The sequence below is a fragment of the Siphateles boraxobius genome, unplaced genomic scaffold (genome assembly GCF_051911475.1).
Source record: "Siphateles boraxobius isolate OS27281-9 unplaced genomic scaffold, OSU_SipBor_1 6, whole genome shotgun sequence".
Taxonomy (NCBI): Eukaryota; Metazoa; Chordata; class Actinopteri; order Cypriniformes; family Leuciscidae; genus Siphateles; species Siphateles boraxobius.
In genome coordinates, this window is record NW_027509186.1 from 9949700 (window position 1) to 10021788 (window position 72089).

At 39.9% G+C, this 72089-nt stretch overlaps 4 protein-coding genes and 1 long non-coding RNA gene across 5 annotated transcripts; 2 read left to right on the forward strand and 3 right to left on the reverse strand.

Annotated features, from left to right (window-relative positions):
- Positions 1-8674: 8674 nt before the first annotated feature.
- LOC143715549 (olfactory receptor 51I2-like) lies at positions 8675-9671 on the forward strand. Its single transcript, XM_077207349.1, has one exon. The coding sequence runs from the start codon at positions 8675-8677 to the stop codon at positions 9590-9592; it is 918 nt and encodes a 305-aa protein (XP_077063464.1). The 3' UTR covers positions 9593-9671.
- Positions 9672-22188: 12517 nt separating this feature from the next.
- On the reverse strand, positions 22189-23133 carry or55c1 (odorant receptor family 55, subfamily C, member 1). Its single transcript, XM_077207350.1, has one exon. It carries the CDS (start codon positions 23131-23133, stop codon positions 22189-22191), a length of 945 nt encoding a protein of 314 aa, XP_077063465.1.
- A 12747-nt stretch (positions 23134-35880) lies between these two features.
- Positions 35881-36864, reverse strand: or55e1 (odorant receptor, family 55, subfamily E, member 1). Its single transcript, XM_077209037.1, has one exon. The coding sequence runs from the start codon at positions 36862-36864 to the stop codon at positions 35881-35883; it is 984 nt and encodes a 327-aa protein (XP_077065152.1).
- Positions 36865-53745: 16881 nt separating this feature from the next.
- On the reverse strand, positions 53746-54687 carry or55d1 (odorant receptor, family 55, subfamily D, member 1). The gene has a single exon (XM_077207351.1). The coding sequence runs from the start codon at positions 54685-54687 to the stop codon at positions 53746-53748; it is 942 nt and encodes a 313-aa protein (XP_077063466.1).
- Positions 54688-61804: 7117 nt separating this feature from the next.
- On the forward strand, positions 61805-64313 carry LOC143715846 (uncharacterized). The gene is made up of 4 exons (XR_013195903.1): positions 61805-61983; positions 62664-62743; positions 62983-63868; positions 64101-64313. It is a non-coding gene; the product is annotated as an uncharacterized LOC143715846 (long non-coding RNA).
- Positions 64314-72089: the final 7776 nt, after the last annotated feature.

Consider the following 72089-nt stretch of genomic DNA (forward strand, 5'->3'; position numbering starts at 1 on the left):
TTTTGATCCGTGACTAGAGCGATCCCTCACTGTCACCCATTTGCACTGCTGCACAGGCAATAATTCAGCCGGAACCGAATCATGTAAAGAATTCACTATGTTCACCAAAATAGTATCTAAAGCTCTAGCACACTTACTATCCTCAATTAAAGTTTAGATGCGTGTCTCTTGTTCTGAAATCTTCTCCGTCAGCCCGACTGTCTCCTTGCATTTATCACATTGCCGGCGGGGAAGGCTATGCTAAACATGTGGCATGAAGTGCAGGTGACAATAACAGGACAAGACATAACTCACCGTGTTTGTTGACTGATTCTTACTCACCTGGGCTTTTTTTGAACTCAGAGGCGCGGGCGCGTGAGAGAAAAATAAATAACAGCGCACGGGCGGCGCATTAACAGGCTAGCGAGTTCCTAGCGTGTTGTGCTAACAATAACGGAAGCTAGCTGTAGCGAATTAGCTCTATGAAATATTAATAATCAATCATAACTTGTCATAATTGATTATGCATATTTAGACCAGTTAATCGGGTTAGCTTGATGTAGCTACATTTACATTACAACCAATTACTTGGTTCATCCCGTGATCACTCAATATTGGTTATTAATTAATTAATAGAAATGTACATTTCCAGGGCATGGGAAATGTCTTTCTTACTAAGTACTACTAAAAGCAAGTAGTCAAGATCTATGATTAGTGACTCCAGGTATGAGCTTGAGACACAGATAATTTTACGTGTGACATGAACAAGACTTTATTAACTAGACTAAACATTTAAACTACTCTAACATACACATACAGTTTACCAAGGGAAAGAGAGCTGAAGCAGAATACAGAAAAGCAAGAAGTTAGTATAGCATTGTTTGAAGTTCAACAGCCTGCGCAAACCATCAGTTTAGTTCTAACACACGCTTCTTGAAAGGGGTAAGGATACTTAATGTATAACATAATGAAACTAAGTTTGATACTTGCATGTCTTGCCCATTTGAATTAAACTGTCCTGATGAAATCTGTTGAGGCTCCAGTTGATCTTTGCTGATGTGGTCTTGATGAGAGAGAACCAGTGGGAGTCAGAGGATCTTTGGTGAATGGAAAGACAAGGCCGCAGCCTGGCACAAGCTTGGGAGTCCTTGAGGGACTTCTAGTTCAGCATCATCTTCACATTAGGACTTCTCAGGCAGAACCAAGAGAGTAAGAGAGCAAGAGGCTCAGAGAGCTAAGAGGACAAGAGGACATCTTGTGATCAGTGATTTTTAAAGCGTGAAGATGTCACACCCTCTGGAGGTGATTGAGCCAATAGGAAGTGGTCGCTTTGGAGGGAGTTTTTACGACCCATTGTTCTAGCGAGGCAATTAAATATGTAATTTTCAATTTTCAATTTTCAATATTAGAGCTGATGCGCTTTCACGTGTCCATGCCCCAGAAATTCCTATGGAAGAACCTGAAACCATCCTACCTGAGAGGTTATTCGTCAATCCCATTCAGTGGGAAATCAACGAACAACTGCTGGAATTATCACGACAACAACCCAGAGCCCCAGGATTTCCCCCTGGAAAGATTTACGTGCCTGAAGATTTCCGCAATTCCCTGATTTCATCTGCTCACTCCTCTGTAGGCACAGGTCGCCCCGGAGTAGAAAAGACTTCCTCGACTCTCCAACTCAGGTATTGGTGGCCCAACATGCAACATGACATCAAGGCGTTTGTTCAAGGATGTGTTCCCTGTGCCATGTCAAAATTTCCCAGAAATCTACCAGCAGGTAAACTAGTACCACTTCCTGTTTCACATAGACCCTGGTCCCACATCGGGGGTCGATTTTGTCACTGATCTTCCCATCTCTGAAGGCAACACCTGTATCCTTATAGCCATCGATCGATTCTCCAAGGCTTGTAAGTTAGTTCCCTTGAAGGGTCTTCCTACGGCTTTTGTCACCGCTGAATTGTTGATGGAACACGTCTTCAGCAACGTTGGTATTCCAGAGGACATTGTGTCCGACAGAGGACCCCAATTTATCTCCCGAGTTCAGCGAGCATTCTTCACCCTTCTGAACGTGACTGTAAGCCTATCATCAGGGTATCATCCGCAGACAAATGGACAAACTGAACGAAAGAGCCAAGATGTTGGTCGTTTCTTGCGTACGTTCAGCCACTCCAATCAAAACATCTGGAGTCGTTATTTGATTTGGGCAGAGTATGCACAAAACTCCCTCAGGCAGTGATCCACCCAATTGACTCCTTTCCAGTGTGTTCTGGGCTATCAGCCTCCATTGTTATATTGGTCCGGTGAACCATCGGAAGCACCAGCGGTCAATAAATGGTTTAGAGATAGCGAAAGAGTCTGGAATCAAACCCATCATCATCTTCAGCAAGCAGTAAATCGCCAGCAACATTTCGCATATGCTCATCGCCGTCAAACCCCTGACTACCAACCCGGACAATTGGTCTGGCTTTCTATGAAAGACATCCGCCTACGTCAACCTTGCCGCAAACTCAACCCTAAGTACATCGGACCATTCCCCATCGACAGACAAATCAACCCAGTCACCTTTAAACTTTGTCTCCCTGCTCAGCATCGGATCCATCCCACGTTTCATGTCTCCCTCCTGAAACCTCACCACCCACCTGTACCCGTCTCTTCAACAGAACCGGTTCCTGAGGATAACCCCCCGATACCACCTATTGAATCGGAATCCATTTATTCTGTGATGGAGATATTGGACTCACGACGTCAAGGTGGTCAACTTGAGTACCTGATAGATTGGGAGGGGTATGGACCAGAGGAGAGGTGTTGGATACCTCGGAACGATATCCTTGATCCCAATCTACTCCTTGAATTCCACGCTCAACATCCTGACAAACCTGCACCACGGCCCAGAGGTATACCTCCACGACGTCGGGGTCCAAGGTCCGCTGGCGCGGACTCTGGAGGGGGGGGGGGGGGGGGCTGGGTAATGTCAGGAACCAATCAGAGTCAACATCCCTCACCACACAACAATCACTCTCCCCAGAATTCTAATCACCTGCACCTGTTCACAATCAGCAAGCCTCATCAGCCAGCTCATAAAAACATTCACTGTGAGATCAGTCATTGTCAAGCCTCCAACAGGAACAGACCATTATCCATTGTCTCCTGAAGTCTCTGATGCATCAATATCCTGCCAAGTAACGTATACTCACCTGTAAAACATTAACCTCTGTATCCTTGTTCCGCTGTCTCCAGAGATCCTGCTTGAGTCCATGTTTCCCGAGATCCTGAATTCACCTGAGCTTCCTGTATTCACGCCGAGTTTGCTTGCTCGTGAATGCATCTGAAAGAGAAAGGACATGTATTAACTTGATAACAAGCACCGGCACGCTGGCGGGCCGGATGTGCGTGTCTATAAAATTATTAACTTTGTTTAATAACAAATATTCAATCAACTATCATAAACTATGCATCATTTGAAAGCTAAAACACTCAAGAATCACGTTCTGAACTCGTTTTTGCAATCAATACACCAGAGAGGAAAGGGTTAAATTAAATGCCTGCTGACAGACCCTGTAAATATGAACAAAATGAACGGCAATGCTTATCTTTCATCTCCAATGGTTCAGATCAGTTCGGACGAATCCAAGAAACACCAGCATACATTTCAATGTAAGGGTTTACTCTTCAAAATGCATCCCACTTTTTAATCCAAAACAACGAAAAAACAGGGAAAAATACGAAATATCCTCCTTTGTTTACATAAGCGGTTCCATTTAGAGCAATGCTTCATGTTCACTTTCAATGAAATAACAATTCTAATCTGTATTCCAATCTTCAAAAACGATCTCTCCCCCGTAGTTTAGACTGTCAATCAAATGAGTCCTTCCATTTTTCTCTCCTTCAAATCAGAGCCTTTGAAATTACCAAAATATCAAGGGAGCGTCGTTACAGGCTGCCGGACCTGTCACTCTCGCACCCCGGTTTTTGAGTGGATAAAGGCCAACCAATGTCTGGTCAGCAAAGTTTTGATTGATGGGAGTATTAACAAACTAAAACACGATAACAGTTTGCTTAGTTTACGTATGCAGAGTTGTCTAAAAATAGTTCCTCCTCTCGTGCGCTCTTGACTTTTTATGTTTATGAAGTATTGGCATTTTTCCTGTTCATGTCATGTTTTTGATTATAAAAAGACAATGGAGATGACTAGCAAAGACACAAAGCTATACGATTAGCTAGGTGATACAGGGCTGTCCCATCAGGCACAGTACGTCAATGTGACGTCAGGAAGACGTTGGACTCCAACTAATCCAACGTCAGTCAGACCTCATATTTTAGTTGAAAATGACAGTCAAGTTGACATCTAAACCCAACGTTTGTTTGGCGTCAAGATCCAACGTCAGACAGATGTTGAATTCCGTCTGGAATAGGCACCGCAAAAAAATGTGACATGCATTGCAGCACATTAAATCAGTGAAGATCTCAGCAGAGGAGGAGTAAACAACTCAGACAGCATTACCAGCTTCACTTATTATTAACCAGATTTACTTTATTTCATTTCCGGTTTAATGAAATCAATAGTGGTATTTTAAAGTCAACATGATGGTGGTTAGCGTTTGCTTTAGTTGGACTCTTGACCCTTGACTCTTTAGTATAAAATTGTTTCTGGCTGCTATAATTGTGTCTTTATAAAAGCACATTTTTTGTGGCAAAAAAGCCTACAGAAAATGAGATCAGATGATGATGGCAGTTTATTGATGATGATGATGAATTCATCATCGTGTAAGTGCTTGAGTCACTGATCTTAATCAGAGTCTAATGTTTTGATTATATTGGACTTGTGTTTCTAATATTGTTTTATAACAGAAGCCATTTTATTTTACAGCAAGAGAGCAATGTTGTTTATCAAATAATATAAAGGATTTATAAAACATTTAGTGCATTAAAACTTTATCCTCCACATTATTATTTAGACATCAAGAATCAGCGTATGACTCTCAACAATGGTGACAATCAATGAAATGCTTTATGCTGCAGTGCATACTGGGTACCACCAATCAAAACTCACCCATATCTCCCAGCATGCATTGTGGCATTAATAAATTATGCAGCTGGATTTTTTGTAGCTCGTGAGTTGATCTGAATATCAGGATATTTTGTTTGATTGTCCCCATTGTTGAGATTCATATACTGTTTCTTGATGTCTGTGTGTGTCTAAGTAATGCCATAGATGAAAGGTTTTTGTGCACTAAATTGTATTTTAAAAAATAAGTATATCATGTGATAACACTACTAGATATGCTGTAGAATCAAATGACTTCTATATGAATAAAATAACATTAACACCAGAAGTATTAGTCAAATAATAAAAGCATTAAACACTGAATAAGATCAAGGATTCAGGCAATTACATGATGATATCATCAATAAATAGCCAACATCACCTGATCTCAAGGCTTTTTTAGCTACAATTGTGCTTTATAAACACACAATTATAGCAGCCAGAGAAAATGTTATATTTCAGAGTCAAGGATAAAGAGCACAACTAAAGCAAACGCTAACCACCATCATGGTGACCTTAAAATACAAAATATGATTTCATTAAAATGGAAATTAAATAAAGTAAATCTGGTTAGTTTTAAGTAGGGCTGTCGCGATAACCGCAATATTGCAGTACCGCGCTACTGACAGGCCAACCGCAGAGGAATGCAAGTAACCGCAGCAACCGCGAACCGCGTTTTCTTTTTTCATAAGGCCACCCTTCGTGGTTCGTACCATGTGTATTGAATGTTAAATAAGTTAATAATGATAACAAGACTGTTTATCATGGTGATTTGTACAGAGGATTCGTGGATTTGGACTTAAGCCTAAACAGACAGTGAATGTGATCGACTGAGCGCGTGCGATTACCTGCGTCTGTCTTTGAAGTCAAGTCATGTATATTCGTGAATAGGTTGCCGTTTCCAAGGAACGCGAAATATTTGTCGTAGGCTATTATCCTTTTAACGTGTAAGGGTATTTACCATGAATGGCGTCAGCGCTGGTCAGCATTACACAGCGCGAGGAAGCCGTGGGGGGAAAGCAGCGAGTCACGCATTGAATCAATGCCATTGGTCTCTATTAAGTGAAGCATTGCTTCAGCTTTGCCCAAAAGTGAAGCATTGCTGGCCAGCTGAGCCTTGAAAAGTGGAGCTCAAAGTTAAACAAACATAATTTAAGGAATCAGCTTTTTTGAACGTTTTCGCTGAATGAACGGTTTAATGACTCACTCAGAGACAGTCCGTTGGCGTAACAACTGCGCGCTGAGTGACAGTCTTTCAATGCTCAGAGAAGCTGTTTAGTTTCGGTTACATTGTTTTTATGTATACTGACCACATCATAACACGTATTTATGTAGCAACAATAAATATAAATAAATAAATGGCGGTAAAACCGCATATCGCGCTATTGAGCAACTCAAAATTACAGCAAGGGAAATTCCTTCACCGCGACAGCCCTAGTTTTAAGTGAAGCTGGTAATAAGTGTACGGCCATGCATTTCACCTTTTTGTTTGGTTTATTCCAACCAAAATTCATTGAATGGCCAACGTTGGAGCTTGACATCAAAAAAACATTGGATTTAGACGTCAACCCGACTTTCATTTTTAACCAAAATCCAACGTCTGACCAACGTTGTAGTCTATATCCTGTGCCTGCTGTGTACAATGTAAGATCTGTTATGTTTTCCCCAATATCTGTTTGTCTTATGTTTGATGTTAAACGTCACTGTAAGCTTTTATGAAAGTTGAATAAAATTTATGTCACACGCACATATGATGCATTGATATAACAACAATGGAAGGAAAGGATTATAAGTCAGGTGAAGATGTTTTGATTATAAAATTACAGTGGAGATGACTAGCAAGATATGTGACAACAGTGATAGGTTTATATGAATGAATGGTGCATTGAATATAACAACAATGGAAGGAAATGATTACAATATGTCAGGTAAAGATATGTGGATACTTGGGGGAGCCAGTCAGTACCTGCTGTGTCTCTTAGCACCTCACAGTGCTAAGACAGTGAAAGATGGCACAATGTTGATGAGGAAGTTTTTGCTATTAGAATTGTTCAAAATGAAGAGTATTTTGTTCAAATGTTGTGCTGAAATCGTTTTTCTTGTGTGGTTTGATGGGCAGAACAGTTCTGAATTGATATACATGTATGTTGTATGTAGTGTTTACTCCTTATGTCATTTGGTTACCAGGTGTCCATTTGGAGTCTCCAAATGACCTTTTGCAAAGGACGCCTAGACTTTTCTTGAATAAAAGCTTACAGAAACTACATTTTTGGGAGTATCATCTTCAAATTTGAATCAAAACATGTTCAGACATTCAGTTTTATCTTTCTGGTGTTTTCAGGCCATTAACCTAAAAGTCTGATCAAATTTTCCCTAAAGGATGTTCATTCAAAGAAATCGTTAGTCAATTTACTGTAAATTCTACCTTGTTTTACTCTGTTCCTATGCAACTAGTTTAAAGTTTAAACTAGTCTTGTTTAAAAAAATATCAGAGTTATGAATGTGGACCATATGGTATAGGAGCTATAGACATTTGTATGTGGGTATGTTATTTTCAGAAAATTCTCAAAAATAGGGGCACTAGTTAAGAGGGGCAAGTATTAATGAACTTTAACTGCTTGACATTAACTAACCTGAAGAGGACATGCTCAACTGTTGTCTGCCCTGCACGGAGTGATCTTCACCGAATCTGCACCTGAACACTGAATACTCACCTTGCACTTGTGTCACATTGAATAAAGCTGTGTTTGGATTCACTTACCTCTGTCTCCGTGCCTGTATCCTGACACAGAGGAGGATTAAACAACTCCACAAACAGCATTACCAGCTTCACTTATTACTAACCAGATTTACTTTATTTCTGTCATACAGCTACAGTTCTGTTTGTGAATTAACAGAGGTTTAGATGTTGATGATTTATTGTTTCATTTGAAGTTGATGGTGATCAGTGACTGCTTTAGTTGTGCTCTTGACCCTTGACTAGTACCATTAGTTTATCTCTGGCTGCTGAAACTCTGTATTTATACAGAAATAACATGTTGGTTATGGCAAGAAAGTCAGAAAGAAAAATGAATCTGGTGATGTTGGTTGTATCTTGATGATGGCATAATCATCATGTAGTGACCTGACTTTTTGCCACTTAGTTGGCATAACCACAGTCACTTCTGCCAGCTGTGACATCACACACATACCCTCTATTTACAAAAAATCAAAAAACAAAGAATCCTCCTAAGACATGTTAGATGCTATAAGAACATTAGCGTAATGGTGACCCACATTTCTTGCAACAATGGTTATTTCAAGGTGTATCACAGAAGGTATTTCAATTATGTAATGTGTGTTTCAAGGTATAGAAAAATGTGCCTGATGTTCAAAATAAATTTCAAAGTTTTTTATTGATATGTCACATATCTACTTTTAAAACAAATTAACCTGAAGATTATATGTTTACACAATTCTTTAAAGTAAATATTAATCTAAAGTTAGTGTATAAATATATTATTGTTCATTGATAATTCATGTGTTCATAAAACAAATTTAACTTTATTGTAAGCTAATAATGCAGACTGCTGTTTTTTTAATATTTAAAAATCATAGAAACATTGTGTACTTTCTTCTTCAGGTCAATGAAGTAACTCTGCCTGATGCAAAATGGAAAATGGGACATATTTTTACTTGATGTTGTTTGAAAATCTCGGGTACATAAGATATGCTTTCTTCGGTTTAGGATTTACTCTGTACTGTGCTATCATGTTATTTAATGTCCTTATTATGCTTGCTATATTTCTTGAAAGGACTTTACACCAGCCCATGTACATTCTGATTTCATGTTTGTCTTTCAACTCTGTGTTTGGAACAGCTGGCTTTTTCCCAAGAGCACTGACAGACTTGCTATCTGATACACACTCAATCTCCCTTGAAGCATGTGTCTTACAGTCTGTTGTCATTTTCACGTATGCCGCAAATGAATATACAATATTAATGTTAATGGCATTTGACAGATTTGCTGCAATCAGTAAACCTTTACAATATCACAACATAATTACACCAAGGTTTTTGATTGTTTCAGTAGGTATAAACGTGGCTTATCCAATGATTTTACTTAGTATTGTTGGTCTTTTAAGTACACAACTGAAAATGTGTGGTAACAAATTGTTTAAGGTGTACTGCCACAACTATGAAGTAGTCAAGCTTTCTTGCGAAAGCACAATAATTAATAATGTTTTTGGCTTACTTATATTAATCACAACTGTTGTCATCCCTTTAAGTTTAATATTATATTCTTATGTAAAAATTATTATTGTTTGTCAAAGAAGCTCATCACAGTTCAAGGGCAAAGCTTATCAAACTTGTATTCCACACATAGTGGTCCTTTTGAATTTCTCAATTGCTCTTATTTCTGAGGTCACTTTGAGTCGAGTTGTTACCTTAGAACTTCCTTTATGGCTGTCGGTTTTTTTTTCACTGGGGTTCCTTATTATACCACCCATCCTGAACCCCCTTGTTTATGCTTTAAACCTGCCTGATATTCGCAAAAAAATTATTTGTCTTATAAACCCCTCCAGGTAGATTTTTTTCTTTCTTTTTTTCTGGTGTAATAAATGTCACACAGAATAATATACAGACTATTATTCATATTATTATTATTATTATTATTATTATTATTGTAAAGAATTGTAACCAAATTAAAAGTTTCAAACTCTAAAGTTATGCATTCCATGCTACATATTAATGATTGTTGGACCAAATGGGTGTAATGGTATGATTTGTCCACAAGCCTCATTTTGCCCGCTTTTTGTCTCATCACACACAAAACCCCTTTGCGATAGCATCAGAGAAGAAAACTTTCAGAGAAATGTGTGTGTGTGTGTGTGTGTGTGTGTGTGTGTGTATACATGTGTGTGTGTGTGTGTGTGTGTGTGTGTGTGTGTATACATGTGTGTGTGTGTGTGTGTGTGTGTGTGTACTTTAACCATGTAGCTCTTTGTTATAATCACTTTACATCCAATATTGTGAAAGTGACTGTCCCTGTATGTGCGAAGGTTACTGTGTTTACCTGTTCTCTGGAAGGAAACAAGAAATGAACATATAAAAGATATATTATACAGTTTGTACAGTATAGACATCATTATATCTATCATAATGGCTATGGAATGTCCCCATAAAACATGAAAACCAAACGTGTGTGTGTGTGTTAACCATTTAGCTCTTTGTTATATTCACTTTACAATATTGCAATATTATAACCAATATTGTGAAACTCACTGTCTCTTTATATGTGCTGAGGTTAGTGTGTCTCCCTGCACTCTGGAGGGAAACAAAAAATGAGCACAAAGCTCAATCCAGCTACTTATTCATCTGTTACTAATTGATGTGTGAATGTCATCGCTCTGCTACAGAATTTCAACGGCATTAACATTGATTCCATGCGATAATATTAGATCTAGAGTATGATTACTACAATGAGTAGGTCCTGACACGTGTTGTCTAACTACAATAGAGTTAAGAATGTCTTTAAATGCCAATCCCAATGCATAGTTTTCGTTATCTACATGTATATTAAAATCACCAACAACAGGGCTTAATCTGCAGCCAGTACTAACTCTGATAGAAAGTCAGCAAATTATTTGATAAAGTCTATATGGTGCCCTGGTGGCCTGTATACAGCAGCCAGCACAAACCTCAAACGTCATTTATCATTTACACTCAATATTGTTACATTAAGCACCAACACTTCAAAAGAATTATATTTGAACTAGACTTAGCAATTCTGAAAATATTACTATAACTTACAGCAACACCTCCCCCTTTGCCTTTCAGACAAGGCTTATGTTTACAACAGTAAGCTTGGGGGGTGGACTCATTTAGTGTAATGTAATCATCTGGTTTTAGCCAGGTTTCTGCACAGCACATCTAGGTTATAATCTTTAATCATATCATTAACAATAAGTGCTTTTGAAATAAGGGATTTAATATCCAATTTATCATTTGTATTATATCTGTTTTTTATTTGTTGAACATCAATAAAAATTTTACCCTTAGATGGGTTTGGAATTTTTTTTATTTCCTAATTCGGGGAACAGACACAGTCACTATATCATGATATCTAGCTGAAAGAGGCTATATGTGATGGGATTTATCTGACCCCAGTGACACGAGACAGCTAGCAGACTGTCAGTTTAGCCAGTCTGTCTGCTTCCTGACCTGAGCCTCAGATTGTCATGTTTGAGTCTAAGACTATGCGCCATATTACTAGAGAGAAGAGCAGCACCATCCCAGGAGGGATGAATACCATTTCTTTTCAACAGGTCAGTTCCGCCCCAAAAACTCCAATTGCCTATGAATTCTATATTATTTTGCGGACACCACTTAGACAACCAGCCATTGAGTGATGACAGTCTGCTAACTATCTCATCACTCCTGAGAACAGGAAGGGGGCCAGAGCAAATTACAGTGCCTGACATCGTACTTGCAAGTTCACACACCTCTTTAATATTAATTTTGGTGATCTCCGACTGGCGTAGTCAAACATCATTAGTGCCGATGTGAATAATAATCTTAGAGAATTTACGATTAGCATTAGCTAGCACTTTTAAATTTGCTTTGATGTCAGGCGTTCTGGCTCCTGGCAAACATGTGACTATGGTGGCTGGTGTCTCTATTTTCACGTTCCGTGTAATAGAATCGCCAAAAACTAGGGCACATTCAACAGGATTCTCAGAGGGTGTTTGACTGATTGGTGAGAATCTATTTTTTATGGTAATTGTAACAGAAGAGCAGTGTTTTGTCCTGCAACTACAGCGTCTCACGGACACTCAACTGCCTTGCTGCACGGGCTCTACAGCCGGAACCGAACAATGTACAGTTTTCACTAAGCTAGTCGCATCCAAAGCAGTATCTAAAGCCCTTGCACTCTTACCATTAACCTCAATTAAAGTTTGGATGTGTGTATCTAGTTCTGAAATCTTCTCCATCAGCCTGACTATCTTTCTGCATTTATCACATGTAAATCCTTTGCTGACAGAGAAGGCTATGCTATACATGTTACATGAAGTGCAAGTGACAATAAGAGGAGAAGATGACATAACTCGTAACAGCTTTGATGGATTTGTAAAAGGCGCAAGCAAAATAAATAAATAAATAAAGAGCGCACAGATGACACGCTAACAGGCTAGCGAATTACTAGCATGTTGTGCTAGCAACAATTTAGATTGAAGCTAACAATGTCAGGTTAATATGTGATGTTGAGTAAGTTATATTTAGCAGTATAAACAACAGGGAATGATAATGAATAATGATTCATAACAGAAAGATATATGAAGCTACAGACGCAAACCAACTTAGCAGAGCAGCAAGGCAGACAGGAGCAATCCTGTTAAGGGACTATGGCCACAATATGAGCTCATCCCATCTCTCGACAACGTGCACTCATCACGCACAGAAGGCAGCGCAATACTGCTAATCTGCGTCCCATTCTCTTATCCACACACACACCTCTCTCTCTTTCTATGGGTCTATGTAATTGTCAGTCAGCAGTCAATAAAGCTGACTTCATTCCAGCCTTTGCATCTCATTCTACTCTTAATATATCGGGCTTGACTGAGACCTGGATCCGTCCAGAAGACTCAGCAACCCCTGCTGCTCTCTCTAACAACTTCTCTTTCTCCCACAACCCTCGCCAGTCTGGGAGGGGTGGGGGTACTGGTCTTCTCATTTCTAACAACTGGATATACTTAACTCTCTCTTCTCTATGCAAACGGCTCATCACCACAGGTACTCACAAGGCAGGCAACCAACTGGACCTGGTTTACACACGCAACTGCATCACAGACAACATTTTGGTGAAACCTCTCCATGTTTCAGATCATTTCCTCATTACTTTCAATCTACAACTCACTACCCATGCTCCACCAACTCCCCTACCAGTTACTTTCAGACGTAACCTGCGCTCACTTTCTCTTTCCCATCTTTCCTCTGCTGTGTCACCTTCACTTCCCTCACCCTCACAATTCTCATCTCTAGATGTGAATACCGCAACAGATACTTAATGCTACACTTTAACTTCTTCTTTAGACAATATCTGCCCTCTCTCCTCCAGGCCAGCACGCGCTACTCCCTCTAACCCCTGGTTATCTGAGGTTCTTTGTGAACACCGGACCAAACTCAGGGCAATGGAGAGGAAATGGCGCAAATCAAAAGACACGTCTGACCTGAGTATGTATCAATCTCTGCTCTCTTCCTTTTCTGCTGATGTTCACGCTGCAAAATCTTCATATTTCCACAGCAAGATCAACAGTGCCTCTAACACACGAACACTTTTCAAGACATTTAACTCTCTCCTCTATCCACCTCCACCATCATCCACCTCCTCTTTAACTGCTGATGACTTTGCTAACTTCTTCACCAACAAAACAACCTCTATCATTAGTTAGTTCTCAACTCCACACACACAGGAACCCAAACCATGCTCTCCCACTACCAGAAACCTTCGCTTTACCTTCTCTCCGCTAACCGAGGAAGAAGTATCTAAACTTCTCCACTCCAGTCATCCTACCACCTGCCCTCTAGACCCCATCCCCTCACACCTTCTACAAGCCATCTCTCCCACACTTCTACCAGTACTCACAAACATCATCAACTCATCCCTCCACACTGGCATTTTCCCTACAGCATTCAAGCAGGCTCGGGTAACTCCACTGCTAAAAAAAAAAAACATTAGACACATCACTTTTAGAGAATTACAGACCTGTCTCTCTCCTACCATTCATTGCGAAAACACTTGAACGAGTTGCTTTCAACCAAGTGTCATCTTTCCTGTCTCTGACCAACCAGCTAGATGTCAACCAATCTGGCTTCAAGAAAGGCCATTCAACCGAGACTGCACTTCTGTCCGTCACAGAAGCCCTGCGGATCGCAAAAGCTGCTTCCAAATCTTCAGTTCTCATTTTGCTGGATCTTTTTGCTGCCTTTGACACTGTGAATCATCAGATCCTTCTGTCCACCCTCTCATCACTGGGCATCAAAGGAACTTCCCTCCACTGGTTTGAGTTCTATCTCACAGGTAGGTCCTTCAGGGTTACATGGAGAGGTATCCAAAGCACATCAACTGAACACAGGGGTTCCTCAGGGTTCAGTTCTTGGACCGCTCCTCTACTCCATCTACACCACATCATTGGGACCCATCATACAGGCACAAGGTTTCTCTTACCATTGCTATGCTGATGACACCCAGCTCTACCTCTCATTTCAACCAGATGATCCCACAGTAGCTGCACGTATCTCAAGCTGTCTGGCGGACATCTCGGCATGGATGAAGGAACATCACCTGCAGCTCAACCTGGCAAAGACTGAGCTTCTCGTCCTCCCTGCCAATCCCTCTCTACAGCACGACTTCACTATCCAGCTAGAGTCATCCTCAATCACCCCATCAAGGTCGGTCAGAAATCTTGGAGTAATATTTGATGACCACCTGACCTTCACAGACCACATTACAAAGACAGCTCGATCATGCAGGTTTGCAATCAGAATCAGAATCAGAATCAATTTTATTGCCAAGTAGTGTTGTGCACATATAAGGAATTTGCTTTGGTAATAAGGTGTTACAGAGGCTGCTATAATCAGCGCCAACTTGAGGAAAAAACAGCATGACATGAGGAGAGGTGAGGAGAAAAAAAGGCGACCCCCAGACTATGCTCCTGTAAGGAGAACAGTCTGGGAACAGGAAAAAACACCTCAGCAACATTAGCACATAAACAGTACACTCTACAAACAAGACATTGCAACACGGTTGGGAGTGGGGGATGGAGTCCAGCCCAGGGGTGTGGGGCAGGTGCATATCTGTGTATGTTTAAGTTCATGTGTGTGTAGGCCTGGAGAGAGTCGCTAAGCCAGCCCCATAATCTAGGAGCCTCAGTCCGGAGGATTGTCATAGCGATAAACAGCAAGTTGCCATGGAGACAACCTTGATCATGTCCCAGGCAGAGTCAACAATCACCAGGTGTCTGAGGAGTCGGGGAAGGAACGCAAGAGCGGCTCACTGCAGCGCTCGTCCGGGAGAGCTGTTGTTACAGCAGCGGCCTTGGCCAAGGACAGTGCTGGTTGGGGGGTGCCGAAACAGATAAGATTGGGATTGTTTGGTCTTGGGGCGAGTAGCCGCATTCAATTTATACAGGCTATTCTCCTGGTCCATTTTGGTCTCTGAAACGATCCATTTGCCTTTGCAAAGCTGTGAGCTTCTCCGTGATGTTATCCATATTGTGGTTCATAGACCCAGTCTGAGTGCTGACAGCTCTGCCCACCGCTCCAATCATCACGGGCAGCCTTGCGGGGCTTTTGACAGCTGTCACCGTCTGCTTAGTTCCTCGATAAACCAGGGCAATGCCTTATCCAATCAGCAGAAGACCTGTTATCATGGTGCCGAATAGGTAGATATCTTCAATGTCCTCCACGGAAAGAGCCGCCAGACACACGACCCGCCACCTCTCCCACGCGTCCATCGTGTAGCCAGCTGAGAACGTCCCGGCAGGGCAGTCAGGTTCCCCCGAACCCAAGCTTCTCGTCGAGAAGATGGTGTCAATTGCGTTGAGAGACCAGTTGATCAAATCCATAATTTCTTGGTTTTGGAGAGCAGTGTAGCGAGAGTCTCTCAAAGTACAAGACATTAGACGTGACGAAAGAAGCAAAACAGGAGAGGTAAGGGGAGGGAGAGGGAGAGAAAATGCGACCGCCTTCGTTGAGAGCCAAGAGGGAAACATCAGGAAGAATGTTCCTAAATGAGCATGCAACACAACTTCTCATCCAAGCCCTGGTTATTTCTAGGCTTGATTACTGCAATGCTCTTCTAGCTGGACTTCCATCATGTGTTACTAAACCTCTACAAATGATCCAGAATGCTGCAGCCCCCCTTGTCTTCAACGAGCCCAAAAGAGCTCACATCACTTCTCTGTTCATCTCACTGCATTGGCTACCACTCGCTGCTCGCATCAAATTCAAAGCTTTGACGCTTGCTTACAGATCTACCACAGATTCAGCTCCGTCCTACTTTCACTCCCTACTACAAGTCTACATCCCTACCAGAAGCCTATGATCGGCCAAGGAGCGACGGCTCGTGGTGCCATCACAGCGAGGCACTAAATCACTCTCCAGAACATTCTCATTCACGGTTCCATGCTGGTGGAATGATCTCCCCACCCTCGTCCGTAATGCAGAATCCCTGACAGCTTTCAAAAGACAACTGAAAACTCATCTCTTCCGTGAGTACTTAACATAAAAAAAATAAAAAATAAAATAAAATAAAATCTTCTCTTTTAAATCTTTCCTTCCCTTTTAAATCTTCCCTTGTCTGGCCTTTGCTACTCTGAGCAATGCCTGAACTTTGTATTTTGAGCACTTCTTGCGTCGTTCTTCCCTCTTCACGATGACTCGCTTGCTTTAGTCCTCAGATGTAAGTCGCTTTGGATAAAAGCGTCTGCTAAATGACTAAATGTAAATGTAAATGTATTACCTTGACAAACTATACATTATTAAAAATATATAAGACTCAAGGTTCAGTATTTGACCACTATTGTATTCTGAGAAACTTATAGTGACAGTTATGTCTTAATTTGTGTCTGGAGTTATGTAATGAAAAAATGAGTAGATACCTTTACTGTAATATGAATTATGAGCGTCAGCCGCTCTCATTCACAATACATATCGTTTCAAAGGACATTTACAGAAAATGCTGCATTACAATTTAGTATGATTTTTCATCAGAGCTGACTGTGTCCAAGTAATGTATTTAGAATTTAAGGCAGAAACAATGAGCTCACTGAAGTAATTATTACGAGTTGTGGACATAATTATTATAGTATATGGAAAATTGGTGCATGTTGATTCAGAGTTTGCGTCTTCTGAACTCCTCGCAGGAGTTAGAGTCATCTCTTCAAAAGTTTGGGGCATCTGAAGTCTTCGTATGAGGCTGGATACAAACTGGAGCTGACGTACTCTCTACTGGATGGGGATCCCAAGATGAAACAGAAAACCAAGTGGAAAATAATTAGTCTAGCTGCTGTACTGTACCAGTTTAAATTTTGAAGTTTAATATTTACACTATATTAAAAAATTATAGTTATAAACTATACCTACTTTAAAACTACACAAATATATTATGATATGCAGTGGTAAAAACATGTCTCTTATGTGGCAGTTTCACAACCATACATCTACCATCAGGCCTGACTAGCATAACTGGGAATCATAAGCATCATTTGGGCAAGATATGGGAGTGAGTCACAAATGGCTTTCTTTTGTAACTCTTGTCTCTTGTCTCTTTCTCTAATTCTTTTAAATAGACTCAGAATTATGTTGGCATTAGTGGAATTGCATTAGCATGGTTCAAATCATACTTATCTGACCGTTATCAATTAGTAAATGAAGAGATGTCTTATCAATCAAAAGTTCAGTATGGCGTACTCCAAGGCTAATTGCTGGAACCTTTGCTGTTCACTCTGTACATATTACCCTTAGGATATATCATTAGGAATCATGTCATTAGTTTTCACTGTTACACTGTAAAAAAAATGTAATTTTAACGGTAAAAAACTCTAAAAAAGCAACGGAAAAGACGTTAATTGCTTAACAGTATGTACCCAATTTATATACAGTGAAAAACTGTAATAGCTCTCATGGGACATTTCCTTTAATAAAATACTGTTAAATGTACGGATTTTGGAAGCAACACTGTAAAAAAACCTTACCGTTGCATTTACCGTACTTTACCGTAAAACTTACGGTAGCAATTTATAAAAAATTTACAAAGTTTTACATCATTGAACTAAGATTTACGGTAAGAAACCTACTCGGTTACATACGTAACCTCGATTCTCTTTAGAAGAGGGAACGAGTATTGCGTAAGCTAGCTTACGCTACGGGTAAAGTCATCTTTTCTCGAGATATTGAAGCCAAAAATGATCCTTAATTTTGCATTTATTGTCAATGCAGTACAGCAGCCAGCAGACCTAGAGCAGGCAGTCTTGCGTGCTCATTGGCTGCCGTACGGCAACTGCTGCAGCCTACCACTGAGCCTCGCGTGTGACGTCATGCCCAATGGCTTAGCGTATAAAAACCAGGCTCAAAGGCTGCGTCACTGGTTTCATCAGCTGAAGCGAAAATCGCTCGTGGCACCTGCACGGTCAGGTTACGCAATACTCGTTCCCTCTTCTAGAGAGAACCGAGGTTACGTATGTAACCGAGTACGTTCTCTTACGAGAGGTTCTCTCGTATTGCGTAAGCTACCTTACGCTATGGGAACCCATTGTCAACGCCGTGCGCGCCCAGCCTCCACTTCATGAGTCCCAGGGATTCCCGGGGAACATAGATAAGTGGGAAACAGGTGGCCAGCAATGCGGGCCATGTTATAAGCTCATGTTATAAGCACATACAGGGTATACAGAGCGGCGTCGCCGGTCCATATAACTATTCACCATATAGTGCAGCTCAACCAGGAGAACTAACGTCGCGTGAGAGTAGTCTGCGGATGATAATTTGGGCAGGACAAACACACCGCTCACACTGACAGAAGTCTAGCCTAGTCTAGTCCAGCGCATAATGTAAGCCCTCAGTGCGCTGACGGGGCAGAGGAGATTAACATCACCCTCACTATTGGATGCTGGCAGAGCCGAAAGAGAAATGACCTGCGCTCTGAAGGGGGTGCCCAACACTTTAGGGCTATAACCATGTCTTGGCTTAAGGATGACCTTAGAGTCATTTTGCCCGAACTCAAGACACGCAGCACTATCAGAAAAACGGTTTTGAGCGAGAGGTACTTTAGATCCATGGAGTCTAACGGTTCAAAGGGGAAAGCTTTCAGGGCCACTAGGACCAATGAAAGATCCCTAATGGGAACAGACGGGGCTTGCGGGGGATTCATCCATCTAGCTCCTCTAAGGAAGCGGATGACGAGCTTGTTTCTTCCTACTGACTGGCTGTGCGTCTACTCAGCGAACGCTGCAACGCTCAAAGTATGTTGCAGCCATAGCAGCGTTCTCAGAACCTCTGCATGGCCAGTCACTGGGAAGGAACAATCTTGTCATCCGCTTCCTTAGAGGAGCGAGAAGACTAAACCCTCCTCGGCCCCCTATGGTTCTGGCCTGGGACCTTTCCACGGTCCTAGAGGCTATGAAGAGTGACCCTTTCGAACCACTTCACTCGGTGGACTTACGGTGTCTCTCATTCAAAACTATTTTTCTCTTGGCTCTCGCTTCGGTGAAGCAAGTGGGTGACTTACACTTGCTCTCCGTGAGCGCGTCGTGCATGGAATTTGGGCCTAATGACTCTAAAGTTATGCTCAAATTGAGACACGGCTATGTCCCCAAAGTGCTCTCCACTCCATTCAGAGCGCAAGTCATTTCCTTGTCAGCCCTTCCGGGAACTGACAGTGAGAATGATGTAAATCTCCTTTGTCCGGTCAGGGCGTTAAGGATTTACGTTCAGCAAACTGCTGCCTTACGGCAGTCGGATCAGCTTTTTGTTTCGTTCGCTGGCTGCACTAAAGGGCTAGCTACCTCGAAACAGAGCATTTCCAGATGGATAGTTGATGCTATCGATTTGGCTTATAAGTCTAAAGGCCTTCAATGCCCTTTAGGTGTTCGAGCCCATTCCACTAGAAGCATGGCCTCGTCTTGGGCTTGGACTTGTGGTGTTTCACTCCAGGACATTTGTAGAGCGGCAGGCTGGGCCTCTCCATCTACATTTATAAGGTTTTACAACCTTGAGGTTCCTGCTTTGTAGGCCAAATTGTTCTCTATCTGAGACTATTTTTATCTAGCGAACTGGTTAAGTTCTGCTCTTGTACAGCTCAGTCTGACTTTCTCCACGCTGACTGTTATACTGTGTTAAGCACTCAATAATACATATGATGTGACACACTCCCTATATGGTCATTATGTATTCTCGGGCCCACTCTGTGTTGGCCTGGATACTTTCACTATAATGTGTTCCCAGGGTACCTGCCCTTGGGGCTATGTGTGAATGACCTCAGCACACACAGCGCTTTAAATTGGGTTCCTGTAGTGTAAGCTAGCTAACGTAACCTCGGTTCTCTCTAGAAGAGGGAACGAGTGTTGCGTAACCTGGCCGTGTTAGTGCTGCTTTCTGGTTTTGCTTCAGTATGAAAAACCAAAGAACACCCTATCTGGACTTGGTTTAAATAGAGGTAAGCCAAGCCTATTCTGGCGGGATGTGACGCGCAAGGGCGTCCGCGCCCTCATTGGTGCTGACGTCACTATCAATCCACCGATAGGTTGCAACATGTGCCGCAGAGCAGCCAATAGGCGCGTGAGCTGCCTAGTCTATGTCTGCTCTTTGCAGCAATGCATTTTAAATATGTGAAAATGAATGATTAATTTTTTGGCTCCAGTATTCTCGAGAAAAGGGATTTTCCCCGTTTCGTAAGCTAGCTTACGCAACACTCGTTCCCTCTTCTAGAGAGGGAACCGAGTGTCGTTTTACAATGTGAATACCATACTTCCAAGGGAGCCTGTCTACCACAAAGTGACTTCAAATTTTTGTCTTTGTCTTTCTTATACTTTGTAGAAGATGGAGGGAACCCATTCCAAGGCATACTGCAAGGGAAGGAGCGAGACACATCCGCAACCTTGTCTCCCCCCCCCCCCCCCCTTTTGTCTTAACTTCCCTCCCCCCTTTCTCTCTCCTTCTTTCTCTTTCTACCTCCTTCGCTGTGAGCATCAATTCAACACAGAAATCTCATACACACACAGTCATGTACACTCTCTCTCATTCACACACATGCACACACATATGGACACTCATTCCTGTTAATGTACATTCCTGTTACCATGTGTTCATTCCTGTTACGAAATTATGTTATGAAGTTTTTATGAGTTTTGTTTGGTCCATCAATTATACAATTGTTTAATAAATTAAATTATAAAACAATTTTTAACACTTGAGGCTTCGGTCTTTAAAATTAAAAAATGGCTAAATGTTTTTTTATTAAAATGCACCTTGCCTTAATATGCACTGATTTTTTTGTCACAAATACATGGAAGTAAAATAATGGCAAATGTTTTTGAAACAATAAAGCTTGTTGAATTGCACTACTTGAACAAAATATGCATTGCATTAACCATGCTTGCATTTTAATACATTGTATTTTTAGGGCTTGCATTTTTATGGGCTGAAATTCAGCATGAAAAGATAACAATAAAGTTTAATTTTGAAGAGCTACAACAAGCAAATGTCACCCATTAGGTGGAATGGCCCAGTTATCAGTAAACTGTTTCTCTAAATATGGTTTGCATTAGTGTAAATGTTAATCACAATGGTCACTCTAATTATAATTACACACTATATCTTCACAGTGAAGTTTTTCTTTCTTTAAACACTCAACCACAAGCAAAAGTTTAAAAGTCTATAGACATGCATGGCAATAATCCATTGTTTTTCAAAATAATTTGACAATTTAATGAATGCATTCATGTTTATTCAATGTAGTTTTAAATTAACTACAGTATACAATGCATGAGCACAATAAAGCAGTTAATTGGAAAATGTAATTTTTTGAAACATTAAGTTATCAAATTAGTGCATTGGAACTAGCAGCAGTCTTAATACCGATAGACAGCAAGTTGTAAATAGAATGAACTCATAATGTTGAGACATATGACATATGTTTCACAAAATGTTGGTTGCAGTACAAAGGAAGTTGCCAGGATCCAGATGCAGCAGCATCTCTTTATTAAACTTATTCAACAAACTCAAACTTTTCAAAATAGAGACTTAACAACCGACACAATTTAAATATAGAACTGATCCTGAACAGAAAGACACAGAGGGTTTAAGTACACTGCAAACAGAGGAACTAACAAGACTAATTAACTAGACACACCTGAACTCAAACTCTAATCAATATGTAACTATGGTGACAAACAGGCAGGGGAAACTGAAGATGACAGACAGCAAAACACAAGAGTGGAAATACAGACATGAATGAAAACACAAATGAAACGTTACAAATATGGTGAAAAACAAACTAGAAAAACATAATTTAGTTCAGACTTGGATTTGACATCCTGGATGGAGAAAAAAAAAGCTAATAGACAATTTTGCATAAGATAATGACAAAACTCTTATTACAAATGTCTTACATGGACTGCATTTGACAATCAATGTGTAGTAACTTTATTCAATTTAAAAAAATTCACAATTTGAGTTCTAATTTCTGTGGTTCTGAGACCATAAATAATAGGGTTACATATTGCAGGAACAAGGTGATACAATGAGCTTGTTAAGATACGGATATCTCGAGGTATTGTAGCTACTCTATACCCAACAAATGCAGCAGTAACACTGATATAGGCTATTACTATGGTCATTATGTGTGTGGTGCATGTATGAATGGCTTTGTGGCGGGATTCACCAGAAGGAGAGCGAAATATGATGACAAAAATGATGACATAAGAGCAGAATATCACAAAACAATCAGCGGATGTTACACCAAAAGCTACTGTAAGAGCTAAATAGTTTTTAGAAATATCATTACATGCTAGATTGACAACAGATGTATGTTCACAGAAAATGTGGTAAATCATATTTGTTCTACAAAAAGTAAGTGGCACAACTAGACCAACCATGGTAATAATGGTAACTGCGTTCCGAATGCAAAGAACTGCAGAGAAAATAAGTGAGTTTGTCATATTTACAAAATCATTGTAACGTAAAGGATAAATAATAGCAAAATATCGGTCCACAGCCATCCCAAGCAATATGGTGGACTGAAAAATACCAGAAAAATGCATACAAAGCATTTGTATTAGGCATTCATGTCGTGTAATTGTATTCCAGTCCAACAATAAACCGACCAACATCCTTGGAATAAAGTAAATTGGCACACAAAAACCCAAAGCTGCAATGAGTCCAATTAAAATATACATGGGAGCATGCAATTTTCTATGCTTTGCAATGACAATAATTAAAATGGCATTAGCAAATAATGTATAGATTAAGATGATGCAAAAAGGAATGAACAGTAGAGGCCGATACTCTTTAAGGTCTGTGAATCCAATTAACTGGAATTTAGTAAAAGAGACGTTGTTTGATTGGTCACCCATTCTGCTTTTTTAAACTGTGTAGTACAGACCTTTAGAAATAAAACAGCAAAAATAAACAGAAGTTATTCCTCATAATTTGTAAACTGTTTAACCTCAATCTCAAAATACATTAAGATATAAACATTTTAAATGTATACAAAACAAGGACAATACATTACCTATCCGAACATATTAAGCATAACAAATCAAGAAGAAATTAGCAAATGGATTGTTTTTCATATTTAATTCAATAGCTCTCCTGTACTGCCATGAAACAGTCTGTCTTATCTATCTGTCCTCTGTTCTGTCTCTCCCTACCACTGAGCAAACTCTTCCCTGCTATTAAATACTCTATCTTTCCCTCCCTCACCATTGCATGGGGATTTGATGCATGTTAAATTGGAACACAATTAGTCACAGCATTCTTTTCAGACTATGTTTTTTTTTCTTTTTTTTCTGTATTATCTTGCTTTAAACATTTAGTGATAAAACTCTTAATTAATGTAGATGAACTATAGAACTTATTTTACATTTAAATGAGATGAACACCCCTCAATAGAATAATATACATTAGTCTGCCACTATTTCTGTTTTAAAAAAGGATGCTCTTCATGGGTGAATTAATTTAACACCATAATTTAACCAGATACATCATCCAACATTCAACAAAACTGCTGCATTAAATTCATAAAGTATGTATCCTAGGTGTCATTTATTAAGCAAGGTTATTCAACATTTTTACTTTTTTGCCATCATTAATTCATTTTTCACATTATATGGGGTAAGCTGTTACAGTGGGCACCCAATAGTTATTTACACTGATTTGAAAGTAATATAAATGTCCTAAAATAAAAAAAGCAAGGGGGAAAAAACTCAGGAAAGTGTGCTGTATTACGGCAGCATTTGACACGATTGAACATTCATTTCTTTTAGAGCGTTTGTGTCAGTGGGTATCAAGGGAACTGCCCTTAAATGGTTTTCTTCTTACTTAAAGTACAAAAGCTGGGGAAAAAATTGGGAAATTATTTCCCAGATTCTGCAGTGTGTGTTTGTGGGGTTCCTCAGGGGTCAATTCTGGGGCCCATATTGTTTTCTTTGTACATGTTACCACTCAGCCTTATCTGTCAAAAATATAATGTTGCATATCATTGTTATGCAGATGACACTCAACTGTATCGTCTATTGAAGGAAGATGATGGTACTGCATTAAATGCTTTGATTAATTGCTTGAGTGAAATTAAATTATGGATGGTAAATAACTTAATGTTACTTAATGTACAACTTAATGAAGCTAAAACATAACGACTAGTATTTTGCTCCATTAGGTCACCCACTCACATACTTTACTTTTTAGGCCCTTTTGCCTCTAATGTACATAAGCAAGCAGAGAATCTGAGAGTTATCTTTGATTCAGAGCTTAAAATTAATAAGCAAATGCTGTGGTGAAGGCTGGCTTCTTTAATTTAAAACGCAATGCAAACATTAAACCCAGGTTATACAGGCTTGTATATTTTAAAAGTTGGACTATTGTAATTCATTGTATCTGGCTTCTTTGTATAATGTTGAATCGCCTTCAACTCTTACAAAATGTAGCAGCTTTGACTGGGACCAAGAAGCAGGTCAGTGTTTCCCCAGTACATTTACATTTATCTGACGCTTTTATCCAAAGCGACTTACAATTGCTATATTTCAGAGGTTGCACGCCTCTGGAGCAACTAGGGGTTAAGTGTCTTGCTCAGGGACACATTGGTGTCTCACAGTAAATTCGAACCCAGTCCCTCACACTAAAGGCATGCATCTTATCCACTGCGCCATCACCACATTTTGGCTGCAAAATTGTGTTGGCCCACATCTGGCACATGTGGAATGATGATCTGGCCCACATGAGCGGTGGCTCACTCCTATTTGCCAGATCTGGGCCACAAGCAGGCCATAGCAATGCCACATGCAGTGTTGTGCAAGTTACTTCCAAACTGTAATACATTATAGATTACTTGTTACTGTTACTTAAAAGTAATTCATTACCTTACAATATTACTGTCTCAGAATTGTAATGCGTTACATTACTCCTATATTACTTTTGAGTTACTTTCACCAAAATAACTACAGATGTAGTTATAATATAAAAAATAAAAAGACAAAATGTACTACAGAGCATTTTACATCCAGTAGAAGGCAATATAATGTAGCATAATGATTGTGGGCTATCCAGGCTACTAACAATATAGCATATAATTGGCAAAGTGAAGGCTCAAGAGAAGAAAGAGAGGATGACAGACAGAATCACAAACGATCCAAGTCTGTTAAAAGTATGGTAGAGGTAAAGTGATTATCTGGCAATAGCTTTGGTCTATTCATATTAGACACAACAGAACTGTATGTAAACTTTAATGCCATGACAAGAAGTCACAAGATGCACATTTGTTCTTTTATTGTTGCCATTAATTTATTCTCTTCGAATTCAAGAGGTTCACAACACAAAACTGTCATGCACAAAGTGAGCATGATGAACATAGCTTATGCTTTCTCTGGAAGTATAAAGTGCAATTGGAGGACCAACCCTCAGCCTCAGTCATTTTAGTCCATGAAAATGAACATAGGCTAAACATAGCCTAACTGCTGCTTAGAAGAAGAAAAAAAAAGAACAAATAGAGACCCTTAGGCCTATATGCCTCTAAAAAGGCTCAAACAAAACAGGCTTCCAAACAAAGGAAGGTTCAAATAAATCCACTTAGGCTATAACAACAAGACAGATTGCAATTGTTTCTATGAAACTAAAGGACAAGACCATTTTCGAGAATAAAAAAAATGAAATTAAAGTGCTTGGACCTAACAGGAAATATGGCTCAGTCATTTAAGTCAAATTCAAAAAAGTTCAGTAATGAGGGAAGTCATACGAGAAATAAATGGAAATAAAAACTTTTGGAAATACAAAACTGAAATTAAGGTGTTTGGGCCCACAAGGCCTGACAGCAAATATGGTTCAAAATCTTCAAAACTTAAATAATGGTCAGATATTGCCAACAGCAAAATTGGATTTAAAAAGTTCTGTTTCCTGCCAAATATAAAACAGAGGTGGTGTGCAGCTAAACATGGAAAAATTCAAGTAAAGGGAAATTGAAGCTGTGCTTGCTTACGACTATGGTGGGCCTATTCCATTTGACTGAAATATCTGTTGTACCGCATCAGAATAAGGCGCTGAAAGCGTCCATCACCAAGACGGTTGCGTTTTGGGGTGAGTACCAGACTCCCAAGACTGAAAAGTCTTTCGACTGGTGCACTGGATGGTGTTGGTGCATTATAACGTAGTGCAATTTTTTTAATTCTTGGAAACTGATGCAGGCTTTCCATCACTGGATCAGAATTGAAATAAGAGGTTACCTCTGTTTCCACTGACATAGGTGCATCAGCCATGGCATTGGGCTTTTCATCAAATGAAAAGAAGTCATCCTCACAGGAGGTGACTGCAGCAGGTTGAGGAGCATCACTCATTGGGGTGGCAGGCTCTTCTACTGTTAGGGTGCGGCACTCAGTGGTGAGAAGGTACTTGAGGTGATCTCTTCTGGTTTCCTCTTTTACCCAGCGCAGTTTAAATTTGGGTAGTGAGACGGCAGCCAGTAGGGCATCCTTGGAGTCACTTGTTGTGGCAAAGCGAGTTTTAATTGCTCCCACAATTATTTCAGGCAACCCAGTGATCATTTGTGAAAGGCCATTTTGCATTGCTAAAGTTTTGGCCATTAGAACTTCAAGTGTTGGTTGAAGTGTCCCATAAAAACAAGTTTCCTCACCCTGTAGGATGTCCAGTGCAGCGCTGAAAGGCTTCATAATGGAGCAGTATTCCTTCAGAAACTGGTATTCCCTGTCATTCATGCATTTAATCTGAACCTATGTGCATAGATTGTTAATGTCAGTTAGTGGCATTTCTATGATCCGAACATAGTCGTCATAAAATGAGTTCCACCGGGTGACTGAGGGCACAATCAACTTCCTTTTACTGATCTCTTCTAGGCACTCAGATGCAACTGTGGACCGGCTAGCTTTGGTCCATAGTGCTGAACACTTAGCTGTGGAACTGCGGTAAACAGCCCTGGATTCTGGGTTTGATACCAACCATTTATGAATCTCATTGTTGGCAATGAGGTTGAGCGTGTGAGCTGCACATCTGTGATGTGCAGGCAACACACACAGCCCTTGCTGTGCATCCTCATCGTCTCCTTCAGTGAGAACGCTTTGGAGGTCGGTGAAGGTCACTTTCCCATCATCCTCCTCCACCTCCTCTTCTTCGTCCTCCTCCTCAGTTTCGACTTGTTGGTATTCCTTAAAAGCTTTAACAAAGTTGCTGCCATTGTCTGTCACACATGCAGTCACTTTTTCAGTAGTTAATCCATACTGGGAAAAAATATCCTCAAGTTCAGATGCAATTGCGTCATAAGTGTGTCTACCTCTGAACCTACGACAAGCGATCGCAGCCTTCTTCCGTTGCAACGTCTCCGAATCGATCCAATGGACCGTCACCCCCAAAAAACTCCTGTTGTAGGCAGTCCATATGTCTGCAGTTGTTGACACGTACTGCTGCTCATCAATTGTTTTTTTTAGCTCTTTTTCCATAGCAGTATAGGTCCTATCCAGTTCTTTGGTGAACGTTGTTCTGCATGGCAGTACATGCTGAAAAATAAGCAACATAAATAGATATTAAAACTCCAGTTCATGATCATGCTATGCTAAATCACACGATTGCAAATTCATTGTCTGTTCCAAGAACCAATGTTCCATTGTCAGATACATTCACATTATGCTGCTATATACTGTACACTGAAAAATGATTACTTGAATTAACTTTTTTTTTTAGGTAAGTGGTTGCAATCAATTTATTTTAGCTACATTTAAAGTTTAGGTCAGTACATTCAGTTTAGGTCTGTGGATGGCTATAACATTTTGACTACACAGATGAAACTTGAAAAATTAGAATGTAGTGCAAAAGTTATCATTTTCATGATTATGGCTTACAGCTTATGAAATCCCCAAATTCTAAATCTATTTTTTTTTTTTAATATTACATGAAATCAAAAAAAAAAAAAAAAAAAAATTTGAATTACTGAAATACACAAACTTTTGCATGATATTCTACTTTTTCGAGTTTCACCTGTACATTTTTATCCAGTGACCTAGAATCTATATGAACTAGATAAAATTCTAGCTAGTCACTCACAGAAACGTTAGCTTACCGTGTCATTGTTGGTCGTCACAGGGATCTTGCTAACTAGGTTCTTGAACGCAGGAGATTCCACCGTTGACAATGGTAACATGTCCTCGACGAGATACTCTGCCACAAGTCTTCTGACTTCTCGAGGTTCAAGTGGCATGATGGCAGACCGAGAGAAATTTAATTTCTGCTGCTTTGGCTTAATACTCTCGTCCTCTGTATTTTTTCTTTTCTCAGTAAGTGGAGTGGTCGCATGGCACCGTTCGAGATGTTTTTTTAAATTGCTAGTACTATTTCGCGACGTCGATAGTTCTTTCGGTTTTGGACAAAGGTTGCATTTGACTATGACGTTCTTCTTGTCCTTATCTCTGACAAACTCGAAGTAATGGGCATATGTCCATCTCGCGAATGTACAGTCTTCTGCCATCTTTACCCATTAGCCACTCTTCCACTGGCCAGCGCGCGAGCACAGAGGCTGGAATCATGTCTCGCGGCACTCCTGTAAACACGCCCACGCCTTCACTGGACTGGACTATGTCACATTAGAGGGAGATGAAATAAATCGCTATACAAATTTATCAGAAGCTGTAATTTAGTCGTCTTTATTTACAAACTTGGACACCACACGCAGCTATTTGACTGACCACGAACAGGTAATAACTTGCATATTTCATTCGTTCGTCTCGTCTCGCGGTCTTGCTTTTTAAAAAAAATTTTGGGCTAAAAGTGTGTTGTAACGGAAGCGTTACTGAACATGTACCGAGTAAAATATTACTGAAAATTGATTGGTAATGCCTTACACTACTGCGTTACAGCAAAAAGTAATATGTTACTGTAATGCATTACTTTTGTAACGCGTTACTCCCAACACTGGCCACATGTCAGTTAAGAGCAAAGAATTAAACCAGAACTGGACCTTATCTGAGCCACAAAATCTGTGTATATTAAATATGGAGTCATCTAAGCCTTAATAAGCCTGTTAACAATCAGAATCACTGAAGAAAAGAAGAGAACAGAAAAAGAGACGAGCAGAAACACAAGAACTTAAACTGACTTCCAGCCACAGCCTTAGATGAAATCAACTGAAGATAAAAGACAGTAAATCTCTCAAGATCTCAGCAGAGGAGGATTAAACCACTTTACAAACAGCATTACCAGCTTCACTCATAACTAATTGACTTTATTTATGTTAGACATCTACAAAAGTTATTATTAAGAATTAACAGAGGTTTATCTCTGTTTCCTTTGAATTCACCATAACAGTGACTAGTGATTCCAATAGTTGGGATCTAAACTCTTTTTATTTGTCTTTTTTGGCTTCTGTGACAGAGTGTTTGTCAAACACATTTTCAGTAATAAAGGAAGCTAAAACTAACAGAGATCAGGTTATGATGGTTACCTGTTGATGATTTTAAAGTCGTCATGAAATAACCTGATGTCATTTGAATCTAATAAAATCAAACAGTTTTGTTGTGCAATTAATATATACACATTACAAGCTAGTGATGTGATGTGTGAGTGTGAGTATGTGTGTGTCTAGATAGACTATAGATAGACAATGTCCTTCTGCAAGTTACAACCAGATGAGCTAATTTATTCTAAAACATATGACCCCAGCCAAACGGAGTGTTGAAAAGTGTTGATGAGGCCAGTGAATGATAGCCAGTGACTTTCAATCATTTTCCAATGTGGAGGACAAAGGATTTAAAACTTTTGTCCAGGCCTTAAATCCCATGCATATTCTCCCCAGTAGAAAAACCTTGTCCCAAAAAATTATTCCACGACTATATAACACAGAGCGTGCATTGTGGCAAGACAGGGTCAAAAAAGCTTCGGCAGTTTGCCTGACAACTGACTACGGGAACGACATGCTCATACATGTCCGTTACTTGTCACTTTATTGAAAACTTTAAGATGACATCTTGCCTTCTTGACTGTTTTGAGTTTGCAGAGAGACACCCAGCAGACAACCTGGCAGAGGAGCTACTACGAGTGGCAAAAGAGTGGCAAGTAGAAGACAAAGTTGTAAGCTGTGTTACTGATAATACAGCAAACATCTCTGCAAACTCATGGTGGTGATGGCGCAGTGGATAAGACATATGCCTTTGGTGTGAGAGACCTGGGTTTGAATCCACTGTGAGACACCAATGTGTCCCTGAGCAAGACACTTAACCCCTAATTGCTACAGAGGCGTGCAACCTCTGACAAACATAGCAATTGTAAGTCGCTTTGGATAAAAGCGTCAGCTAAATGTAAACATAAAAGTCATAACATTTTGGCAGTGGACCCACCAGCCATGTCTTGCACACACAATAAACCTGATGGTTAAAGATAAACTGAAGGTGTTGAAACAACTGTGGACAAGGTAAAGGCTATTGTAGAGTTTTTCCACAAAAGCACGGTTGCCACAGAGAAGCTGAAATCCACACAACGCCAGATGGGGATGCCAGAGCTAAGGTCCAAACAGGAGTGTGCTAAAAGGTGGAACTCAACATTTTATATGTTGAAATGCATCCTTGAGTCAAAAGATGCCATCATCTCCACCCTGGCTGTCATCAATGCTCCTGTTGATACTCTAACTGTGCGTTCACACCGGACGCGAATAGCGCGTCAAATTCGCATCTACCTTGAGGCTTGACCACTTTGTGTTAATTCGCGTGTCAAGAGTGAAACTGACGCGCGTAAAACCAAAAGTTTGAAGCGAAATTTACGCGCGTCACGCATCACCCTCGCCCTCATCCACCTAATCTGTCATTTATTTTTGTTTTGATGATAAATGGAGCCAGCCTCCAAAATTGATTAATCTGTCTTGTGATTTTTCTCTCTCTCTCACACAACACTGTCCAGACACGAACTTATGCAGTATGTTGGTTGTCTTTACATTATAATAATATTTCATATAATCTAGATATGGAATAAATAGCATTCAATACAAAATGAATATGTCTCATATATTGAAATCTAGTTTTATGTGATAAAATATTTGCTTTGTTGTGCATTAGAACCACAGTCATATTACAAAATAATTTATTGAAGCATCCAGATACTTCACCACGTGACAGCAGCAAGCAGCTAGGCACTGATTGGTTAACGCGGCGCGAAACGACGCAGAAGTTCAGATTTTTCAACTCGGGCGGCAGACGCGAATTCGCGTCAAACGCGTGAATGCACAAATAGCACTAACTAAATCATTCGCGCGTAACGCGCTTAATGCGCTTAACGCGCCATACGCTCAATTCGCGCCATTCGCGCCATTCGCGCGAACTTGACGTGCGAATGAGGCGTATTCGCGTCTACCGCGCCGCGCTCTACGCCTCATTCGCGCCGCAGGAATTTTTTACGCACGTGACGCATCTTTGCATTGACTGACGGTAGAGATCCACTTTTGCGACACGACTGTAGCGTGGTGTCGCGACGCCTCCCCACATTTGTACTTTGATGGGCGTTCTTCAAGTTTACCGCTATGGGTGTGGTTTTGAGCCAGCGGCCAGTCTAGAACAGAGGACCTGCGAGAGACTTCCCCCGTCTACATATGCTCTGCTTCTATTGGATAGTCGCGTCGCGTTCAACGGAATTCATTTGCATAAAGATGGGCATCGGCCAGCTTTTTGACGCGCAGCATTTTTCCAAATGAAGCGCCGCCTTCCCGGGATGCTTTGCGGGCGCGTTTAAGTCGCGTGACGTCACCCATAGGAATAACAGCGGCGCAACAGAAGTGTCGCACGGACAAGTGGATCTGCACCGTTAACATTGAAATCACTCGCGCCTGACGCGCTATTCGGGTCCGGTGTGAACGCACCATTAGTCAAGAGGAATCTGACTAAGTTTCCTAAGAATTCTGACTAAGAATTCTGGAGCCCTTTGAGGAGGTGACTGGAGATAAGTGCAGAAAGGTACCTTCGAACAATTTTGTTTTTACTTTACTACTATACAGTTAAAGATTGCAGTAAATATACTATCTATTTCAGACAAATTATTCTATTGTAAAAAGAGCAATGTATCACATAACAAACAAAGCCTAATTTTCATATTTGGCATATAATGGCAGCCTCCAAAATGCTTCCTCTCTGCCAGGATCTGCAGTGGGTAACATCCCAACAGAGTGTAACAATGGATGAAGTAAAGGTGCTGGCCACCACTCTTGGTTCATCCATGGACAGAACATTTCTGATAATGGAGTACAGCACTGTGCTTTCCGAAACCACAGCACTGGACCCATGGTTTAAAAAGTTAACATTTAGCGACAACAGAGCTCTAAATGAGGCACTTCAAAGGATAACTGCAACAGCAGCAAGATGCAACCCCAGCAGCCTGTAAGCTCCTCCATCAGAGGGCCAAGAGAAAGAAGTTGGAGCAGGGGCAGATTCAAAGGAACCACAAGCTTCTGCTGTGTGGAGGCTCTTTGATGAAAGAGAAACAGGAGACACCTCAAGGAGAAATCTACCTCCACATATACTGGAGGTGAGGTCATATCTTGAGGAGCCCCTAATCCAAAGAGCTGAATACCTCTGAACTGGGAGGGCAAGGCTTCTGTCTACCAATGCCTGGTTAAGGTAATGGTGGGAAGACTCTGCATTGTTGCAACTTCGGTCCCCTCAGAGAAAGTCTTCTCAAAAACAGGACAAAAAAATCACAGAGAGGAGAAATCGCATCAGCTCATCCAAGCTGAGGCATCTGATATTTCTGAAATGCCAACCTGCACCAAAGACTAAAGTGTCTTAATGTTAAGACTTTTGCCTTGATTTCTTTTATTAGTTTGCTGTGATTGCATTCACTTAAAGATTTATTAAAATGTTAAATAGTAATCTTGTGTTAGTGTAGTATGAGATCTAGCAGTATTATAAAAAACAGTTTCAACAAATATGAGTAGAATAAACTAACCTTTGATGACACATACAGATATCAACAATCACCAAATGATTCTCAACAATGGTGACAATCAAATGTACCTTGCTGCAATGCATGGTGGGTACCAGCATAGTACAAATCTCTCAGCATGCATTTCAGCATGAATAAATTATGTAGCTGAATTGTTCAATTATTTTGTTTAAATATAAATATTTGCTTTTATTTTTTTGCTGTTTTTTTGTTGTGACATTTAGTAGCTTTTCTGTGGTGTTCAGAGTTGATCTGATTATCTGAATATTTTGATGATTGTCACCATTGTTGAGATTCATGTGCTGATTGTTGATGTCTGTGTGTGTCAACATACGTTAACTTTTTGAGCTCATGTTTGTTAAAATCGTCTAACTGATTGCAGCAGTAACAGGGTTTATAATGTGTTAAATAAACAACATAACGGTTAAATCTCTGTTAATTCTCAATAAGAACTTCTTTAGATGTCTGACAGAAATAAAGTCAGTCTGGTTAGTAATAAGTGAAACTGGTAATGATGTTTATGGAGTCGTTTAATCCTCCTCTGCTGAGATTACAGTTGATTTAATCTTAGGCTGTGTCTGAAGTCAGTTGTTGTTCTTTTTCTTTTCTCTTTCCTTCTGTGATTCTGCTTGTTAACAATCTTATTAAGGCTGACACGACTCAATATTTAATATACACACATTTTGGTATAGTTCTGGTTTATTTCTTTGTTCTTTGCTGACATGTGGCATCAGGGGCGAGGCTAGAAATGTTGGGCCCTATGAAAGAATATGAGGTTGGGCCCCCTACCCCACCAATTCCATTAATAAAATCGATCTCTGAGGGCCCCAAAAGTGTGTGGGCCCTTAGAATCGTCCTAACTTTTCCCCCCTTAGCGGCACCCCTGTGTGGCATACTGTAGCTATGGCCTTCTTGTGGTCCAGATCTGGCAAAACAGGAGTGGGCACCGCTCATGTGGGCCAGATCATCATTCCACTTGTGCCAAATGTGGGCCGGATCTGGGTCGACACAAAGTTGCTATGTGGGTACTAGCTTCACTGCAGTGGCTCCCAGGTTTTAATGTTTGTTTTTAAGGCCTTGCATGGTCTAGTTCCCAAATATATATTTGGATCTTCTCCAGGTTTATCAGATGACAAGGCCATTAAAGTCATCTTAAGCGTTACTTTTAAAGATCCCTAAATCTAGTCTAAAGTCCAAAGGGGATCGTGTCTTTACTGTTGCTGCACCTCTCCTCTGGAATAACCTGCCTTTAGACATTACATGTTGTACTACATAGAGTATTTTAAAATCATGTTTGAGGGTACATTTGCCTAGGCGTATGGTTGAGCTGGTTGATTGTACCTTGTTTTCCTGTGTTTTCCTGTGTGTACCTTGTTGTCCTGTGTCTTTTTGTTTTGGGTTTAATGTTTTTTGTATTTTTTTCATGGAAAGCACTTTGGCCACCTCACGTTGTTTTTAAATGTGCTATACAAATAAAATAAACTAACTAAAAAATATGCACACATGGGGATCTTCATGCAAATTGCTCTTTTGTTTACTTTACCTAAATCAGATTTTGTTCATTAACAATTTGAGCAACTCGGTCATGAGTGGCCAATTATAAGCAGATGTATCCAGTAGATGGGTGCTTAATTAATTTTGGAATAGTTATAATTGGCCCTCTCTTTGCACACTTGATCACTTTGGGATATTCTGATGATCCCTAAACTAATTTAATCTGTTGTCACTGCTTAATTTAGAGCCCTTTCATTGGAGTTAGCATAATTAGTATAATGACTTTAAGCAAATTACCAACCTGTGCCTTCTCATGTAAACAGATAGTGACAATGTATACGACGTGTCAAGATCATTTAATTTGTATTTGTTTTCGTGGGACTTAAATATGCACAGATATTAGAGGTCACAACTTTTTATTTTTTAAAGTTGTTTATAGGAGTATACTTTCATCCAAAACGTGATGGAGAAAGCTTTGGATTAAGCATCTTTCAGGGCATCAGTGTAATGATTAAATACTAGTTAAATATAATTACTGAATACATTTAGCCAAAACAATATCTTTCTTGTGAAAAGAGGCTGATGAGAATGTTTGCTCCTACTTTTTAAATTGTTCACATGCAGACTATGCACCTAACTGTAATAAAGCAGGATTGGTTTTGGTTTGTTCACTTGCACTTATACTGTAATAAAACAGGATTATATTAATTGTTCGTAATATTAGTAACTCTACTTCCTGATTTTACCCCCCCCCCCCTCCCCCATTTTAGACGTAAACCAACAACTTGATTGTTAGCAGGATATATATGTAATCTTAAAGCTACAAGCCCACAGCGTACATTTTTTTTAATTGAAACTTAAATTTTATAGAAAAAAAGGCAATTTATTACAGTGTACTATATGAATCAGTGAACAGAACAGCACTTGGAAATGTAAATCAAGGCAATGATTCCCAAATGTTTTCTCCATTAACAAGATGAACATGAAACAAGATGTTTTACAGTCTTTTACAATCTCACAGTTGAACAGACTTTAATTCCTCCGATGATGCAGATAACAGATTAACATGGTTTATTCGCGATGATCACTATTTCTGGCATTGAAAGTCACTTTATAGGACTACAAACATTTCTATTGCAGTGGCTGAGATTACTAGATAGACAAAGTGTCAAATTGAATGACTTTCCAGACACTTAAATCTTTATTGTGGAAACCTTTACAATGGACACTTTATTTATATTTATTTTGAACATTTTCAATAAAGCATTCCTTATTTCTTTTGTTCGCACACCATAAATGATCGGATTGACACTTGCAGGAAAAACTATATAAGTAACACCCAGAAATGTATTTACATCGATTGGGATTGGAATGTTTAGATTTCGTGATAGAAAGGTAATACTCCCCACTAAGTAAAAACACATCATAACCATTAAGTGTGTACCACAGGTATGAAAGGCTTTCCAACGATCCTCTCCAGCTGCAGCCCCCAACACAACATGCAAGATTTTCACATAAGAGAAGAAAATAACAGATATGTCAATTCCCACAAAACAGATTATCACAACTAATCCCATTGCATTATTTTTACTTATTGAATCACAGGCCAAGCTGACAAGAGCCATGTGGTCACAGTAGCAATGATGGATAACATTAGACCCACAAAAAGACAAAAGTGAAGCCAAAGCAACCAGTGCAAACATTATAGTGCCACTTCTGATCAATGTAAAAATAAGCAGTTTCAAAAACATGGCTGAGTTCATGATTTCAGTATAATGTAATGGCTTGCAAATGGCCACAAAGCGATCTAAAGCCATAGCTAAAAGTATGGTGGATTCTACAGAAGAAAAGAAATGAGTAACAAACATTTGTGTCAAACATGCGGTTAAAGAGATTTCATTCAAGTCAAAGAGGAAACCAAGAAACATTGCTGGGATAATAGCAGTGGGTACAATGATGTCGACAACCGCCAAAGCAGACACTAGAATGTACATTGGACTGTGAAGACTTTCTGTATTTTTGATCACGAAAAGCAACAAAGAATTCCCCAGCACAACCAAAATGTAACTTACAAAAAAGGGCAGGAAAAGCAGACGTCTGTATTTGTAGATCTCTGGAAATCCCATAAATAAGAACTTTGTATGTGAGATGTTTGCTTCTTGGAGTTCCTCAATCATGGCACTCTGAATGTGGTCGTTGCAGCCTATTTTACAGGGTAAGTACAAAATGATTATTTTTTATCACTTGATGGAATTAAATAAACATCATGTTTGGGATGAGCCATATAGTTTAGCAACACATTGTGACCTCTATATTAAATGGCCGTTATCACATATTTAGCTACTCAATGAATTGAAAACTAGACACAATTACTCCAAATTACAGCAAATGTATCATCTATAAAATATCCACCAATTTTCTGGTACATTCTCCTGTCTTAGCCTTTCTTAAAGATTTTTTCATGAGCAACATTCTTGTTGGCATTTCATGACTTTGTACCCAGGCTATTTCTCACCCTGCCTGCATACTGTAGGTAGTAACTACAGTACAACAAAGTACTTTTTGTAAATTAAAAGACCTGTCAACAAAACAAATACACATTTGTTTTGTAAAAATGTTGTCAAAATTGGAAAATTGCAACTTCACAACAATCACATCACTGGTAACCACCCCCAAAACAAAGGCAATTATAAGTCTTACAAGTTTATTTTCAATATAAATATACATTCATTCTTACATTTACATGAAACAAAACAAAAAAAAACATTTTCTATTTTTCTGTTCACTTTGATAATAATTGCTCAGATTCTGCTGTATGGAAACATACCTGCCTGAGTGTCTTGGTTTCTCTGTCGTTTGGTCATTCGCTGTAGAATAGGGGCCCACATTAAGACCTGAAGCCATTTGAATGGGAGGATATATACAGGGAGTTTGATCTATGCTCCCATAGGAATAAGACAACAAACTATACAGTCACTGACATTGTATACATTCTAATGACCTCATTCCATCCACTCAAACACGCAGATGAAATTATTGTTCCAGGAAGAATGAACCAATTACTAGATCATTTTTGTCTCGGTTAATTAGCTCTGCTGAGGAGGTTCATGTTTGTGGTTTTAGTTGCTATAGCATAGAATGTGTAAGTGCAACAGAATAATTAGCTAAAGAGTGTAACATCAAAGTTATTAGCAATTTTATTTTTCTCTTATTGTCCTGTAAGGCAGTGTAAACTCTTGCAACATCATTGACAAGTCAAGTCATGTCACGTCACCTTTATATAATAATGCAACAAAGTTTGTTTCGGCTGTACAGCAGCTCTAGAAGAAAATAGTGTTATTGTCCAGCTTAAGTAAGCTGGACATTAAGTTAAGTAAACATTAGTTATTCATTTAGTTCATTTATCTATACTGAAGGTATTGAGAAAACAGTGATGTCCAGTTCGACTCGACTCGCCTTTGTTTGGTTTTCCACTGTGTAAAAGTTGTACCTGTACCTGCTTTCGGGTACTTGTCTTTCCGTATCACCTCCGGCGAGGTTCTAAGCGGGCTGAGGCGAGCTGAGGCGATACTAAAATGTGACGTGAAACACTGCAGACTGCTGATTGGTCAGAGAGAATCGTCACTATTCACCGTGTCATCATTGCACGCGCCAGACGGAGCTATTTTTTTCAGCGGTTTTTCGTTTTGCTGCCCTCAGCCTCTCCTGAAACAACGTTTGTCTTGTCAAAATAGCCACATCCCGAGGATCAAAAACAGCATATACTCGATTTCCTCCATTGTCCTGTGTGTGTGTGGGTAGCGGGTGTGTGTCGCCTAGTTCCTGTGGCGTCGCCATGACGACCAGGCATTATTGGGGAGGTAATATCTTTAATGGAAAACGGAGCGAAAAGCGAGCCGAGCCGAGTCGAAGCGAGGCGAGTTGAGTCGAGTTGAGCTGATACTGGTAATGGAAAAGCGCCATAAGAAGAATTTTATTTGGGGGCCCATGGTGCCGCCAATATGATTGACTATTTCCAATGCTTGATTATTCGCAGACTACAAAACACACCCATTATCAATTTTATTAGTTGTAGCTGTGTTGCTAACATCAAATGTGCAGAACAATTAACTAAATATCTATAGATAAACAGCATCTTCTTATATAAAAAAGCCATAATTTAATTACAAAACGGAAACTATTAAATGAAATACTTAAATAAGTCTTAAAATTAACAGATCAAAATCAGATGGACCTGTAACAAGATAGAATAAACTGAATTAATGGGGACCTGCAACTGTTTGGTTACCCACATTCTTCAAAATATCCTATTTTGTGTTCAGCAGAAGAAAGAAATTGATACATAGAGAGTGAGTAAATAATATCATGTTTAGGTGAACTATCCCTTTATCTATCCATGTATACTATAGGCTGCTGTCCCGCTTCTAACAAAGGAACAATTTTTAAGGCCAGACAAGTAATTTTTTGAGGTCAATTTGTAAGGAAAGACTACACGCCTGCACACACACACACACACACACACACACACACACACACACACACACACACACACACACACACACACACACACACACACACACACACACACACACACACACACATATATATACACACTGTAAAAAGATTGCTGTAAATTTTACAGTAACTTACTGGCAGCTGGATGCCAGTAAGTTACTGTAAAAGTGTTTACAGTATCATTACTGTAAATTCATTTACAGTAATAATAATATATACTGTATTGATATTTACAGTATGAGTACTGTATTTTTTTATTTACAGTACAAGTACCGTTTTTTCATTTACAATAATAATACTGTATATTGTATTATTATTTACTGTTTTTCATTTACAGTACAAGTACCGTATTGTTATTTACAGTACAAGTACCGTATTTTTATTTAAATTATTAGAATTGATTTCCTATTACAGAATTATATATTTTTTAATGATTTGAGTTTAGCTTAATTTATTTTAAACAAAATTAATTTAATTTTTATCTACATGTCACAGGTAGGGATGCAATAAAGTTGATGAAACGGATCTAATCGGAGCAGTCAAAGTTTTATTTAACACAAAACTCAAAATACTCAGAAAACAAAGGAACAAAACAACCAAACCAAACACAGAGTTTAAAAAGACAAACCAATTCATGAAATTAACAACAGGTGTAACTGATGATTAACTGATTAAAAACAAAGTTATTTTATATATAAATAGTCTCTGTTAAAAACCACTACAGCACTGTAAACTATAAGTGTTTTACCCCCCAAAAATTCATGAGTCCTCATGAACATTTATCATTAAAATATGCTGTTTAATTGTTTAACATTTACTTTAAAAAGTACATTTTACAAATGTGTTTGAATTCAAACCAATTCATGAATTTAACAACAGGTGTAACTGATGATTAACTAATTAAAAACCACTACAGCACTGTAAACTATAAGTTTTTTACCCCCAAAAAATTCATGAGTCCTCATTTTACAATTACAATTACATTTTACAAATGTGTTTGAATTCATCCCGTGTATTTAACATGGCTAAAAATGTAAACATGCTGAAAAGCAGAACAAGCCTTCAATAATTTTGCCAATCGAAGTCAACAAGCTCTCTGATGAAAGATGCCACAAGGGGATTCAGGCTGGCGATTTTTCTCTGGACCCTTTTTCCAGATGTCTTGCTGATCTGCGATTTTGATTGGCATTTGGTGCCATCAGGGTTTATTCTCAGAATGAACCTGCAAGCACAAGAAAAAACACATTTATCAAACCACTGCTTTCCCAACAGTCATAACATGGTGCTGTATGCACTTTGATATTAATAAAAGCAATATGTACTATATAAATAAATAAATAATTGTACAGTGTAGACAGATTATACACAAATTATGATGGAACTTTGTGAGATTAGGGATACATTTTTAGTGATTATAAAGGGACAGCTCTTTGCGTGCTTTCTGCCATGCCAAATCAAACATCCAGTAGCCTATGCTTGATTTTCTGTTTAAAAATAACAGTGGTTTGTGAATGAAGATAATTTTTTCGGGAAACACTTATGTATTTCAGTACGGTGACCGGGAGGGGACATGTTTGGTTGACTTAGTTTTGTCATGGCCACAACATATAAACTTGTGGGAACGTGATAATATGTTGTTGCCACGAGATATTAATGCAGCGGCACACCAGTTGTGAAACGCTGCTCTACATCATTGTTGGTCAATATCATAACACTTTTGAATTAATTTATGATTACCTCTGAATGAACTCCAGCGTATTCATTGCCTCTTCCTGGTACTGCACATTGAACACATAGTAGCAGCCAAACAAGATAGCTAATGCAGATTGAAAATTTGTTAGCTCTTGTGGCTCTATGATGACTCTGCCCTCCATTGTCAGCATCCATTTTTTAGCAATGAAAACAGAATCTCCTGTAACAGACACCATCATAGCAGATTTTTTTAGCAAGGGTAGGGAAAAATCTATTGTTAACAAATAATGATTCTTGAGGCAAACATTTTTTTAATTGTCACCATAATAAATAATTAAAAAAAAAAAAAAAAAAAATATATATATATATATATATATATATATTTAAATGTTTTAAAATGCAAAAAGTTACCAGTCTGTATGGTGTGTTCAATTTAGTAGTGATTGCCCTTATTCACAGACTTCACCTTGCAATTTTACATGGAACTTTTCACACAGAACATTTTTCATTCCACTGCGCTTCTTTTCCATTGATTTTGTGAGAAAGCGTGCAAGAGAAAGACATATTTGACCACTGCACTCACGTCCTTTGGAGGTCTCATGTCAAATTAAAATAATTTAATTGAATTTATCAAAGGTGGCAGTAAAAACAATGTTATAAAATATATATTTTGAAATACATACTGTTCTTTGGAATCTTAAAAAAAACATCTATCACTTTCTCAACGCAAATAAAAAAGCAGCATAACTGTTTTCAACATTGATAATAATCAGAAATGTTTCTTGAGCAGCAAGTGATCATATTAAAAAGATTTCTGAAGGATCAAGTGACACTGAAGACTGGAGTATGATAACAGGAATACATCACATTTAAAAATATATTTAAATAGAAAACAGTTATTTTAAATTGCAATAATATTTTAAAATATTACTGTTTTTCTGATCAAATAAATGCAGCCTAAAAGCTTTAGGATAAGTGCTTGTGATGTACAGCCTGGTTGGTATGGCTGCTGCCTAAAATAATTAAACATAATTTACCACTTTATTTACAAAATATTAGTCTCCAACGTGCGTTCACAAGAGCACCGGGACGCGTGCAAGCTGTGTTGACGCAAGAGCAGACGTTCAGCTCTCGTGTGTCTGTCTGCCGGTAGATGTTGGACTTGGCCAACTTTAATCTCAGCCTATCAATTTAAAAAAGCATTTTAATAGACTTACCAAGTGCAATCAGTCTTGGGGTACTGGGCAGAGAGAGGCTTCCCTCTACATCTGCTGGAGTTGCAGTGACCTTAAAGTAGAACAATTAACAAAAGGTTGGGAAAAATTAATTACATAGAGAACATACTTGCATCTTGTTTAAAATACTTCTCAATGAGCTCTCCAATCAAGTTTATGCTTGTATGTCACTTTGTGATATCTTGTGATATGTCTGCCTATCTTGCAAAATAGAAGTTTGATGATAAATTATTATGGAAATTAAATTGAACCTCAAATGCATGACACATAAATACAAAAACAGTAATAGTCTTTTAGAAATGTCTTAGAATGTTTAAGAAACTATAAAACTATGTTCAAATAACATTAATACTTACATCAGCAAGAAGAAAGAAGGCATCTTCCTTCTCTTTGAAGTAAGCCATTGTGGTAATTATAGATGGAACACCATAGTCGACATCTCCTTTACCAGCTTGGTCGATGTCTTTCAGGACTGTCCTGACATCCTTTTTCCACCTTGAAAGTTGACTTTCAAAAAAATGAAGCACCTTTTTTCCTTTTGTGCTGAGAGATTCTGTGAGTCTAGTGTCAACATCAATCCCAGTCAGAGTGTTGAAATGGGCACACAAAAATCTCTTCATGAACAGGAATGGCCACTGGTCTTTGAGTTCATCAATGCTGGGTGGGGGGTTGTTATTGATGGCATAGCGCTGAGAAGCATAAGTTATCTTCATCCATTCTTCCACCTGGCCACGCTCTGCTGCTCGGGGTCCCTTTTGAGAAAATAACTTCACCATTTCCTTTCTTTTTTCCTCCACTGATTCTGGAGTCTCATCTTCAGGGAGGTCAACTGGGTGCCAATTGATGCAGCCATGGCTATCAGTTTTTGCACATTTGGATGCGGTGCTCTCACTGCTGGATGTAGACTCATTGACGTTGAAACGTTTTGCTTTTCTAACTCTCACCAGTGTGTTGTCACGATTGACACGTTCAACCCTTGTTTTTATCTGATTTAGCAAGGATCCATAACCACAGCCAATCAGCTCTCCTTCCATTGTTACATCTGCAAAGCTTTTTGGATATTTTTCCATGATTCTTCTTGCAAATTTCTGAACACTGGCTTCTAGTAGGGTTCAAGCATACCTTTTGAATTGAGTCTACAATAGTTCTCACCATAACTAAAAGCTCCTGCTTCCTGGGTCGCTTGCCTTGTGCAACACATTGTCGCAAATTTGGTGGCATCTTCTCCCACGGCACTTCATATGATGAGACCCAGTCAGAGACTTGAACAGGGACATGGGTTGCTTGGCCTGAAGATGAAGAGCTTTCTGAACAGTTGGATAGCTGTCCAGATGTATAATCTTCATGGCCTGTGGGATGAATTAAAACATCTTTATTGTATTATTGGAAGTATTGTTTGAGCCAAGTCACAATATGTAATCTTTAGAAACCCAAAGCTGAAAAACTATTTAATATCCACTACATATCTTTACAAAAAGCATACCCTTTACTGTCCACAGATGCATGTGAATACATTACAAAAAAATGTCATTATAAAATGTGTTTAAAGCTGGTTAGATTAATATATGTTTTAAATTAATAATGGATGATATAAATACTTCATAAAGAAAAAATACACACATTTTTAATATTTATGTTTGTTTTGTCTTGTCAAACTCAACACATGCAATACATATAAAAATTGAAACAAGAACACGATTCTATTAAAAATAATAATAGCCTAAATAAAATTTTTAAAAATCGCGCATGCCGGCATATTTGATAAAAGAGATGATTTTGGCCCTAGTAGTTTGATTTGTTGTTTGGCTGAGACTGCAAACGAAAATATGTCTCTTTCCAAAGACAGTTTCAAGAAAGATGGACATTGCAGTATTTTTTGTGGAGTTTAATGGAAATGCTACCTGTCTGATATGCAAAGAAAAACTCGCAGTCCTAAAATCTCAAACGTCATTACTCGACTAAACACGGAGAACAGTATGAGAAGTACAGTACAAGGCAGACGAGAGAGAAAAAAGAGCCACAAAGTTGAAGAGAGAGCTAATGTCCCAGCAAAGCCTTTTCCACAAAGCCAAAAAGGATGATGCTGCAGTTGAAGCAAATTAGGTGTTATGTGGTGAGTGAGTTGATCGCTAAAGCAGGAAAGCCATTACACTGAAGGGCAGTTTATGAAGAATTGCATGTTGAAAGTCGCTGATATTCTATGTCCAGAAAAGAAGGGCTTGTTCAACAATCTCTCTCTATCGGCAAACAACCACGATCTCATGAAAGTGTTTATCTATAGGACACATTTTATTTATTGTCCAATTTATAGTTTTTGCGCCAAAAATAGTTTTTGCATAGCCTACGTTACGCACTGTAGGCCTACCCCTTGGGTGGGATTAGGGGTGTGGAGTGCGTGCGTATTACACGCGAAAACTGCGTATCATACGGACGCAAAAACTATTTTTGGCGTATAGGCCTAAATGGCACGAGAAAACTCGTTGTTAGTTCAGTGCAATGTTTTGATAAGTTATTTAAGTTCAAATAAAGTAAGGGAAAAAGAGTACTACTGTTAAAATTATATTTTATATATATCTGTTGAATATATATACTAATGTTTAAATTTTTTGTTAAGTAGCTATGACAAAAATATGTTAGTTACAGAATTTGAAGTAAATGAGATGTAACATTTCAGCAAGTGAAATACATTTTCAGAAAAATATTGCACTTTCTTGTGCTTGAATGTTAAAATGTCCCTCCTATATTCACAGCAATGGCCCCCAGCCAATTTGAGTTTGAGACCCCTGTTCTAAGGTGTGCAATTATTTTCAGGGAAACGCACGGCTAAAGTAGTTCCAGCAGTTCTTTACCGCATTACCGTTCCATATCACTGTGCATAGTTAACTGTAATAACAGAAAATAGGATACAATTCATAACAAAAAAAAAAAATTCAACTGAATATACATAAATAGATAGTCCTGGTGCACGGGTTTTTGTTATTAGCCTATTGCAGATAATATAACAAATAAATAAATAGCCTTTTGATAGGCCTACTTGTTAAACTAGTTTAATTTATTAGGCTATTAGTAGGCTAGCCTACTGTCAATAATATAAAAATAAAATTAACGAATTTATTAAAACGAACATGCTTTTAAATTAAAGCACATGCTTTTCTGTCTCATTATTGCAACCTCTCTCGGTCTCTCTAATAGCTGCACTTATAACTGCACTAATAACTGCATTAGTCTGCTATCAATGGCTCAAACCTTCGCTAACTCTAAAATGACGTTTTGGAATCAACAAAGGAGGCATGGGGCATTAGTTCTACATACAAGAGCGTTTAAATGACAAAAACTTGATAAACGTCTTGAAATACATAATCTGAACAATGTTTCGTGGTAACTGTAGTATAAGCGGAATAATAGACAAGCATTTTGACATAGTTTAGTGTGAATATGTTCGTTCAAGCTCAGGAAGACGTGAAAGTACTTGCACGCTCTGAAACGTGGCGTTTTGGACGCGCGCTTTGGGTGTGCAGCACTGGGCAGATCGGGCAAATGACAGTTCTGTCAACTGTCCCGAGTGTCTTTTACGCTGGCCCTGGGCCAGTGGGCAGTCCTAATTGTTGAGCCTGTATGAATATTTCAGGATCCAACCTATTGCAAACAAACTATATACAAAATATACACAACCAGAACCATCATGATTAATAGAACATCTATCTGCAAATCAATTTAGCAAACATATGAAAATTTCAATGCAATGGTTTGGCCTTTTTGTATATACACTAATTTCAGAAATTAGTGTATATACAAAAAGGCCAAACCATTGCAAACAAACTATGTACAAATATACACTATATGCAAAAAGAGAACCACCAGGCGCGGACCTCTGTTTTTCATACTAAGGTATCAGATGCAAATCTTAAAACTTCTAAAAGACAAATGTCACACACTGTAAGGAACTTAAGTTAACACCTTGCTAAATTGACTGTAAAAGAGAGAATGTCATCTGAATCTTCAATAGCGAAGACAGAGAAAACAACATTCAGCTTTTTTGTAATGACAAAGGCACAATAATAAATTTATTATTATAAATAAATAAATTTATTAATAACCGGAGAACTTTAATTTATTAATATTGACATGTATATGCCTGGGTCAAACCGACTGCATACAAACTTTGTACAAATATACCCTATTTAGGCACAAACAGAACCACCAGGCGCGGACTTCTGTTTTTCTAACACCAAGGTGTCAGACGCAAACCTTAAAACTTAAAACAAACCAAAAACACACCGACTGGATGTGAGTCAGTCTAAAGTTAATACGGCACTTTTAAGTTGACTATAAAAGAGAAAAAATAACCTTCCTGACAGATCTGACGTGTTGATAACATTAATGATTATGAACAATTAGGAACATTTTCTATAGTTTCTAGTATTTAAATAGGACAACGCTCAATGTCCAATATTATAAATGCAAGAATTATGCATTGTAAACAAGGGGCACCACTTGTATTTCTTACCTCTGTTATTGATGTGGTGTATGAGTCTTCGGGCAGCAATGAGAGGAACAATATCTTTTATGTCTTCTAAGGTAACAAACTGGAGATCACAGCCCATCTGCACACCAATACCAGTCAAATGTGTCATGAGATTGTTATAGTCATTCTCCTGAAGCATGGGTAGCACCTTCCTGATGACGTCCTCCACTGAGTCCATATCTTTTCATTTACCTTAGACAGACAGAATGATGCAAAGGCACAAGATTAACATCAAATATTTTGTACAAAGACAGTGGGTAGTAATCAGCCAGGTCCTCCACACTGACACAGACATAGGAAATACCTGAGTCAATGAGACAGTGCACACCTAGGTCAACTAAAGGCACGGATTGGTATTTTTCAATGACAAAATAAACATCTGATGAGTTGTTCAGTATCAGTGCAATTTTTCCAAAGGTGTATCCCATGTCACTGTCCTCCATAACTACAATCATAGATTTCTGGTATTTGGTGCCCTTATAAGTAACAGCTGGTGTCACTAATGTGGCCTCATGAATGCCTCTCAACCTAACAGCTTCCTGGATGCCAAGGTTATATAAGTGGCTATCAAATTCATTAGCTTGCTGCATTTGAAGTATTGGTGTGAAGAGACTGCCAGCCTGAAGATAGGCTTGCAGAAGCTGATGTCTCTCTGCCAAAGTACTGTTCAAATTTTTGAAGTTATGCAGCTTTCTTGCACACTGCTTGAAAAATGTGTGCTTGCTTTCGAAACGCAAAGTCCACAACCGAATTAGTGGACCAAAGTGAAGTATGAGTTCTGGATAGTGCAGTAAGAAATGGTGCTTTGGTTTCAGTGGTGTAGTTGGAAACAGTGAGAATCTAGAATCAATATACTGCTCAATGAGAGCTTTCAAATATGCTACCTGGTTAGCATGTATTTTGGGAGCTGTCACCATATTAACTATTTCTCGAAGCAGCAGGCACAACTGCCAAATCTCATCCTCCAGTGGATTTTTTATGCGATCACCTACTAGCAGTGGGAGTAACCGGAGCAAACACCAGTTTTGAGCTGCATTACCACCCAACTTTTGACTGTCTGCTCGAATTTCACATGGTTTATTGTTGCCATCGGGCCCAGCATACTTAAAAGTAGAAATTATCCTATTCAGCTGGTTGTAAGTGAAATGTTTTCCCACAGTGACAAGCTGCTTGATGTACAGAGACAGATCTGCTGAAACAACACCTTCAAAAAGGTCATGTCCCAAGCATGGTGGGAGTCCTGGGTCACATACATGGAAGTGTTTTAGGATATTAAACACAGAGTCAAATTTTATGCCACGAACATCAGCTAACTGAGGATTCCTGGTAAGCTCAATAACAGAGTTATTGTAACTTTGCTTTGTGCGTGGAAGGCCTAATTCTGTTGGAGCATTTTGAAAAGTTTCTCTGTCAATAACACAGTAGCGACAGAAATGTTTACTTCTACTGAAGTTCTCTGTGAAGCCACCAATCATGTGTGAACCAAGATTATCTCCAGCTATTGCAAGCACTGCCCCTTGTATTGTTTGACCACTGCCCAGCTCAACTCCTGCCTCTTCAAGATCCCTCAGATCTCTTACAAGTGGACCAAACACTTTCTCCTGCCCAAAAAAACGCAAATCGTCCTCCTTACAAAGCAAAACAAGCTGTATGAGGTCTATAGATGACCTATTATGAGGAGAGATTTCTGACAGAGACATGTAAACAGCGAGTTGCTTGTGTTTTTTTCTCCCTGATCCAAGGGGATTCACCACTTCAAATGAATCCTGGTACAGGATAATGGAGACTGAGGACATACACTGCTGAAAAATATCCTTTTCTTTAAAAATCCTGCAATCTCTTACATCCTCCAGTAAATGTGGGTCATCTGATCTGTGTGACTTTGCATCAATGTACTGTGCTTTGACTGACTCATGGCTCAAAAGTGCTTTGAGGGTCTCCCTTACAGGAACATACTGCAAAAAGCAGTCCTTTTCTTTGGAATTTTTACCTAGATACACCTGTTCAGGTGCCACATAATTAAAATTCCTCTTGAAATATGTCTTCCGAGTGTCATCAGACCTAAATACTCCCTCATTATACAACCTCAGAAGATTGCTCTTATTTAGACCGGCTATGATGTTATCAATATCTGGTGATTGTATGTTTAGCTTTCTTAATTCATCTCTCAGTTTTGAAAAAATATGTTGCATGTTGCTGTCATGCATCACCTGAAATTTAACAATTAAAATTTGGATAGTGGTGGCGGGTAGCAGCATTTTAGCTTGCATCCTCAAATAGAAGAGTGCCAAATTGGTCAAAAATGTGTCTTTATCATTGCAATTATCATCAACCTCAAAGTGCACAAGACTGTCATCATGAATGTCACTGTCATCATGGATATCACTGTCATGTCTACAGTTTGATGCATCATTATCTATAAAAGGGATCTCCAAAGACGCTCTGTGTTTTCTGCTGATGTGAGCTGTGAAAGATGATTTCACATGAAAATGTTTTTCACAGTTGGGAAAGGGGCAGGTCTATACGAGATCCCATCTCGTATATGCCATTTTAAATGGTCGCACAAGCTATACAAATTGGGAGATGTATGCTCGCATCCTGCAAACTGACAAATCACAGCATCCATTTGAGCAGCTCTGAAGTTAACCTTTTTTATCTGTGTGTGCTTACGATGCATATGTGACTTTAGTGCAGAGAGAGTCTGAAAACTACAAGGACAAGTCGGCAAACCACAGTTGAACCTAAAATTAGCCAGGTTCCTATGCATTATGATATGGTGATAAAATCTGCAATGCGTTCGCACAGATAACTTGCAGTGTTTGCACACAAACTGCGCAACCATCTTGACTGTTGCTTTTTAAAACCGTCTGTTAATGTGGGCGTTTTCACATAACGTTAACGTAAGAGTCATATAACGTCATATAATCACCAGCTTCTGCTTACCAGTTTCCTCAGATGACGGTAACTTTAACCGCCAGAAAATAACTCCAGGACACCTCCGACGTTCCAAATGGCGGTTCTAACAGCAAACTTTAAAGAAAAACAAAAGATTCACTTCAAATTATAATAATACAACCTCCGTCTTTAGTGTTGCCTCAATTTTCTTAAACGTATTTTAAGATAGAATGCTGTTAACGTTAAGTTTCCATAGAGTCCTCCTGCTTAGCTAATTTACATTAAAGAGGTAACGTTAATGTTAGAGGAACATTAAAAGAGCATTTGTTTTCTATTTCACTAACTATTAGTCAATGTAAACTTTATTCACCCCGTTGAAGTAAATCACAATGATGACGGCAGTCAACCACCCGCATTGACAAACAGGCAGAAAAAAAATGCTTTTGACTGGAATACTGTCCTCGCGTTTGCTTATCTCACTCAATTTGCAATGTTAACGTGTTAATATAAGAGTCATATAACGTCATATAATCACCAGCTTCTGCTGACCAGTTTCCTCAGATGACGGTAACCGCCAGAAAATAACTCCAGGACACCTCCGACGTTCCAAATGGCGGTTCTAACAGCAAACTTTAAAGAAAAACAAAAGATTCACTTCAAAATACTGTTATAATACAACCTCCGTCTTTAGTGTTGCCTCACTTTTATTTACATATTTTAAGATAGTTTGCTGTTAACAAGTCCTCCTGCTTAGCTCATTTACATTAAAGAGGTAGATAGGAACATTAAAAGAGCATTTTTTTTTCTGTTTCACTAACTATTAGTAAATGTAAACCTTATTCACCCCGTTGAAGTAAATCAGAAAATCACTATGATGACGGTAGTCACGTAACGTTAACCACCTGCATTGACAAACAGGCAGAAAAAAAATGCTCTTGACTGGAATACTGTCCTCGCGTTTGCTTAACTCACTCAATTTGCAACACTGTTTCATGTTAGGTTGTTGTTAATAAGTGAATGCATTTGAAAATATATCCGTTTTGCGTAAAATAATGACAGAAATAATACTAACCTTTTTGTTGAGTCTTTTCCTCAGTTGTCCCCACCAACCGATAAAAAAAACTTGCAAAGAAGTGTCCATTGTCATTGGTCAGTTTTTCGCGGGCATTGTCGCTACTGTAAATCGATTTACAGTAGAGAATAATTACAGTAGTAAACATATATTTTCCCATAATCCTTTGCTATTTACAGTATTAAACTGTTGGTACATTTAACAGTAGTATACTGTACATATTACAGTAAAATACTGTTCAAATTACAAAAATCTGTTACAGTGTATATATATATATATATTATCTTTGTTACTGAATGACACAAACAGAGGATCAAGATAGTAAATTGAGATTTATTGGAACACATTAGAATAATGGAGAGAAGGATGAAGAAGGAAAAATGATTCTTGACAGACGTGGGGAATGCACTCGTTTTGGGTTGATTGGAATGGCGTTCGTAACCTCTGAGACACAGAAAACACACCGGAGAATGACTGGGAGACACAGAAGCGCAGGTATGTAGAATAACCTTTGACTTTGATTGGAATGGTGTTCGTCAACCTTGGAGATGCAAGGAACACACCGGAGAATGACTGGGAGACACAGGAAACCAGGTACGTAGAATAACCTTTGGTTTTGAAGTCAGTAAAACAGGAAAATAGTCCTTACTCTATATGAGACCAGACAATAATGAAGCTTGAGGAGTGAGTTTAAATGCTGTGGTTGATGAATGACTTGATAGGTATCAGGTGTGAGTGATTAGTACTCTGGTGACGGTGCTCTTTGCGATTGGCTGCTGACTCAGGGGGCTTTTCCATTGGGCTCGTTTGCTGCGGTCCGAGCCCGAGCGCGTTTGTTCCCGGCGCCCCCAGGCGTTGGTCTGGTTTCACACTCAACTTGATTCTATCGAACTCTGGTGCGTTTGCGTGCATCTTACGTCATTGCAAACGTGCACGGCGCATGATAGAAAACACGACGCGGGTCAATATATTGTGTTTTTTATTAATTTGGTGCCATTATTCATAGCTGAGTAAACAACCCAGGTTAACTGTGTGTGTGTGTGTGTTTCGCATAAGCTGTTTTTCCGCTGCTTGCAAATGGACTCTTTTGAGGAGACAGTGGATTTCCATTAATTTGTTGCCCTGATTGCACGCACTATGCGCGAATACACTGCAGACTCACTCTTGCTCGTATCCAGGGTAAATCTTCATCCCTTACGTGTGTTTTATTTAACTAAATACATCATAATCGACTAAAACGCATGCGCAGGATACTTTACTTCCTGAACAAGTGCGCACCCGAGTCCGTGTAGTTTTCACATACACGCGAATCGCAGCACGGTTCGGGAGCAACCGAACTCAGACCACCTCCTCCAGGTAGTCTCGGGTTCGGTACCCCAGTGCGCACCCGGGTCCCATGACAGGGTTCACATTAGCGATTTTTCATGCGAACCGTGCCCCGTTCTGAACTAAACTGCCAGTGTGAAAGCCCCCTGAATGAGACACCACCGTTACAATAGGCTGCTGTCCCGCTTCTAACAAAGTAACAATTTTTAAGGCCAGACAAGTAATTTGTTGAGGTCAAATTGTAAAGAAAGAATACAAGCCTGCGCATATATAAATATATATATATGTATATATATATATGTATATATATATATATATATATATATATATATATATATATATATATATATATATATATATATATTATCTTCAAGGCTTGCACTTTGGAACCTATTTCAAGGTTTGCGTTCTCGAGCACCAGGCACTGTTGTTGTGCGGATGAGCAGGCCGGAGCGTGTTAAGTGTTTTCTGTTAGAACGGTGTTGTGTTAGCGGCCCCAAAGTTAATAACTAATGATCTTTGCAACAGAAGTGAATCGATCAAAACTAACTTTAGCTGGAAAATAACTTTATTCTAGAGCTGCTGTCAAGCCAAAACAATATCTGTTACTGTAATTTCCTATTATAACTGTAAAGCTGCTTTGAAACAGTCCATTTTGTTAAAAGCGCTATATAAATGAAGGTGACTTGACTCAAAGCTAGCCTGCTATTGCTATCCTCTCCAACATTGCCTACCTTACCGTTAATACTGTAAAGCTGCAGGCTTTAAATCGTATAAAGTGTTATATAACCATGAAGTGACTTTATTTGACTAGAGGTCAGAATTTCAGAGCTCTCACATTGTTCAGAACAGATGCTTTCTTAACTGCTATTTTCTGAACTTCGCTTAGGACTTAATCCTATACTGGCTTACAAGTCACAATTCTGATTGGTATACTGTGTGCTAACTTGTGCTGTCATGAATTTTCTTGTGGCTTCAGAATCCCATGGCATTAGTCTTTATTAGTCACATGGCATCTGCTTAGCAGTAAGTGAAAACACAATGACAAGTCAGACAAACCGGAAAAGGTAGGAATATTTTGCGAATGAAACAGCTGATTGGACGAGACATCTGTCAATCAAGACATTCAGAAAGTACAGCAGCCTGTGGCAGTAGAAAGTTCGCATGTGCAAATGTTAGAGTCGTCTAATTAACTGGTTAATTTAGTGTGACTAATTATGAAAAAAAAAAAATATATATATATATATGTAATCTGCCCACCACTGTCTGGTTGGGCCAGACAAAATTGCAAAACAGCCCATTCTGATAAGTGAGAGAATGGCATAAACAAGTTTAGCTTTTAATGTGAGTGACCTGAGTTCAAATCACCCTTTTACCGATCCCATTTTTCTACCTATAGTACCCATCGCTAATCAGTTCGGAGAGGCATTCAATTTGAAAGAAAATTAAGAAAATATTTTTAAAAATTTAAATAAAGTGCCTAACATAAGCAGAGGCAACAGAAAGCAATGGGAGGAGAGAGGGGAAGAGGATTGACAAAGGACAGTGAGCCGGCCCGTGACTCAAATTTACACTTTGACAGATTATAACAGTATTTTAAATTTATTTAAACCCATTTCAATTAATTCAAGTGATTTTTCCGGAACTTTTTACTGAAGGTAAAAGTCACCGTAAACTTTACTGACATTGTCCATAATGATTACTGAGATGGCACATTCAGACGGGACTAAAATCACAGAGAAGCAGACATTTTCCTTCATGTACAACGAACCATTAAAGTAAAATGAAAGAGAGAAAGTTAATATGATTCAACCTTATTAGATAAATATTTAACAACCTGAACTCTGATTTCCTTTGTTCTAATTCCATAGATTACTGGGTTAAAGAAGTTCGGAATAAGATGATATGACAGGGTGCTTAACACGCGGATATCTCTAGGTATGGTAGGCACCCTGTAGCCAACAAATGCAACAAGAACACAGAAAAATGCCACCGCTATGACCATTAAATGTGTGCTACATGTCAAGATGGCTTTTTGGCGTGACTCACCAGAAGGAGAGCGAGATATAATGACAAAAATAACAATATAAGAGCAGATTACAAATGCACAGTCACATGATACTAAGATGAAAGCGATTGTTCCAGCCATATGGTTCTTGCTCACATCACCACAGGCTGTATTGACAACTGATGTATGCTCACAAACACAATGATAAATCACATTTGATTTACAAAAATAGAGTGGCGCAATCAGGCCGACCATCGAAGAAACACAGAGCAAGTTACGGAAAAAAAAGGACAAACAGAATATTATTGATGTTTTAACATTTACATAGTCATGGTACTGTAAGGGGAAAATAATGGCAACAAATCTGTCGACTGCCATCAAAACTAAAATTGTCGACTGGAAACAACCTGCCATATGCAGACAAAACGTTTGAACAAGACATTCATCTTTGTAAATCATATTTCTACCAAACAGAAAACTGATTAACATTCTTGGAACAAGAAATATTGGCTGTATAAACCCAAGAGCTGCAATAAACCCGATTAGAATGTACATGGGTGCATGTAACTTGCTTTCTTTTACAATCACTAGCATTATAATTGAGTTTGCGAACAACGTGAAAGCAAAGATTAAAAGAAAAGGAATGAAAAGGTATCGGCGATACTCTTGCAGATCTGTAAATCCAATCAAGTAGAGTTCCTGATGAGAGAAGTTGAATGTTCGGTCATCCATTCCTTGGATCAAAGTTCGCTTTGAATACATAAAAACAGTTCATAATTACGGTTTAGTTTAACAGTTTACAGTTAATGCACAGAAAACATGTTTACAGAAGCAATTAACAATATCAGCAAATATATACATGTATACATACATTTAAGCATAAATAGTGTCCTTTAACCTTCAAATGTGGTTTGCATTTTATGCTCAGACCTGCATCAAAGGAAGCTTAGAGATTTAATAAAGTATTAAAACATGCTAAACATTAGATCAACAAATCTATTTCTCTTTTAGTTTTTCATGTCTGTAAAATGAAGCCTAAAATCTATAACAGCATGTGCAAAGGGTTTTTAAATCTTATTCTGTAGCTCCCCCTCTTCTGATTTAGGTCATGCTACCTCTCTTAAATATCCCCCGCTCCCCTCCCGTGATGTCTAGGACAACAGCTTGCTATTATTATTACTGTTATTTCTTGTTATTTTCCTTAATGGGTATGGCTTGAGGCAGGATTCACTTTTTGAAGTACAGAATAGGTTCTGCAATCTTAACAGGCCTTAATGTTTCAGGTAAAATGAGGGTGCTATTAAGTCAATTGGAGGCATATAAGATGAAAATGAAATGTTTTGTTGAGTCAATGTTCCATTAATCTATATACGAAAACACTTTTCAAAATAAAGAATTAAATCTTGCTTAAATGCCAGTCAAGTAACTAATTTAATAGCACCATCAGTTAATGGGCACTTTTTACATTTTTGATTGTATTCCACAGCTACTCCAGCCATTTGCTCGTTCTATTTAAATAAAATAATTGTATTGACCAAAGAGAGAGAGAAAAAAAAACACTTCTGAGCTTGTAGCTTAAATCAAATATAAAATGGCAAAATTAAGGCAATATGTCTTTCTATAGAAAACACTATAGTGTTTTTATTCTTGGAGCACTTTTCTATATAAGAAAACACTATACCAGTATTTAATGGTATTTAATTTAATTACTAATTAAAGCACTCAATGTAAAGAAACACTACATTTTTAGGAATCTTTAAAATCTTTTTAAGAATTAGCTTTAAAGGGATTCTTCAGCTCTGGGAAGATGAATGTGTATTTAATAGTGGTCATTTATATAGTAGAAATTTGGAAATATTTTTGAAATTGAAGCATTCTAGACTGAGAAAAGGCAGAACATGTATTTTTTACTCATGTGGCTGGAAGACAACAACTCCCAGAATGCACTTGCTTTGCTGCCCTTACGAGTAGGGTTGGGTATCGAGAACCGGTTCCATTTTAGAACCGGTTCCAAAATGCCAAAAACCGGGGATTTGATAAGACACGCGCATTTCGATTCCGCTTATCGATTCCTTACTTTGGTGATGCTCGCTCGCGCATGCGCGCGCGGTGAATGGCAGTGAGCATTTGTTTACTGTTGTATTGATCTGCCAGGACCTGCCTGCCGCACATGCGCTGTACGTTATATTTACGATGGCAGAGCGCGGCAAACGTTCAAAAGTTTGGTTAAGCTTTTCAAAAAAAGATGAAAATACAGCGAATTGTATAACATGCAAGAAAGACATTTCATGCAAGGGAGGAAGCACCTCCAATATGATGAAACATTTGCTTCAACACGGGGTCAATTTGAAGGAATGCACCGCATTTGATTCGGTGCGATCTCTCAGCAGCAGTACCACAGGTTTCCACACACCAGATAAAGCTACTAGCAGCAGCAATACCAGTCTCTCACACTCAGGTACAAAACACAGATGAGCAGACATTCGTCTTCGAACTAGAGCCGCATAATTCTGGATTTGTTTAAAATTGTTGTGTTGTTTTGTTTAAAGTGGAGATCATCATGAATAAATACATCAGACAATTAATATGAGTCGAGTCTATTAAATGTATTTTTTTTTGAATGAATACTTGTTTGATACTCCATAAATACTTTTTAGTTAATGAATGATTCACCATTTCTGAACGCTATTACTGGTAATAGCCTAAATGTGACAAGAATAAAAGGTAGAATTGTTACAAGTATTTGCTCTCCTTTTTCTCTCCAATAAATTTTGGAATCGAAACCAAGAATCGTTAAGAACCGGATTCGATAAGCAGAATCGGAATCGGAATCGTTAAAATTGAAACGATACCCAACCCTACTTACGAGGCCAAGCCACTCCCTAACCACGCCTACCGGTTACAGGCGGCAATATCCGAAAAATTTCTCCACACATATTCTCTAGGCTAATACATACTCTAGTAACAGTAAAGGTTTATAAAAAGAACCACAACCAATGTGAGTTATAACTTTTAATGAAAAAAATAATTAATATTAACACTTTTACACTCAAAGCTCTTCCAGAGCTTCAGCTGTTTCCTTATATGCATTCACAGTATTGCCCGTCAGGAGCTGGATATCTCCGTCTGATATCCTGGACAACACAGGTGGGCAAAACGAGACAATAGTCTTTACTATGTCTCTCGCCTTGCAGGACCCCATTCCATAAAGTGACGGTAGGCTGTTAGGCATCGGCGATATTGTCTACAAAACAGTAACGTTAAGCACAACGTTAGCAATGCGAACTATTTGCACATACAGTATGCTAGCATAGATGTAAATATAACAATAATAGGTCAGCTGACTACGCATGAAGAACATTGTGATAATGCCGAGTGTCCAAACTCTGTTCATTACGTCTTAGTAAAAAAAAGAAAAACAAACCAAATACTCACTTTACACTAAGCCGTCCATTTGTCCCTGCAGGCTTTGGCTGGCGTTTCCAATTTATCTCGTCCAGAAGAAAATGACATAGCTGAAATACGCGACAGCAATAGGTAGGGATGCATCGAAGTGAAAATTCTTGGCCGAAGCCGAATAATAATGAAACGCTTGGCCGAAGGCCAATTACCGAACGCGGTGTTTCACATTTTTTCCATTTATTTTGCCAATTTTTTCACCTTTGCATTTAATTAAATAGTAAAAATATGCTTTTTTACTATTTTGTCTTGCTTTTCAGAGAAAAAAAATCGAATTGCAAAAATACCATTTATTTAACACTGATTTTTTTTTTTACATTCCAGCAGATATTATTTAAACAAAGCACAATATAACTTAAAATAAATAAATTAGTAAAATAAAAAATATATTTTTATTTGGCCATCTTTGAAGCCCCCCTTCTTGAATAGCCTATGTTAGGCCTGTAACTGACTGCTGAAAGAATGTAACTAAAAAAGTGCATTGAAAAGTGCAAAAAAAATGCACTTTTCAACAACATATGAATAACTGTCCTAGACATAAGCCTTCTTTCGCGGTTTACATACACTTTATCGTGGGCGTTGACAGGTTTGCATGGATTGCCTCAGATCATATGGGTTTCAATATAGCGCGCGCTCTCCGTGGCGATTAGCAGATAAGGAGTTGCCATGAGAACGACTGACATCTCTCTCTTTTCATACAGATTACATAAACAGAGAATATTTGTTTTCGTTTTGAATTAGATCATTTAAAAGTAGACAATTAAATGATTATAAAGATAATATCTATATTGCCTTTGCCTGTGTGACTAGTATTGGCTGAGTTTTGTTTAAGTTTAGAGACGTGCTCCAGAAAAAAAGTTAAGGGAGACGGAGAGGCAGAGTGCACACCCTGTTTATTTTCTTTATTTTACAAAAGCACAGTTTTGTTTCGATTGTAAGTGGACACAAGTAGACATTTAACAGTTTATTTTTTCATATTTCTGCATTTAAGTGACCATAAATGACGGAGTATTTAAGTCTATTTTGCTGCTATGTGAATAAAATCCAGCAGAACGCGGCGGTGCGTTTGTCAACTACAGAGGGTTAAAAGACGCTTTAGTGCTGCAAGTAAGGGTATAACGTCTGCACAGATGCATCAGATGAGCTTCTCTTTCGTTATCTGCTCAAAGGGGGCATGTTGGCTGCTTTTATAAAGCGCTCGCCTATCACTCTACGCTGGTTACTATTTGACCGCGTCATCAAAAACATCATTGTTCGGTCAAATTTATTCGGTCTTTTTTACTTATCCGAACATGCGGTTAGGATGACCACCTGCTAATAAGCCCAAGGTGGGACAAGAGGTATGTTTCTGAGGGACAATGTGGGACACTGCCTGGCGCGGCGGTGCCCCCACCCCACGGACAGACTCACTGATAGTGGTTTACCCATTTCTAGCACATACCACCTTACATGGTATATTAATAATGCCCTATTCCCCTAAACATGTGTAATTGCTGATGTATGCTCATGAATAGGCCAACCAATGTGTATTTTTTTCTAAATAAAGATTCATAATATTTTGAACATTCAATGAATTGACAGATGCACTTCCACTTACGATTTACTTTAGCTATTTAATTTTATTTATTTTTCATTACAATTTATTCACCTTAAATAAATAATAATATAAAATTATAGGACTAACAGGAATAGCTTTTTTTCACATGACGTCACGTCACTGCGTTGCCATAGCGATACATACAGATGGAGGGCAGGAAGTGATTTTCTATATTTAGGACTCACTATAACAAACTCAAAATGCCTATGTTTAGCGTCGTTTATGGTTGCTCAAATCGATCAAACCTCGAGGAGTTTTTATCGTGTGCCAAAATTTGTTGTTCATAAGAGGGGAAAATACAAGAAATTGACAGAAAAACATCGGAAAAATTGCCGGTCGGGAGGAGCCGAATGGGAAAATGCCCGTGTGTGTCAGTGATCACTTCGTCAAAGCTGAGTTAATACAGCTTATCTGTCTGTTTGTGTAACGTACCAGTTTTTGAACTTTGTAAAGTCAAAGTATGTCTGTGAGACGAGGTAGTTGCTGAGATCTACCGCCTCAATGGCAGGCAAATCTTTCAAGTTGAAAATCGGTCCTCTTCATAACGTATGGGTCACGTCCAACATATGTTTAGATTTTTTGTTTATATATTTCTCTTGTAATAGCGTCTAAAGTAGTACAGTACGGACTTTCCTCCATCACGTCCATTGCGTTCTTCACTTCCTGCCCTCCATCTGAATTTCGCGCGTCAACACAGTCACGTGACTGCAAACAACCTATTGTAGTTGCTCAACACCACAGGAACAGTTTAAAAAAAAATTCTTAACTCACAACTCCAGAGGTTCACGGAACGAGAAGTCACTGCGCTGTCATGACAACAATGAAAAAGTTGACAACAACCTAGTCAGCAATTCAACTGAGGTCACGTGGGTGTGACAACAGTAGCGTGCTGAACTGTCAAGTAATGTTCGTTTGGGTGCCTGGGGCTCGAGGATATAGAGCGACCGACTTTTTTTTTTGAGCAAGCATTGATTATGCGTGACACGGTCTCAATTTGCGGGACGCATGAATTGGGCTTCAAAATGCGCGGGACGGGTGGTCACCCTACATGCGGTGCATCGCTAGCAATAGGACTCTCTATCTGTTTCCATAGGTGCACAGCGCGAGCACTGACACCACCAGTCCTCCACCAGAAGCACGGTAATTCGGAAATACTACTGGTTCTCTACTGATACAAAGCTTAAAGCTAAATCCTGAAGTATCCCTTTGAAAAGCAAAATGGAAAGAATATTGCTGTTTTCTCAAATGTCTAAGATTTAATTATTTCAATGGAAATTTGAAGAGAACTGAGGAAATTCTGTAATTACTTTGAGGTGAGTCCACACTTCCGAGACAAAATACATACACCCATACAAAAACATACAAACATATCAATACATGTTCATGAATGAATATGAGTGTAAAAAAAAAAAATGTATATATATATATATATATATATATATATATTTTTTTTTTTTTTTTTAATTGTTGTTTATCACACTGACACCTTTATATTCTCTAAGATTCATACTATTTATATAAAAACAATAACATATAGTTGTGATAAACAAATTCAAATAATTGTGTTTTTCATGCAATTCATTTGGTTGTTACTTTGGTTTCAAATGGAGGGGGATGCAAATTATTTTGAGGTGATGTCCAGGGACCAGGAAAAGGACAGGACATTCTCGTTAGTAAAGTGCTAATGATCAAAACACTAAGAGTACTTACTGTTCTATGTTGCACATCCTGTTTTGATCATTCCTTTTAATTACTAATAACCTTCTCTTTTAACTGGAAGACATGAACACACATGGGTCGCTCTATGTAATGAGCCATGTCTCCATATACGTAGAGTTGTTTACTAGAATCAGTCAGACCAATTAATTTCGGTTCACTATCACTTAGTGTCTCAGCAACTATTGTCATAAGTGACTAATTATGACCAGATGTATCCAGTAGCTGGTGATTTAATTAGCTTCAGACTGATTAAGAGTGGCCTTCTCTTAGGATACTTTCCTAACTTCAGGGATCTATGATGCTCCCTTGGCTCATTTACTGTTCTCACTGCTTGAACAGTCCCCTGGGAAACTTGGATTAAGTACCTCAAAAACAAAACTGTGATGAAGCAGAAATATGACTTTAATAACCCTAGTTCCTGGAACACCTCAATTTAGGACCATTTCAGCAACTTCATCGTTGACAAGCTATATCCTTTTATATAGTTTATTTAAAATAAACTTTAACATTTTACAAGTGCCCACAGAAATGTTGCCATGTATTGGAGCTGCACGATTCTGGATACATTGTGAATCACGATTTTTTTTGTTTCAAACTGAGATCACGATTCTGAACAGACAACTAAACAAAATAACATGTAATTTACTACAGACACAATGGGACCTGCCTAAGTGTAAGATCACGTGGGTAGAAATTTCTTGGGAAATTAGAGTCGATGTCGAAAGGAGGCTTCCAGTTCCTGGATGTGGTCCACACATCGTCCTGTGGTCAGCCAAAGATTGTAAAATCATCCTAATCTAGTTGACCGTGCAATCGGAGGAGGGCTGTGAAAAGCCTTGAAATATCAGCCTTTAATCCAGGAGTGCAAAGACAACCCTTATGGAACAAAAATATATGGGAATATACTGCAAAATATAATGCAATATATTACATAATACATTTCCATATATGGGAAACTAGTGCTTATATTTTTCAATATACTGCAATATATGCATTGACCATGTAGGTATGTGACAAACTGACCTATATACGCACAAGCGCTTTGTTCCCGCGGCTGCGCCAGACGCGTTGGTGACTTAGGAAATCTGTCATATCTTTGCTTTGTGAATACCTCTAAAGCCCATATACTAGTGACGTAAATTACGTCATCACGTTGATTTTCACGTTCGAGTTTCCAGGATGGCTGCTGTAAGAAGAACGTTATAAGCGAAGCAAAATTTCTCTCGTGTTTGGCATCAAAATCCGCTATGAAGGTAAGTATTTTTTTGTTTCAAACCCAATACTTTTGATAGAATATACATTTAACTTGAAATAGGTGAAGTTTGGGATTGATTGTAACATTCGCATGTGTTTTTTTACGATCCGCAAGTGACGTTGTTGTCAAAAGCAGAATCGGCCATTCAATCATATTGGCTTCCAAAACTTCTCTCAGTTTTCATCAATCCGTGCGGTATTTTTCAAAGTAATCATACAGAACGAAGGTTTATAATCTCTAGATTACATTATTGGCATGATTTTGTCAAACATATAAATAAATACCATGGATGGTTATGGATTTGATTGGGAACAACTGTGCTTCTGGCTGCCTGCTAGGTCATGTGACCCGTTTCTAGCAAGCTTATTGGCAGAATCTTACAAACATTTCAGGCCATGTGTGCTGTATTATTCTGCACAGAGTTGGTAAAATTGAATTATTTTCACAATTACTGAAATGTCTTTTTTTTAAAGTAAATTAAAGCAGCAAAAACAACCAAATGTCTGTAGTACTTGTAGGCCTCATTGCTGTGTGTTGTGATAATCAATTTCTTTGGCCTACTGATGTTTATTCTTAAACAAAATTCAACATACATGAATTTATTAATTTCTAAATGATAAATAACATAATCATGAATTAATATTACTTCTGAGAAATAAATAATTGTCTATTTTTTAGGTATTTTTACTAACGGGCGGCCCTTCTTGATGAAACGATGCCAGTGGTGGGAGAATAACTTGACTTCCATATCATCCAAGGTGAGTCGTTTTTCATCCTAACTGAAAAAAATAGAATTATGGAGTAGTAGTCTTAATATGTATATATTTATTTTAAATTATACTGAAAAACTGGAGTAGATCCTGTGGTGTTTACATATTTATATTTCCACAACAACAAAATAGAAATTTCTTCTAGATGAGCAATTTTGGAACTGCATTCGATATTCATGAATTAAATTGGATATAAATTAAATTAAAACTTCTTTTTTTTTCCCAAGGTTATACCATCATGCCACCGAAGAAAAAGTCAAAGCGGGGATCGTTTTCTCCTCAGCCAAGTCTGTCTCGTCAGTATTTGATGGAACATTTCACTGCTGTACCAGCTAATCACGAGGAGCTAAAAAATGGTCATGTGTTACTCTCATTCATCTCTAATGACCATTCTTGGATGAATGTTGTCCGGGATATAAGTAACAAAATTCCTGGAATCTCAATTATACAGCATCAAGTGGTATCCCTTGTGTCCAGTTCATTACACAGATTTAAGAACCTCTCTCGTGATGCAGAGATGGCAAAATTTAAGGAGATCTGCAATGAACTTTTCCCTGTACATCACTCCCCTAGTTCCAGGACTGATCCTCCTACATCTATGAGTGACGAACCCCCCTCTCCACAGTTAGAACCTACATCATCAGTTGAGAATACACCTTCACCCTCAGCCTTGACCCCTGAATCGATCACCCTTCCACAGCTAAGGGGAGATGTCTCGACTCCACGAAAACTCAAAATGAGGAGAAGACTGGAATTCATGGCAAAATCTAGAAGTGAAATTAAGCAAAAATATGCTATGGAGATGAAGTTGTTAAGAAAGCAGCTGAGACCGCATAAGAGTGTGAAGTACCTGAACCAGTGTCTTAAAAGGAAAGATGAAATCATAGAGAGGAAAAAATCTACAATTAGGATTTTTCGACACAAACTGAAAACCACAAAATGGGCTACTGAACTAGAGGAAACTAAATTTAAGTTGGCCAGACTGATAAAGAAGCACTGCATATTGAAGCAGTCCAACAAGAACAGGTGTCTTACTACCGTTAGTAAACAACTTCATGAGAATGACCATACTAGACTCTCAAACTTGTAAACTGAAAAATATGACGAGATAAGGTACTTATCACTCTATGAAATGAATGAAACACTCTATCTTAAAGAATCCATTACTAATGAAGCGTCTATTGTTGAGAAAAAAAACTAAGAAAGATGAGAAAACCTTCTCATTAGATATGAGACAGATGGTGTATGATTCAATAATCAACCAAGTTCATACTAAGAATATACCAGTACTCATCAGAAGGTTTGCTATGCGATTTGGAGTAAAGATTACTGCTGTTCCCCACAGAAATACTGTCGAGCAGATGGCCCGAGAGCTTGGTGCGATATCGGACCAACAAACCGCTGAAGTGGCAATGACTACCGAGAACCTTACATTAGGATTTGACGCAACAACACAGGAAGGTGTTCATAAAAATAGCATACATCTTACAACTAAAAAAAAGTGCTTTGTAGTAGCCATCGATCAGTTACCCGGTGGCACTGTGGAAGACTATGCTGAACATGTGACAAGTTCTATTGATAAACTTGCTAAAGTTTATTCAGTTTCATATTTCTGTGATTACCAAGACTGCCATAAATCTATTATCAGCAACATTTCAAATGTTATGACAGACCGCGCGGTTGTAATCCACGCTGCAATCCAGAGAATTTCAGAGTCGTGGGGCAAACCTCTTAATGAGCTTAACTGCAACCTTCATCCCATCGACACCATTGCCAGTTCATGTCGGGCTGCATTGAAGACATTGGAGACTTCTAAGGGACATGTATTTGGCAAAGACTGTATGGCAGCAAACATTGTCCTCCAAATGAACAAACTTCGTTATAAGGATGGGAAGGGAGACCCAAAGGGTTTCACTACTTTTCTTGAAGATGTCAATTTGCCCCATGGCTTGTTACCCCGTTATCGCGGGAATCGTCTCCATGTACTTTTTCACCTATGTGGCAAATACATAGAGCATTATGAATATTTGAGAAGTTCTTGAGAACTGGGACAGTGTCATGTGGTGGATTGCTGTCAGGCTTGCACAAAGACTTCACTAACCCAACTGCCAAGCTGGAAATCCAGGTCCTCGGCTTGAATGGAAAACTATTATCAGGCCCTTGGATGAAGAAGTTTTACACTTCTGCCGATAAGCAAGTTGATCACCTGGAAGGAATAAGTATTGTCAAAAACGTTCTGTCATCCCTCAAAGAAGCTCAACAGGATCCAATCAGTCCTCACTCGTGATACAGATTTTTTTGGTGACACTCTTGACAAGTGTGACTCAACATTAGCCAGACTCCTAGAGTTTCCATTGGACAAAGATTATTTTGCCAGTATAATGCCTTGTCTGTCTTTCTGCTACAACTGCTGTCATAGAAAGACAGTACAAACGATATTTAGAACTGGTTGTGACTGATGAATTACGGAAAGAAACAGAAACAGTGTAATGAAGACTTTATAGCTAGGACTGTAATTGTAGCTAGATGGGATAGGTGACCACTGTGGTGCATTGGTAAGAATGCAACTGAATGCTCTTCTTCTCTTCAAAGGATTTATTGACAGCTAACAGATGATTGTCTGTCTTCATAAGTGTACAGTATGTGTGTGGTTATGTTTCTGAACGCACACCTGCACAGATTGCAACACAGATGACAACTATTTACTTCAGAAATATGTACAATGTGATTCCCGACAACTCTCACTACTGACTCAAAACTAAACTTATCAGTCAGCGCAAACAGGTGTCCGTGACCCCAAACAAAGGCGCTGATTGGCTGATCCCCGTTACCCCGAACATTAATAGCGGGTCCTTCTTCACAGCCGCCCCCAACTTTGCACTGTCAAATTTGCTGTCCCATACGAGGACCGGTGGTCTCAGGTACCGTCTCAGGTATGGCAGGGAGTGGGACAAGACGGGCAAATGGCCCAGTGTAGTTTCTGTTAACCTGGATCTCCGCTGCCCTTATCCTCCCATCTGCACCTGGGATAACCTTTGTTATGCGGCCAATAGGCCAGAGTGCCCTCTGGAGCTGTGGGTCAACGATCATGGCGACAGCACCAGGTTGTAGTGGGGCTACTTCTTTCTGCCACTTGGTACGCGTCTGCAGGGCAGGAAGATAGTGCCTAATAAATGTCCTCCAGAATTGGTCGGCAAGGACCTGCGTATGCCTCCAGCGGCAGCGGCTAAACAGCTCGGACTCCGGATACAACACCTGAGGCAGCGATGGGTCGGGCCGCCCCATCACAAGCAGATTGGGGGTTACTGGGTCAGGGTCTGCGACGTCAGTGGATACATACCCCAAGGGCTTAGACTTTAGGATGCCCTCTATCTCGATCAGGACCGTGCGCAGGACTTCTTCTGTCACAGTCTGCATCTGGATTGTGGCATACAGGGCAGCTTTGATAGATTTTATTTCCCTCTCCCATGCACCACCAAAGTGAGGCGCACTTGGAGGGTTGAATTTGAACTTGATCTGATGTTTGGCCAGTTCTGCCTGTAGAGTGGGGTGCAGTGCCTTGAAAGACTCGTGTATTTCCGTCTCACCTCCTCTGAAATTTATGCCCTGATCCGACAGAAGCTCCGCTGGTTTTCCCCTACGTGAGATGAATCTGCGGAGGGCCATCAGAAAGGAATCCTGGTCTAAACTAGTCAGAACGTCTATGTAGACAGCTCGGGTAGTAAGGCACTTAAATAATATACCCCCAACGCTTCTCATTACGACGTCCGATTTTGACCATGAAGGGCCCAAAACAATCCGTTCCTGTAGAGAAGAAAGGTGGTTTCATCAACCGCAGGCGGGCCAGAGGTAAGTCAGACATTTGTGGCACTGCAGGCTTCGCTCTCCATCTCTGACAATCAGGGAAGGAGTGCTGGTACCGCTTCACAGCTTCTCTTCCACAAAGGATCCAGTACCGTCGGCGAAGCTCTGCAAGAAGTCGCTCTGAGCCTGGATGCCGGAGGTCTCGGTCAGCATCTTGAATGATGAGTTTAGTCACCTGGTGAGCTGGGTCCAGAACTATGGGATGAATGGCTTCTGTGTCCAGCAAGTCACTGCGACGCAATCTGCCTCCAACCCGGATCAGCTTCAGTTGGTCATCATATTCAGGGGCTAATGTGATCAAACGGCTGGTGGAAGGGACAGGTTTTCTTTCTGAGAGGTGTTGAAAGTCCTCCTCGAAGCAGCCTACCTGGACTTTTCTCAGTAGATCTCTCTCAGCATCCTGGTAGTCTTGAGCAGTTGGCATTGACTGGCTACCTGCCGCTCCGTGGCGGGAACTCACAACCGCCTCTATCATGTCCCTGAAACCATTGAATTGGCTTGCGTCAAGTAAGGGCGGAGATGGAGCGGTGGTGATAGAGCCACAAAATGTGGCCTTGCGAAGCTCTGTGGCATCCAACTGCTCATTCTCTGGCTTAGTAGGCCAGTGGGTAGATGACAAACACAAAAATGCTGGGCCGTGCTTCCACCGGCTATACCCTGCCAGCTCCATTAAGGTCTTCCCGCGCGTAATGTCATCTGCGGGATTATTTGCAGAATCCACGTACCTCCATGCTTGGGCCTCAGTCAGCTCCTGGATCTCAGAGACCCTGGTGCCCACAAACACCTTAAACCTACAAGAGTCTGACTGAAGCCACGTGAGAACTGTGGTGGAGTCAGTCCAGATCACCACTTCATGAAGTACCAGGGTGAGTTCACTCTGCAACAGCCTTGCTAACTGAGCTCCAGTCACCGCTGCACACAGTTCTAATCTCGGTATTGACTACTGGCGCTTAGGGGCCACTCTCGAACGTGCAGTCAGAAAGGCCACCTCCACCTTACCACCTGAACCCTCCGTACGAAGATACGCAACTGAACCGTAAGCTTTCTCAGATGCGTCACAGAATATGTGGAGGCTCCTGACAGAACTTGGGTGATCCAGAGGGGGGCTTGAGTAACATCGTGGCAAGACAATCTCTGGAAGGTGTTGCAGCTCATTCTCCCAAGTTAGCTAGGCCTTGAGGGCGTCATCTGGCAGTGACGGGTCATCCCACTCTCTCTCTTTGTTCCATAAGTGCTGCACAATGATTTTTGCCCGAGTGGCGAAGGGAACGAGGAAGCCTAACGGATCAAAAAGCCGTGCCAGTGTACTATAGATGTTCCTCATAGTCGGTGTGGGACGGTCAGTGAGGCTGCACTTGTATGCCAGAGTGTCTGAGGCGCAAAGCCATCGGAGTCCAAGTGCGATCTCCTGTGGATCCTCCAATGACTCTGTGAGCCATAACTCGCTGCTCTGGGATCTTGCCCCTTTTGGAAGGTGACTGATAACTTCTGGGATATTACTAGTCCACTGACGTAGCTCAAACCCTCCTGAGGCTAACAACATCTTCAATTTGTCAACCAGCTGTATGGCTGCTGTAGGGGAGGAGAGGCTCTGTAAGTGGTTATCCACATAAAAATAACGCTCAATAGCCACCCGGACGTCCTCCTCTGGCTGGCTGTGGTCTGTCACATGCTTCTGTAGTGCAAACGTTGCACAGCAGGGGCTGCAAGTTGTTCCGAAGGGGAGGACCTGCCACTCATAGGTGCCGGGTGGCGCCTCTTTGTTCAGGTCCCTCCACACAAAACGAAGCAGAGATCTGTCTTCTGGGAGCAACCTAACCTGGTGGAAATTGCCTTTGATGTCGCTGCTTATAGCAACAGAATGCTCCCTGAATCTCAGCAGAACACCTAACAGGCTGGAGGTCAATGTGGGCCACGGTAGTAGAAGCTCATTTAGGTTATAGACCTTGAATGCAAAGGAGCAGTTGAATACAAGTCTGTTTTTCCCATTGTGACTCATAATGTGGTGAGGTATGAACCAGGACTCTGTTGACAAACTCAGCTTTTCCTCTGCTACCTTCTTCACTTACCCCGCCTGTTCCAATTTCAGGATCTCTGCTGCATAGGCTGATGCTCGTATTGGGTCTTTCAACAGACGTCTTTCGGTGCTCCGCAGACTCGCCAGTACAGCATCTTTGGAGGTGTAGAGACAAGGCATGTTCTTTACACGAAGCAAAGGAGTGGCGTAGCGATGGACTCCGTCAACTTCAACCCTCACCGTCCTGGTTTCCAGCATGTGTACTGCCTCTTGATCTAGCTTTGAGCGGATCACCGTCTTCTCACTCCTATAAGGCAATATGTCCATCTGCCATAGCTTCTCCACATGATAAAGGAGCTCTGCAGATGGTGACTGTGTGGCTATATGCAGACACTGCTGCGGCTGGAGATGATGTCGGAGGATTTTGGTTGGGCCCTGAATTGTCCAGCCCAATTTGGTCTTTACAGCAGCTGGTCCTCCAGGCGGACCCATACAAACCGGCTCCACTGGGGTGATCAGGTTCGTGTAATCTGACCCAATAAGTGACCATGGGATGAACACATTCCAGTGTTTGCAAGGGGAGTCCTCTCAGGTGTTTATATTTGCGTTGGAACATCTTCACCGGTTGGGAATGCTCGGCCAGCCCCAGCTGCTCGGCAGTAAAGGCTCTCTGGATCTTGTAAGTCTTTTGGGGGTGTCTGGCAGGAGAAATCGAGAAGGAGACAGACATACCCTGTAGAAATCTAAGATCCTGGCGCACCGTCCTTAAAGCAAGGTTCTCTGGCTCCCCTTCAAGTTTAAGCTCTTTAGCAGCGGCTGGAAGTAGCATAGTCCTCTCTGACCCGTCATCCAGTATCGCGTAGGTCTCCATGGCCCGCTCTCCATTATGTAGCACAACCTTTGTTACCTTCAGGAGCACCTGATTGCAGCCAGACTGCCTATCCAGGTAGAGAACTTCATTGGCAGTACTCACTAGGCAGGATGTGTTCTCCGTGGCTGGTGTCACTATGGCTGGCCTAATGTTAAGTTTGTGGAGAGCTTCCAGATGCCTGCCATCACAATTCTTGCACCTGGCCGTTAGTCTGCACTGTGCGGTCTGGTGACAGCGACCACAGCGCCAACACCGCCTGTTTCTTTTGACCCAATCTCTCCCCTGCTCAGTTGTTAGCTGGTTGAATTTAATGCACTGGTTCAGGTAATGCAGGGCATCGGTACAGTATGGGCAGGGCAGGGCGACTTTGCCTTGTGGATTGGCACTGGTGGATGGGGATACTGGGAAAGTCGGGCCACTTGAAGGTTGTTCAGTTCCATGGAGCACTGTGGTTGGCCGGCCAGACTTTGAGTCCCTCCGTCTTTCCCTTTTACCGTCTGGATGCTCTCTGGGTCGAGACTCATATCCATACTCCTGAATCTGCAGCTCAAACTCCAGCCAGCTGGTAAAGTCTAACAGCGTAGGGACACGGATGCAGAGGGGATGCAGGTATCATAAAATCCCAGACCTCATGTCTTGTGGAAGCTTGGACATAAGCCTAGTGACATGAGACCCACACTGAAGCTCAATATGGCCTTTCTCTCCAAGCTGGCCGAGCATGCCAACCAGGGCTCTCACTCTGAGGGCAAATCCTTTAAAGGCAGCGATGTCCTGACTACGGATGTTAGGTGCCTCCATCAGGTCGGCAATACGCCTTAATGCTAGCTGGTGAGGTTGCCCATAGTGCTCTGTTAAAGAGGCCATGGTTTCAGTGTAGGGTTGAATGGAGTTGGTTTATGAGTCTGCAATGAGGAGTGCTTCTTCAAATTTGAGATGGTCAACTAGAATCTGATATTTAAACCTCTCCGTAACATCCTTGGGGAGGAGATTTTCCAGGGAGGTCTTTAGCCTAGCAAACTCACGTGGGTCCCCTCTACTAAAGTCTGGGATGGTGGGTTGGGGACCCCGATATATGTACTCTGTTGCTCGGCTGGAGTGACAGTCTTCGTGTCTCTGTTCATCAGCTGCGCCTGGCTCAGGAGGAATTAAATGGGGTGAGATATGTGGACGGACTTGTGGTTCCGTCGGCTGGTGTGACATCACCATCCAACCAGATGCAACCAGCTTCCTGTTGCCAGATGCCGACATTCCAGGAAGCTGCTCTTGAGTGATCCCCATCTTCTTAAGGCATGTCATCAGCTCTGCCACTAACTCTGTGGGCAGTGTGGTAGTGGATGGCTGTGGCTTCTCCTCATCATCTGCCACTGGAGGGGGAGAAGGGGCCAATCTTCATCATCCACTTCTACTTCGCTGGGTACCTGTACTGGTGCTAATGTATTATGGACGGTAACCTGTGGTTTGGGTCTTGGTAGGCTTGTGGCAACTGCGAGCACTGCTGGGTGAGGGTGCGGGCTGTACTCCATTGGGGAGAGGGCAGTGTGGTGCGATGGATCTGGGCCTCTACTTGAATTAAGCTGTGTTTGCATCTCCATCACGATGAGTTGAAGCCTCTGGCTATCCTACCTGATCTTTTTCAGCTCATCTAATATTTCAGGCGAAGCCCCTGGGTTTACTCTGTGAGACAGTGGATCTGGGGTACTCTGATAATGGGGTCCCGAGAACGCTGACTCTCCGTGATACTGAGAGCAAGCACCAGTCTGGTTCCACTGGTCAAAAAACTGTGAGGTGCCCGTTAACATCTGGTCGATCCTCTCACTACTGTAGTGGGGCTCCTGCATCTGATAGGGAGACTGTGGGGAGGGTGCTGCATCCTGAGGGGGTCTCTCCACAACAGGCAGGGAGACTTCATAATCAGCAAGCCAGGTTGGCGGACGTGTCTGACGTCTCGGGCGGGTATCAGGAAGTGGCGTTGCATCACCTCTACGATATGGGAACATCCTCATGCACAGCAGTCACTCAATCCGGCTCAAAGGACCAATTTGTAATGAAGACTTGATAGCTAGGACTGTAATTGTAGCTAGTTGGGATAGGTGACCACTGTGGTGCATCGGTAAGAATGCAACTGAATGCTCTTCTTCTCTTCAAAGGATTTATTGACAGCTAACAGATGATTGTCTGTCTTCATAAGTGTACAGTATGTGTGTGGTTATGTTTCTGAACGCACACCTGCACAGATAGCAACACAGATGACAACTATTTACTTCAGAAATATGTACAATGTGATTCCCGACAACTCTCACTTCTGACTCAAAACGAAACTTATCAGTCAGCGCAAACAGGTGTCCGTGACCCCAAACAAAGGCGCTGATTGGCTGATCCCCGTTACCCCGAACATTAATAGCGGGTCCTTCTTCACAAACAGCTAGGCCACACAACATTGACTCTGAAGAAATTATGGGTATGTTTAGTGCTGCCAAGCATCGACCTCCTAATGCCACCCTATCGTCGCTGCCCGATGAAACTCACGTATGTCCAAAACGGTTACTTTTCAGGAAGTGAAAAAAACACCGTAATTTCAAAAG

Bases quoted from the DNA above. Each gene is read 5' to 3' on its own strand.
- LOC143715549 (XM_077207349.1), top strand. From the start codon at position 8,675: ATGGAAAATGGGACATATTTTTACTTGATGTTGTTTGAAAATCTCGGG.
- or55c1 (XM_077207350.1), bottom strand. From the start codon at position 23,133: ATGGGTGACCAATCAAACAACGTCTCTTTTACTAAATTCCAGTTAATT.
- or55e1 (XM_077209037.1), bottom strand. From the start codon at position 36,864: ATGATTGAGGAACTCCAAGAAGCAAACATCTCACATACAAAGTTCTTA.
- or55d1 (XM_077207351.1), bottom strand. From the start codon at position 54,687: ATGGATGACCGAACATTCAACTTCTCTCATCAGGAACTCTACTTGATT.